The sequence below is a fragment of the Hakea prostrata genome, chromosome 7, assembly GCF_041222555.1.
Source record: "Hakea prostrata isolate BN-2017 chromosome 7, UWA_Hpros_2, whole genome shotgun sequence".
In the NCBI taxonomy this organism is placed as follows: Eukaryota; Viridiplantae; Streptophyta; class Magnoliopsida; order Proteales; family Proteaceae; genus Hakea; species Hakea prostrata.
Window position 1 is genome coordinate 4535845 of NC_142606.1, and position 52499 is coordinate 4588343.

Here is a 52499-nt window from a genome sequence, read left to right on the forward strand (position 1 = left end):
AATGCCCTAGCTAGTTTTGTCTCATGAAGTTAAAATCATTTTGCTTGGCCAGTTTTAATCGACAGATGAAGAGTACTGAGATGCTGCTTTTGTCTCAGCTGTTTTAGATACATGAACTAGGGCACCTAACAGTACGATAGGAGAGAAAGAGATGAATGGACTAATGACCCACTATTCTTGGCATCCATCCATCAACTTGCATGCTTTTGGGGTGCCATGTCAAAGATGGGACACCACCCCATATGTCTTGTAGCCCATAAGAATTTTCATATATCATGCTAGCTCACAGCCGCAATGTCACAGCATGCCTTTACAAGAGCCTATTTTAGTTAGGGTTACAAACTTACATTTCAGTTTTAGGGCATACGATTTTGCTAAAATGAGGAACCCAGCCATAATCACATCATGTCTACGGCAGATTAAGCATCTCAGCAAGCCCAATTGTGAGCATAAGGTTGTACTGAAAACTGAGGAACCTTTCACTTCCAAAAGTACCATATATGCTATACCATTCCCATGCATTACTAAAAGTAGTTGTTTGGGTTCTACTTGAAACTCTGCATTTCTAGCCAGTTTCATTGTATTAAAACCTAGAATTCTGCATTTCTAGCCAGTTTCATTGTATTAAAACCTAGAATTTGAAACAAATAAAAGCCCATAGCAGATAGCAGTATAGATACTATACCATTCCCATGCATTACTAAAAGTAGTTGTTTGGGTTCTACTTGAAACTCTGCATTTGTAGCCAGTTTCATTGTATTAAAACCTAGAATTTGAAACAAATAAAAGCCCATCGCAGATAACAGTATAGCAGCCACTGGTGGTTGCATGGTGGGAATTGAATAGCTAGAATCGATCATATCAGGAACCGTACTTTGATTTCATGTATGAAATGATGGATCTATAGACTCTAGATCAGGACACTTTAGGATCGAAGCATCACAAAAGCCTTTTTCCAACTGGTTTATATCAACCACCAGCAACCACCTCATGTGTCTCATCATCACATAAGAAGCATTATTCCATTTTTCTTTTTCCTATGGGAGGAATAATTACCATTCAAAAGAACCCAATCAACCCACGGAAATCAAGTAAAATAAGAAAGAAATTTGGGGAGGTTTTTCCCTTTTGAAATCATGTTGCCATTGTTCTCCTTCCCACAAGCCACAACACGCTTGGTTGGCTTATCCATGTCGGTATTCTTCCATTGATCCAATAACAGTTCGTTCCAACTAATATAACTGGAAGTGGAGGCTAATTAATCCACTTAATTTAAGACTGCTATGGCGGCTAACCTAATCGGATTTAGGTTGGAAGAGATGGAGACGAAAAAAGTGCAGTAGATGGATAAGGTTTGGATCGGATATCCTCTAATAGAATCATCATCTACTAAATGAGTTAAGATCGACTTGAGACTCTCTAATCAAATCACTATATAAAATAATTGACCTTTCAAGGTAATTAATATCGTTATAAAATTTAATGATAATGGTTTAATCATAGCTTTTTCATTAGAAAAAACCTAAAAAAAACCTCTTTACCAAAAACCCATTACCTTTCCACATCGAAAGTGGTAAATTCTAGATAATGCATGAACATGTCACACCCATATCGGCTTCAACCTCTAGTTCCTAATGAGAGTGTTTAGGTTCGCACGCTGCCAATGTAGGATGTTTTTGCTTGCTAAGGCACCAAAAATTTGACATAAATCTTCTGCGTTCGAGCAAACCACCCTGCTACATGGGGGTTGAACTTCTATGCTATGCATTCACGATCAAACCGAGTGGTTAAAGTCAAAATCTCAACCACACTGTTTGCATTATTTTTTTTTTGCTATAGATAAGTATGGCTGAAAAGTAAAAAGAACAAAAAAAAAAAAACAGAATTGGGTGGTCGAAATTTTGACCTGGATCATTCATTCGATCGTTACCGTACGCAACTCAAAGTATACATTAATTGCACAGCACTAAAACTCTTGGTGCTGGATGGACAAAATATAACCTGTCATAGTTGGTTGGTATCACGAATAAGGCATCTAGCGGTTAAGTGGACACTAAAGTTCTAGACTCCCAAACATTCTCTCCAATTAGACACACTGAGGTGGGCCCGATTTTGTTGGACAGTTTTAAATCCTTCATATTTAAGGAAGGAGTCCGTACACAGATTCTGTACTAGTGGAACTTTCTGCCGTAATCTGGTGTCATACTTGTCACCATCTTGAGAATCCTAGATATTTCAATCCCTAGTTTTGCCATCTGGCAAATTCAGTTTGGTTCCTGTGTCCCATCCGAATCCGCCCACAAAGTGTCAGCCCCACAAGAAAAATCTAGATGCCGAGAGATTCTTTCCTTCATGCAGTGTAGGAAAATCATATCCCCAGAAAAATGGATTCACTCATCTTTGTTGTAAAAGTTCTTCTCTCTCTTTTGCTTTAACCCTGTGTGGTTTACATCTTTAGATTCTCAAAGCTCTTATCGTTTATGCATAGTTGCAGAATCGAAACGAAGAGTCTCAATCTGGAAACCCTGCTCCACATATGGTGCAACTGAAGGCCGGTTTCTGCATTATCTAGTTAGAGTTACTTTATTAACCAGCTGCAAAGCTCGTTAGCCTCTCAGTTGCATGGAAGGTTGAGAGAAGATACACAGAGATAGAGATAGAGAGAGAGAGAGAGAGAGAGAGAGGGACAGCTAGACCTTTCTCCCCTCCTTGTGCTGGGTTGCTTTTCTTATCTAGCTTTCTTACTTTTAGTGCTTCTGGCCATGTATGAGATCAATAAAGCTCTTTTATATGTTATATATAATGGAGGATATGTTTACAACCATTTATAACCGACATTCCCCACAAGGAAATTATATGATCCAAAAGGGATACGCATGGGTCCCAAGAATTGATCCAGAATAGTTGAATCTAACTATTCTGGATCAATTCACACAGGTCTTACTTATCTAGATCTCTAGCTAGCCCATCCGTTATAGATCAGTTGGAACTTTCTGATCATAGAGTTATATATAAACATATATCAGCACTTGATGAGACATTAAAGGTGAAGCTCCTAACAAATGAAACAAGAAGCTTTTAAATGTGGGGGCACTCATAACTTGTAAGGTATATATCAACCATTATTCATACCAAACATTTATGTCAAAAGGATCGAACAAATAATTTGTTGTTACATGGATCAAATAATATTCAACTGTTTTGTTGTATATCAACTTCTCTTTTTTCTTTTTCTCGTATGTTCTATGGGTTTGCCAATATGACCAGTCTTTATCAGTGTGACTACTTATACATCTGTTATGTGCTGTGTATGACTGGAAAAGCATTTACAAGCTAGGAATTGTGAAGTATTCAATAGAAATAGGAGAATGAAGGAGAAGAGTGGTTATATAAAATTGAAAGGTCAAATCTGATGTGCAAGACTTCTGTATTTATTTAGTATGGTTTGGACATATTTTGTCCTAGTTAGACCACAAATTCAACAAGTGGGCACATGAGTGCATGAATACAGAAGCTGACCCGCTGGCTTGGAAGGCCACGTCCATTACAGTTAGAACGTCTTAATTGGCCGCTTTCCACTCCTTGGCTTTGGGATCTCTACTAGTCCGAGGCTAGGTGTTTGTCCTGTGTTGAATGAAAGTTGATTTACTAAAAACAAATTCATGAAAAATGTATCAAGGACTAAGCGTTGATAAGATCCAAAAGCTAGAGCTTAATATTCAAGCCCGATGCTTCAAAAAATCGAACCCATTCGAGATCAGAAATGGGCTCATTAGTTACTAACCAAGCCCAATATTAGGGTTGGGTTTGGGGTTTTTAAGCACACGGTAAGATTTGGGTTTAGGTCCATAGGGTAGGGGTTTGGACTGGCCCATTAAGACCTATAGCCTTTGAGTGAAGGATTGATTTAAGGAAGAACTGGACATAATTGGAATAAGACTAAGGTGGACTGGATATATGGGCCTAACTTGACGCAAGCCCAATTTCAGTATCGATAGTCTTTAAAAGCTGGATCTTGAAGTCCAATCCAAATGTTATTTTCTTGTTCTGGATCTGGATCTTGATCTTTGTTGTCCGATCCATATTGAGGATCCGAATTCCTAACCGGGTTTTCTTATTCATATCGAAATAGAAAGAAATAAAATAGGGCAGAGACCGGGAGGAGGAGAAGAATAAGGGAGAGAAAGCCCGAGTTGCAGATCTCGTGCCTTCGACGCCTCCTTCGATCAATCTAATCATACGTGGTTTTTCGCTTGGAGGCGTTTAAGCTTTTACAAGAACAACCAATTTAACAAGATCATCTCCTTGCGGCGAGGCTTTCTCTGCTTTAACGAGTTGCAATGGACGGTATCTTCTACAAGCTCAAAAAATTGGATACGTACCCCAAGATAAACGAGGATTTCTATAGCAGAACCCTCTCTGGAGGACTTATCACCGTCTTTTCCTCCTTGCTTATGCTCTTGCTCTTTTTCTCCGAGCTGAGTATGTTCTCTGTCTCTTCCCCTTCCTCGATTTGTATTTTCTTAAACTTTGATTTCACTTTCACGTGTGAATTTATTCTTCCATATGTGCAAAGACGGTGCCATTATTGGCATAATTCAAAATAGTCAATTAGCTTGTTTGCTAGAAGAGAAGTGCATTTTTATTGTTGAACTATTCGTGTTCCTCATCTTTAGTTTACGGTGTTTATGACTTTGCACCTAGTCTGTTAATCTTATTGAACTGATTGCATTTGCCTCAAACTTGCAATACTGGCTGTAATAGGTTGACTACAAGATGGTCCTTGGTGGAAACTAAGACATTCAATAATAATAAATGGGAAAGAGAAAATTCATGAAGTGGTTGTGTTTTGTCGATTCCTGCATTATTGCTTATGTTCAATTATCAGCAAATTTGTAGAAAAGGAAAAGATGAAGGAATCTATGGTTTCTGATGGTGAAATGAGGCCACGGCTAAAATTGAGTTTCCCTTATGGTGTGGGTGAGATTTGATCTAAACATGGGTGGTTTCGGCAGTTAGTTTGGTCTGGGTGGAATTTGGGGCTTCTGAGAAAAACAGGAGATGAGTTTTTCTAGCATTGAAGGGGAAGATGGGGACCGCAAGTATGAATGAGTTTTTCCTGCAGGAGGCAGGGAGTGTTCAATCAAAATATGGGCTCTTTGGAAAGAAAAAAAAGGAATTCAATGGAGGACTGAAGAACTTCTATCTCAAACCTGAAGAAATGTTCAAAAATAAAAACTTTTATCAATCAAATCAAGGCCTCAACTGAGCAATTACATCTTTATGTATAGCCATGGCTGACGTTTCTTTAAAATGCAAAGTAGGATCCATAAATAGACATTTGCACTCACATTATCAAATTAAACTTAAATCTACACGGAAATTTGCCTAATAGTGAAGCTCCTTGTCAAACCAAAGTACTCTGGCAATCCAATTGCCTCTAAACTCGTCATCGACTTACATAGGCGCGGTGGGCTGATCTTTACGCCAGAGTTGCTGCGAGACTCAAAACTGTCGCCGAGACTGAGGTTCTCATCACAAATGCATAATACGACTGTTGATTTTTTATGATATTCAGTTGACACATTGTAAACTCTAGTGCCCCCTTTTCAATAATATCTCTGTTCAATCTAATAATTACAGTAACCCTTGTAATCCAGGGCTATATGAGCCAATATGGCATCATTCAGTGATATGTGTAAATTGTTACTCAATAAGTTTAAGCTTATGGTTGAATCAGCTGGTAAGCTTGGCAAGCTGGTCAACAAATGATGGTGGTTACTTTTCAAAGTTCTATTTATATTTATGTTTGATTCAAGTCAGGGATGTTAGATCCCATCAGAAATCTTGAATCTCATCATATAAAATAAGGAGTTTGAGATAAACCCATCCTCTTTGGTGGGTTACCTTGAGATAATCGTGCCTATCAAATTTAAACCAGTAGAAGAGTTACTTCCCGGTGGTTTGCCACTTTACTAAGAGATATGCTTTGTTGAACCAAACACCAACAAAAAAGAGGAAACAAAGTTGACATAGAGATATAACTTAATTCACATCCAATGCGGGGTGCTTTGTCCATCAGCAAAGCTGAAGATGATTCACTGATTAGCAAAAGAAGATTTTTGTGGTGATCTGTAAAGAACACCCAAATATGTCAAAATCATGGGTTTTCTTACAAATATCTTGTTTTTGAATTAGTGTAAAATGTGATTTTCTCCTTGAGTGTTTGACTATGCTTGTTTAACATTAACTTATGCTATCTGCTTATTCCCAGGATTATACCTTCATGCTGTTACGGAAACAAAGCTTGTGGTAGATACATCTAGAGGAGAAACATTACGTATCAATGTAATACCTTTTCTCTTTACTGTTATTTTCTGTTAATTATCATGCGCCTTCTCTATACTTGAGTTTTTAAGATCCAAACCTGATACCCCCCCCTTTCGGCCCAAAAAAAATCCTGAGGGGGCTTCAAGGTGAGTGCCTCATTGACTTCTGGGGTTTCTTAAGGAGAAACATTACATATCAATATAGTAGTTTCTCTTTTTATATCTTCTCCTTCTAAAAACACTGTTTACAAAATTGTGCTCATTTATATTTTATACTTGAGGTCTTCAAAACTCAAATAGAACATTTCCCCACTTAAAAAAAGAAAAGAGGGGGGGGGGAGACTCCTCCCTTGGTAGGGACTTCAAGGCTTCAGGAGTGTGTCTGAGGTCGACTCCTGAAATTTTTTACTGGGATTGTGTTGATTTTCTGTGTACTTGCTTGTAAGGGAGGGGGGGGGGCATCTTCAATGTTTCTTTCAACGGGATGCCTTTTGGATAATTTTAGAGTTTCTAATATCTGAAAATCCTTTCTCAAACATTAAATGTCACTGATATTCAACTGTGAGTTCTGATTTACTGTAGGCTTTTCCATGACACCACCTGTTGTCCTTACTGATTGAGTCTTAAACTTCAAATTGTAGGATCTAGATGGGCTTTGGTAATGATAATTTAGATAGTTGATCCATGATCCTTCTCTTCTGTTTTGAAATACAGTTTGATGTAACATTTCCAGCCCTTGCATGTTCTATTCTCAGTGTTGATGCCATGGATATCAGTGGAGAGCAACATCTTGATGTGGTATGTACTGCAAGAAGTAGCAGATTGCCATCATATTTTCTATGTTTTTGCCACTTTCAGAGTTCTTTATCCTGCATTGCTGATATTTCATAGTAATATAAATTCATTGTGAGAACTTACCTCTGTTCTTTCTCTCTCTCTCTCTCTCTCTCTCTCTCTCTCTCTCTCTCTCTCTCTCTCTCTCTCTTTTTTCTCACTTTGTTCTTACTGATTCTAACTTCTGTTTATTCTTGGATATTTTATGCTCTTGGTGGCTGGTTTTTATTTGCTATTTTTCTTTTATTTGCAGAAACATGATATATTCAAGAAAAGAATAGATGCTCAGGGGAATATAATTGAAGCTAGGCAGGTTGGGATTGGTTCTCCCATAGTAAGTAATGACATACTTTTTATGCTCCTCTTTACTAAAAGAAACGTGAATGTATCTTGACCAGTATAATCCAAACTTTTCCTGGGCTGTCTTTCCTTTGAAAGAATGCTTATATGTAATTGGTGGGAAGTTTTCCCTGTACATTGTATTTTTGTCAAGGCGTTGCCTAGGTGTCCAGGCACCTTAGTAGCCTAGGCAGGTGCCTTGGATGCCTTGTTGGTGCTGTCTTGCTTTTTTGCCCTCTCCAGTGCCTTGTTTCAGTGTCCAGTGTCCACATAAGAGATGAGGATTATCTTGTTGCGACATTTTCAAAATCATGAAATTTTAATGGATAGTCTGGTATTACTTTGTTCTTGCAAGTGGTTGCACAAAATACAACTGTGAAAAAATAAAATAAAAATGGGTTACTCCATTACTACCCCTTCCCCAGTGCTCTTTTCACTGTTTGTATGTTCAGACCTGTTTGTCCATGTAGGAACCAAGTACTTACGAAGTTTACTAAATTTATCTGATCCCATTGCTTCATTTCAAATTTTGAAAAATAAGCTGGAGAGGAATCTCCACAGACAAAATAAGTGGGGCTTTAATGGTCATAATTTGAGTTTTGTCAAATCAGAGTCTTTTCTTGGTTGCTTTTTTATTTCCCATTTGCTAAAATTTACTGTTTAAACTTTTCGATGTGATTACTTATTTTTGTGCTTCTGTTTTATAAGTTCTTTCTTTTGTTGCATCTCAAGATCTCTTATTATTGTTATTGATTTATTTTTTTCTCCTGAATATCTAATTTTCTATTGAGCAGGTGGAAAGGCCTTTGCAGAGACATGGTGGCCGGCTTGAACATAATGAGACATATTGTGGTTCATGTTATGGTGCTGAAGTGGTATGTTTCCTCCTGGACTTATGATACCATTATGTTGAAATGGCTGATTTTCACTCTATTGTTATATGACTACCCTAAAAAAAAGTCTGCAGTAATTGATTTTTTTCTTTCAACAGTCAATTTTTTTCAAACCTCGATTAATGATGAATATAAATTATTATATATCTATTGGTATATATCGTTTACTCATGGTATTCTTTTTCATTTTCAATTGATGTCTGGCTGCTTTTTCTCTGAGCTGAGGGACATTGCAACCAGGCACTTCCTTTTCCTGTATCTTTCTTGATAAAGCCTTTTTCCCCTTTAAAAGTTCAATTTTGTTCCCCAACCCCCCCCCCCCCCCCAAAAAAAAAAAAAAAAAAAAAAAAAGGAGTATGGATTGCATCACATATTCAATGTAGGGGTTTCATTATTGGTGTCATCCCCTGCACATCAACATGCATAATATGAGGCCTGAAGAAGCCACAGTTTTTTTTTCCTTCATGGAAAAACAAAATTTTGCTGAGCCAAATGGTTTATATATTTGGGACCATCTGACCATGACACAAGGAGAGCAACATGTAAATGTTTCACTTCATACTTTTGGGTATAGCTCTAAGTAAAAAACCACCAACTGGACATGCCTCCTTCCACCCTTGCTAGATAGTCTGCCAAGGGAAGTAATTGAGTTAATCCTTTTGCAACATCGTTCTTAATGTCTTCGTCAGATGTGCTAGCATCCAGGAAACCTATCTTTCCTGACCAAAGTTGAGATTCCTCCAATTATTAAGTGACTACAATAATAATAAGAAAATTAAGCCCTAATCATTCAATATATTTCTCCTGTGTTTGAATCTGTCTCCATAATGGGACTTGAGAAAGCTACAAGGATGCTTCCAGCACCCACCCCCTCCCAAAAGCCTGCTAGTTGCTAACTAATCTATTGCCTACCCTTGACTAGACCTTGTGATTCAAGCTCCTGCATCTAAAAACGTCTCTATTGGCTTCTATGTCACCGGGTACTGGTTTCCTTTTTTCCTTTTAAAGATGGGGGAGGGTGTGTTCAAAATTACATTTGCTGGTGAGAGTACTGGTAGTGGTAGTATAATTTAATATCTGAAAAAATTCACTGACGTTTCTAGGTGGGATATTGTTTCCCTTGAATAAGAGTAGTGTAACCTTGAAGCTAGGGTTAGGGGTGATTTGGTAAATTCCCTAGATTCCTAGGCTGCCCAGGATTTTCAGGAAAAGGGGAAGGATGTTTAGGGTTTTAGGGGACTTTTGAGGCTCTAAAACTCTACTGTAGAGGGTGGTTCAGAGCTGAATTTCAGAACTTAGGGTTTTTGGAAGTTAAGATTCTGCAGAATTTCTTAGAGAAAACAACAGTGCAGAATTCTTCAAGGGGAAGAGGGGAAAGGGAAACCGTAGGGCTGGGGAATGTGGGGAGGGGACTAACAGGGTCGTGGGAAGGTAGGGGAGGTACAGGGGAAGTCTTAGGGGCTTAGAAGTGCTGCTGTGCAGGTGTGGCACCAAGGTCAGGGGGTGGGGAATGGTGTGCATGTCAAGGGAGGGGCTAGTGTATAGGTGCAATGGCCTAGGGAGATGGTAGAAGGGGTGGGGAACTCTGTAATTGTAAACTTAAAAGACTTGCTGGAACTGTGCATGAATGCTTAGAGAAGAAGCCAGAGAACTTAAAAGTGCAGGAACTATATAGCAAATACCCAGCTGGAGGTCACCCTAGGGGTTCCATGACTATCACAGATTCTCAGTCAATTCTTCAATCAAATTGTATTCATCAAATCAAGCTAATTGATTACATCGACTTTAGGCTATTTATAGCCTTCAAAAAACCAAATTGACTCAAGTTGGGATTCCTCAACTGATAGGGATCGAACTTAGACTCTAAGCAAACAAAATGCTTACTAAATAAGGACTCAAATAACAAAAAACAAAAGACTTACTTAATAAGGACTCAAATAACTAACTCCCAAATGGGAGACAACTCTAAAAGATTAGATCCCTTTGGATGAGGAACCCTATCACTAACAAGCCTTATCACAACCAACCAACACACACCCAACTGGAACTCTCAAACAACTCAAAATTGACTAACCAAAATAAATATATAAAATTAGACCCCTGACCCTAGGATCGAGGGGAGTAAAACTAGACCTGTATGCAGCCCTAAAGGGGCAGAGAAAATGACCAAAATACCCCTGGGGTGTTTGCCCAGCCGTAAGAGACTTCTTTGGTCTAGTTTCTGGGCCCAATTTTAGGGGCTCCAGCCCAGTTACATCAAATAGGCTCATGAGTCAAGGTGAATGGGAAATGGTAGTGTGACAACAGTACTTCTGGGTGACAGTTCCTAGTGTTCTTGGTGCATGACTTATGATGATTATCCATGGGTGGTGCCCCTCCACTTTAATCAAAATCCATAGCTGTGATTTGGGAATCAAAAGAAACTAAATATGATATGTAGTTTGTTGTGGTTCTGCTCTTATAAACCGATGTTTACTTTTAGTTGCAATGTGTTGCACCACTTCAGCAGCCAGTATTGTTGTTCTTGTAGTATTGTCTCCCTCTATGGTGTTCCAATCCTAATTTTTGGTAATTTGTTGCACATATGAAGGGTCTTAGTAATTGTTTTGGATCATCTTTCTTGCTGCTTTTACTTACCTTATCATACTTGCTTCTTCTTGAGCTGTTTATATTAGGCTTCCAAGCTCCAAGGAGGAGTTTGCATAGACTAAAATTAGTCACCCCAGTGTGGGGTGGACTTCAATTGTGCTTTTTTCTGAATTTGTTTTCCTTTTCCAGTCTGATGATGATTGCTGTAACTCGTGTGAAGAAGTTCGTGAAGCATATCAAAAGAGGGGCTGGGGTATGTCAGATCTAGATTCGATTGACCAGGTTTGTGAGTATGGATCTTATCATTTTTATTTGACTTTCCTGCTTCGAAATTGTACTCTATGTTTCTTAATTGTTCAACAGACTTTCGTCAAACAAAGTCCTACTTGTGTTACCAAATATCTATTTTGGCATATTCTTTGGATTTGTATCATACTTCATATCTGATTTTCTTCTTGGACATTTTAGTGCAAAAGGGAGGGTTTCCTAGAAAGGATTAAAGAACAAGAAGGGGAAGGATGTAATGTTTATGGATTCTTAGAAGTCAACAAGGTGGCCGGGAACTTTCACTTTGCTCCTGGGAAGAGCTTTCAGCAATCAAATGTTCACGTGCACGATTTGCTGCCCTTCCAGAAAGAAAATTTCAATGTAAGAAAACCTCTTGTAATTTGGCGTTGAAGAAATGGAATTAATATTGTTACTAACATATTGAATAAATGAGGGCTTTTTATTCTTCAGTATTTATAAATCTCTTATCACTGACCGATTGAATGCAAAAAAAAAAAAAAAAAAGAGTCTCATCCATTCATTCCCATGATACTTCATTCCCATGATACAGATAAGTCATAGAATCAATAAGCTATCCTTCGGAGAACCTATCCCAGGTGTCATGAATCCTCTTGATGGGTAATTAACAGCTTCTCATCTGCATGACTCTGTTCCTTCTTTCTGTTCTTTTCCTTCTTTTCTTTCATGGAATTATTATTATTCTTAGCATCTGTCTTGAACTCACAGAGTGCAGTGGATGCAAGAGATACCGGATGGGATGTATCAGTATTTCCTTAAGGTACGTCTACATGCTATCCCTGCTATCCCTAGATTTTTGTCCCATTACTTGGATCAAGATGACCATCCATTTATTGATGGCATTGTCTCATATTGGTGTATTGATAAGAGCTTAGGTATTGGTAGTTTGTTTGTAGACAAATCAATAAACTGAGCTAGTTGACAGCACAACAGATACGTTGGTGTTTACATTTTTCATTAAGGCATTGATTCATTATGAAGTATAACTGGAGTTGGGCTATTTCACTAGGAACTTAAGACTACACAAAAAGCATTTTTTTTTTCTGTGGTTATTAATGACTATGCAAAAGACATGGTTTTGTAGTAAATTATTTCAAAATTCTGAAATCCAAATGATCTTGAAATTCAGCTTTTTTATTAGTTGAATACTAATGATTCATGAGTGATTACTGTGATTGATTATGATTCAAGTTGTGCTTACAAAAGTATTGCGTAATTATGAATTTTTATCTTATCAGTTAATAATAACAAATTTAGAAGGCCTTCCTTATCTCCTGTCATATCCCTGTGAACCCAAAATGTATCCTTTGCTGGACCGGAACCGAGGACATTGAGCATTTATTTTTCTCTTGCCCCTTCTCTAGTTCCCTCTGGAGAAAAGCCCTTGCTTTCATTTGGCCCCGCTCCCGCCGCTCATTTGGGTTTGATCGTGACTGGTTTTGGATTTTGAGTAATTTCACAGGCTCCTCTATTTGTGATCGGGTAGGTAAGCTTGTATATGGTGTAGTGATCCATCACCTCTAGTGGGAGCGGAATCTAAGGCGTTGGACTTCTAAATCTCGCTCTCTCGACTCGATTTGGAACGCTATTAGTTTTGATGTATCTGCTAGACTCATTAGCATTCCCCATCCCTCGGTTGTTGATACCCCAAGGAACAGGCTTATTGTTGTCTCCTGGGGCCTCAACTCCCAAATCACCCCTTCTCCCTGATCCTTCTCGCCTGGATTTGTCTTTGTAGTCCGTTGTTTGTTTAATATCATTATTTATTCATCTAAAAAAAAAAATAACAAATTTAGAAAGTTGGTTGGTAGTGGCCTATGGAACCATCTGGAGCACCAAAAGAAATTGAGAATAAGAGAAAGTTGAAGAAGAGAATGAAAGACATAAAACTCATCCAGTCCTTAGGAAAAATATTATTCCCTTGCCATAATCAAAACCCATATCAAATTCACTCAAAATATGCTTGATTGCGATAACAAATAGATCCTATGTCTCACATGATTTGTCTTTTGACTCTTTACCTAACTTCATTCTATTAGCCACTTGACATTTTCAAGGAGCGACTGCAAGGCAAACAACAAAGCAAGAACAACTAGAACTTATCCCAACTTAATGTAGTCAGGTGTGTAGGTCCAAAGTAAACAAAGTGAGGAAAAAGGGAAATTAAGTGATGGAAAAAGAGGGAATGGAGTCTACGATATGGACCTTTGTCCTTCAATTGGCTTCATTCAAGGTCATACTTGGTGCAAGACCTACACTATACATGCACTGCCTTGCAACTTGTCCTATGGTCATTTTATGCTGCCACTAGCTCTTTTAGCTCATTCAACCAGGATCCTACCACTTCGTTTAGGGTCCCTAGGTCTCCGTGAACATAATCATACCACCTCAAATGATTCTCTAAGATCTCGTCATTGATCGGTCAGCTTTGATACTATTTCCTTTATCCTTCCTTGGATTTCCACACATCCATCTTAACATCTCATCTCTGCTACACATAGTTTCTCAATATGACATAATCTTAACTGTCCAACATTCTACCCTATACATCATAGCCAGTCATACACCAGTCATTTAGGACTTCTATTTAAGCTTTAAAGGGATATGTTGGTGACAGCACTACAGACATAGCTCTCCACTTCATCCGTATCACTAATCCTTTCTGAGACCATCCTGTGTCACCTACTTTATTTATGGTTGACCCCAAATATTTAAAGTAGTCACTTTGTGTTATCTGTCTTTCCTCAGTTCATGGCACGTGAATTTCCATCATGGCATCACTAGAACTGGACGTCTAGGGTGCAACTTTGTCCCTTGGACCCATGGGCTTTCTTCCCAGATCCTCCAGCTGGGTTAGAAGGAATTCTCATGGTGGATAGAGAGTCTTGTTTAAGTTAAGTTTTCTGTTTTTTCCTTTGGGTTGTTTAGCCCTGTCTTTGTACGGAAAAAAAAAAAGAAGAACTGTATATTCTTATTCAATTAAAGGAACTAGAAGAGCTAGGGGTAGACCTAAGATAACCTTAGGAGAAGTGGTGAGAAAGGATATGTATAGCTTAAGCCTTGTATCTAGCATGGCCTCGAACAGAACTGATTGGAGGGCAAGAATCCATGTAGCCGACCCCATTTAGTTGGGAAAAGGCTTATTGTTGTTGTTGTTGTTGTTGTTGTATATTCTTATTCAATTATATAGAGAATTTTCCTTCGGAAATATTTTATTGTAACATATAATAGCAACAAGTATCACCTAATTTGATTATTATGGAAAGTGGTCTGTCACTGAAGTTGTTTCAACTCTCTAAAAACTCCTTTTAGATTCCTTTGGAATGCTGGGTTATCAACCACCTTGATTGGCCTGAGCCGCTACTCCTAATTGATCATCCATTCTTTGGAGCCTGGATTAGTTGTTTTTGAAATACGATGATCATGTTGAGAAAATCATGAAAACTGCTATTCAGAATTGGGAAATGTTAATTTGGTTTGTGGTGAATTCTCAGGTAGTCCCTACCGTATACACTGACATACATGGGCACACTATCCAGTCAAATCAGGTGAGGCTGAATGCATCTACGTTGCTTTCCTCTGTCATATATCTTTTATCTCATAATCTCAGATGTAGTGTCTGCTTTTGCAGTTCTCTGTAACAGAGCATTTTAGGGGTGCAGAGTTTGGTCGTCGAACATTCCTTCCTGCAGTTTTCTTCTTTTATGACCTTTCTCCTATTAAGGTGGGGGTCATCCTATTCTCTTGTTTGGATTATTGAGTTGGTTATGCTAAAACTTATCTATAGAGCAATTGTCAGAGTTCATTTTATAGTGTATGTGTATCATGTGGGTATACATATTCATGAATGTGTAGGGGTGGGTATGGAGGAGGCAACCTTGAGTTAGGGCTATGGCTGGTCACTAAGCTAGGCACATGCCTGGTGACTAAGACAGGCAGGGGGGGGTGTGCCATGCAACTCGTCTTACCCCTCAAGCAAGCTTGCATTTGACTTTGTTGTTAACAATGATTAATACCTTTGGAATCTGTTCTTTGATGGTTTTTCATACTTTACGTTACACTATCTATTTTATATTGTTGTTAAGCCACCATTAAAGAAAATTTAGAATTTGACTTGGACTTTCACATATAAATTTTACCTGGATATGTGGGATCCTCCTATTCACCCCTTTTTTAGCTGCCCTTATAGACCAGCATGTAAGTTAATCAGCTTATGTGAAAAGACAAGTCATATATATGAACTGGTAAAGTATGTAATGTGTGTATATATATATATATACACATTACACTGTAGAAGTGTCAGGTAAATTATAGTTAAAAGAAGGGAAAGATTAGATAATTATTCCATTGCAGTACAGTTATATTTTGCTCGTCTATTCATGTCTGATTGATTGAACGTTGCAGGTGACATTTGCAGAAGAACATGTATCATTCTTACACTTCCTTACAAATGTTTGCGCTATAGTTGGAGGTTCGCTCTCTTTCTCTCTCTCTCTCTCTCTCTCTCTCTCTCCCCCCCCCCCACCCACACACACACACAAACCCCCAGAAAAGCGGGGGGGGGGGGGGAGGAACTCAAATAAAGAAAACCCATTTCAGTAATTTGCTAAAAGGAGTTTTATCTCTTTAAATTTCCTCCGGATTACTTCAGCATAGAGAATTGTTTATGGGAGTCTAAAGCAAAACTATCCTGGAAAATGTTTGAAACTTTGTATGTCTTCTAGTTATCAAGGTGCGACGTGTTTTTTATCTTGCAAATATTCACCATGCTTGCCTTCAGTTGGCCATAAAGTACATAACAACAGCAAACTCAGCCTTATCCCAACTTAGTGGGGTCAGCTACATGGATCCAAACAAAACAAAGGAGGGAAAAACTGATGTCTCAACAACAAAAGGCATGAAGGGATGGCAAAAGGAGGGAAGGCAAATTAGATGAGAGATGGAAAAATGATAACTGAAAGGTGGGAGTTGGAGGATCAAGGCACCTCAGCAAATCAAGAATTTCAGTTAATTAGGGTCTGGTTCTATCCAAGCTCATACTTGGAATAAGACCTGGGTTGTGCTTATCATTCCTGTGGTCATCAACTACTTCAACTGGGATCATATCACTTCTTATTGGGGCATTCCTAGGCTCACAACTTCTCCTGCAGTCATCTTAGTCTTGCCTCTATCCCTAGGCTTGCATAGAACATGACCATACCACCTCAACCAATTGAGGAGTCATTGATCTGAGCAACTCCTGATTCAGCTCTTTCATTATTTTTCTCCTCACTCAGTATATTTTTCTTCTTATCCATGCTAACATTCTCATCCCTGTTCCACATAGCTTCTCAGTGTGACACTTCTTAATAGCTTATAATTATCCCCCCAAACACTATAACTGCTTACACCTGTCCATTTCATCCATCCCACTTTAATTCTGTACGAGGCACCATCCTTTATGTCATCTTCCTTGTTCATGATTGACCCCAAATAAATAGTCACTTTATGGTATCTCCCTTTCCCCAATTCACACCATGTTAGTGTCCGTCATAACTTGATGGAGTTTACATGTCATATACTACATCTTCAGCCTACTAATCCTAAAGCCGCTGAAGTGTATAACTGATTCAGTGAACCGGTCCCCCATATGCACCTACATTTGTTCTTTGAACACTTCATTGTACCGTAAGAATGGTTTTATTTCCTTTAAATTCACAAAATATATTTAGTTAACTTTATGCGTAGGGTCTTCCTCCAAGAAAAATGTTGATATACAGTATACTTGCTCCTGTCTACTTCTAAAAATTAAGTGGGCCTTTTTCAATACTGAGATTTTCTTCTTGAATGAAAAACAGTTTGTCTTGTGACTTTTCTGTAACTAACAATTATTCTTTGTTTAGGTATATTCACGGTTTCTGGAATTGTGGACTCATTCATATACCATGGTCAAAGGGCAATCAAAAAGAAAATGGAAATAGGCAAACTCAGCTGATCTATTGGCCATCCTGGAAACGACGTGGATTCTTCTTTTCGCTGTGCCTGTGAACTGTGAAGGAGCTTCCTTTCAAGAACTGATCGAGCAGGTGTACTGCGTGGGTGAACATCTCATGAAGGCCAATTTGGGGTTGGGATTTCTCTGCAGGATTGAGTTTAACTGGTCAATGGAAAGAATCTTGTAGTGGCAATCCTGTAGAATTGCAATGTTTTTCTTATTTTCACTGACATGGTTATTCATTAGCTTCAGTGCTGGAAGAAAAATGATTCCACCAAAAAATAAATAAATAAATTTAAAAAAAAATAAAAAATAAAAAAAGAAAGAAAAGAAAAAGGGGCTTTAAGAAACCTTGCCATATTTAGGAGGTGAATCGTTGGATTTTGTCATCTTACATAAGAATGGTACTGTTTTTGTACGAGACAAGGTTGAGATTGATGGTTGTGATCCAAAGTCAGTATTGGTGAATATGCTCTTTTGTTACCTGTAACCTGTAAAGTGAGATAACCCTTCTCATAAGTCATCAATATATGTATCGCTAAAGGTTGGATGACCCCATCGGGATTTCTGCCTTTCTTGCCTTAAAAGGAACCTTAAATGAGGCTTGCTTACGTAAGTAAGCCATCTTGTTTCACACCTCTTTTTTGCATTTGCTTCGCAGAGGATGCTTTCTGACGAAATTTAATGAAGAAAAAGAAAGCTAATGTGTATAATTCTTCACTTTTTTTGGGTCGATGTTTATTTTTTTAGCTGTGTGAAGGAAAACTTTCTCTTAACTTGTAAACCATTCATGGGAGACTTTTGGAAATGCCTATCTAAAGAAATGGATAGAATAATGAAATTTTGAGATGAAGAAAGGGCTTTTGATGCAGTAGCATTTAAAAATGAAACCCTTAACCCCTGGGAAAGGGATAGTGTTCTTATGCTTTGTTAAGATTCTTTGTGGTCCAGGTCCAGCATGAGCTTTTCACAGCCTTCCTTCTTTGTGATTGTGCTGTGTGAACTTGTCTTCACATACCGAGAAGGCAGAATAAGAATATATAGATATGAGGCGATGACCTCAAAATTCCTTATCTCTGGAGATAAGATATTATCTAGATGAATGGATTCAATGTACGTAATAGGAGGAAAGAACAAGATATGGTTTTGTGCCCCCACTTACAATTATCACCATCGAGTCCTTTTCAAGGTGAGCAGAAGTCATAAATCTCCTTAAGAAAGCAGGGGAGGAAATCTTGTGATAAAAATGTTCCAGATTCTCTCTTTCTTGCATCTTTGAAATTAAATTTGGTTCCAGTTTCTTTTTTATTTTTCAGGTTTTCTCAAGAAAGAAAATTTCAACGCACAAAAGGAAAATCCAGGATTATTAGAATACCAAGAGAGTGCTTGCCATATTACCCAAAAAAAAAAACAAAAAAAGAGTGCTTGCCACCATATTTGATTGAATCTGTTTCCCACATAAATGACCCTCTGTTTTGAAAAGAGAGAGATATATATGCAGGGACTGCTAGCGTACGCCACGCTCCTAGATAAAGAACTACCTTCCTAAACATTAAAATGGTATTGACTATCACTCCTGGTGGTTAGGTTGTTCATTCTGATTGCTCATAAATGGCCAATCTGAAATAGGCTACCAGCAAGTGATTTTTGGTAGGGGTCGGTGAATCACAAACTAAAGGAGGAACTGGGTAACCCTTCACTGCACTAGCCCTAAGATAGCTATCTCACAATTATCCTCCGGCAATCTCAGTGCCAGTGTCTAGCTTTTCCCTTATGACCCATGACCCAATAAGCACGAAAAGAGTGATTCTCACGGGTCTAGATCACCTCCTTTCAGACGTTTTTCTACCACACAATATACTTGTGAATTTTAATAAAATAAATCAAAAGTAGAATCCCCAGTGGGTTTCACGTAAGCCCCACCACTACTATACAGTGGTGGTGGTCGAGGTTCATTAGACTCAATTCCCAGTTGGTTTCACGTATAAAGAATCACATTATTCTCCTTTGACTGGGAGATGATCCAGACTCAATTCTCACTCCACCATATGATCCACTATAATGCGTATAGGGCGCAGCAAAGAATGACATACATAATTATTTCACTCTTTCCCCCTCTGTTTTTGTTCATGTATTTCTTGCACATGAAACAAGGTGTTACAGACATGCTAGTTTCAGCCATTTCTTCCCTGTAGTTTTCATGATAAAGGGGAGAGCCCTCTTATCAACGGTGAGGTCGAGGTTCATTAGACTATCATTTTCACCAGTGCCGATTTTTAGTGTCCAGGCTGGCTGCATCTGTAACGGAAATTACTTGGGTCATGCGCATTAATTGTCAAGCCGAGATTTTGCAGTCAGATCCAAAATAGACCAAGATTCAGTCTCGATCGTTGAATTTTGACAATCAAGATCAAAATATTGACCACAATTTTGATCTGACGGTGGCTTGATGATCCTATCTATAACTTTGAGAGAGATCCAAACCCACTGTAGAAACCCAAGGTTTTGAATTGTGGAAGGATATCTCAATCCCACGGTACAAGGCTCAGGATACCATCGTTTGACTTGAGACGCGTTTGTCTGCTTGGTCACTAGCAGTGACCGGTGGCAGGTGCCAAACCAAACTTCCACTCCGTCTTAGGCTCGTTTAGGTGTTGATCTAACACAGAATCCCCTTGAGTTCTACCTGTTGGACTTTGATTGCCTGTTGGCACAGTTGAATTTGAGATTCTTCCACTGATTTGAAACCTGAAAATTTATTCAAAGACACCCAGTACTCAAGAGCTGCTTCAGATTCTATTTGCCATGGGAAGCAATCCTCATGCCTGTAACTCACAAAAAGTCAAGAACATAAACCGTTTTGAATACTTCCATTTCTTCAAAACCTAACTAGATTCTTTTGGTGGCTGTATGTGCAACATGAATCGCTGGGAAGGCATGCATATTGCTTCAAGAGAAGAAAAGAACTTTCTAGCTCAGCTAACTAATAACCACAAACACCCAATTACCCAAAGCAAAAAAAATATATTTTTTTCCTTTTACTCCTGAAAGAATCTGACCTGCTTGTGCGGCACTTCTACTGCTACCTATCAAAATGCCAAGCCTGTGGTCCCCCAAGTTGCTGCTGTTTGGTGCCCTTTTTAAGAGGTAAGGTTCATTGTATGTGCTAAATGCTAATGATGGTTTTGATTAGTATCTGTATCTCAAGATTTCTATGGTGTTCACATGCAGCTCTTTCTATCAAAGGGAATTTATTCGAACACCAAGAAAACAACTCCTTTGACCACGAACCCTCTCTTCGGTTCTTCATTCTACACCATCTAATTCCTCATCATCATCTCATTTTCCCATCACGAATCGAGCCTTAACTAGTGAACTTTTACCACCATCAACGAAGAGCTAAACTCAACTCATCACCACTAGCTTTTGAAAGATTTACACCACACAAACAACTGCATCTCATGCAAAGAAGAGAAGTAAATACACTATACAAGAACAGACAATTACATAGTAGTGACTCCAACCTGGTAAAGCAAAGAAAAAAACCAGCAAACCAGGTAGGGGAGATGACACATACTAACATGACCTCATTAGGACCCTCTGCTCAACTGACTCTAAACCTTGACAGACTATTCCAAGCTAGCCCTGCAAATCTCAAAAACTCATCGCAGTGGCTACCTGAATTAACAATTTCTACACCTTTTACCCCATAAACAGTAAACAGAAACCCACCTAATTGAGCTAAGTACCAATATCCCAAATAAAAAATAGGGAATATGCAAAATACAATAGAACTCTTAAGACAAGATAGCTTCCCAATCGATCTCCCATGAAGGATATTTCTGCAATATGAATTTCTCATCCCAAGGAGGCTCGTTGAAATCGGGGAACTTGATATCAGATTCAGGCGAAGACCCTGCAGACTCATCGCTCTCTGTTAACGATGGCGATGGTGCGTTCTCCACCTTACAGTCTTTCGTTCCCAGAAAATCCACATTGCCTTCCGAAGAATTACCCGAACACATGCTCTGCTGATGTTCCGATGTCACCGTCGAACTCGCTTGCGAATGAGATTGCCCAGCGTTCGCCTTCTTATCGGAAGAAGACGCAGGCTTCCCTGCTTTCCCCTGTTTCTGCGAAGTAGCTAGGCTTTGACAAATCGCCTGAAGCTTCGCATCCACTGAGGAATGCAAGGGTTCATAATCGCCGAACTCCCCTCCGACACTAATTTGATGGCGTAGATGGGGAAAATTCAGCCTCGCAAACTCTCCTCTGAGCTTGTAAGCGGCCTTGTCGTAGGCCAAAGCCGCCTCCTCAGCGGTGTCGAAAGTGCCAAGCCAAAGCCGAGTACGGTTTTTTGGTAGCCGAATCTCTGCAACCCATTTCCCCCAATGCCTTTGCCTTACCCCTCTGTAAAGCTTCGTGGGTTTTGGTGGTGAACCCACTTGCTTCATCGGGATTGCCTTTGGACTCAGGAAATTCAGGGTTTGTTGTTGCTTCTTATTGTGGATAGAAGCGGCGGCCATGGCGGCCATGTGTTGCTGCTCCTGTTGGAACTGGATCTGGGCTTGAATCTGCTGAACCTGCCTAGGATTAAGGTGATTAAGCCCTATAGAAGAACCTGACTGCTCGAGACCAAATTGGCCTTGGATAAAGAACCCTGGAGAAAACATTTGGGTTGCCCACGAGCAAGAATCAGGAAAAAGCTGGGGTTGAGAAGAGAAAGAAGAGAAGGGGTAATAAGAAGAAGTCGATGAAGAAGAAGGAGATGCTGTAGTTGTTGAAGAGGTAGAAGGGATTGCAGAGGAGGGTGATGAATCACTTTTGATATAAGGTTCAAGTGCTTTCATGAGCTCCTCTCTGAAAGGATCTGTCAATACAGAACAATTACTGTAAACATCAATAGCTGCTGCCATGTCTTCTGAATGAAACAAAATAAAAACCCGCCTGTATCTTACCAAAACCAAAGAACAGGAGAAGGTTAGAGAAGAACAAAAAGAAAATATTTTTTTTCTACAAGTGATTATCTAAACCTAGAATCATCAACCTGAGGGACAGAAAAAACAACCCTTTCGGTGATGAAAATCTAACAAAAGCTGTGCAAAAACTTAAAAATAAAAGAAAAACTGAATCTCTATTCTGAACCACCCAGCTTCCAAAACATAAAACTTCTTTCAAGTTTGCTTTTCGTTCCTGTTTTCAAATCCAAAAAAGCAAACCCCAAAACCAAATTTTTGAAAGACAGATGATGACAGAAAGGGATACAGAGAAGCGGGAATCAGAGAGGGGGGGACTAGAAGAAGAGACGATCAAACCAGTGAGCCTTGTAGATCAGAGAAATTATCAAACACTCGTTTTTTTTTTTGGTGGAATCTCTCTCTACAATTTTGTTTACTTGCAGGTCTCTTCTCACTGCCTCTTTATATAACCGCCTTAGCCTTTGCCTTCTCCTTCCTCTAACCCTCATTTCCTCCATTAATTTAACTGAGAACTCCATCGATGACGTCACGGTTCGCAAATCAAAGAGAATCAGCCAACGGAAAAGCGACACGTAAAAAAAATTGCGAAGTCGATCGACACCTGTCCAGTTGTGACCGGCAGGTGTCATTACATTTATACGTGGCGTCATCTCATACGTTGGAATACTTGTTGACTACCCCGGTTCACACCTCTGCTCAGATATTTCGCCAACACTCGTGAAGATAAAAAGAAGACAATAAATACAAAAAGTGAACCAAATTAAATTAGTGGCAGAATCGGGTAGTTGCAAGTTGCAACTTCCAGATCTGTTATTGGGTCGGGTAGAGGAACCCCCGTTTGATGTAGGATCCGAAAAGTTGGGCCGCCTGACTAGTGTATCGGGTTGAATCTCTAAAACCGCCTCCGACCCATGACCCACCCATATGAACCGCTTGTTTTGTGGGGCCCTTACAAAAAAGATCGTAGAAGCTGCGTGCAAGTTCCTGGAAATTACAGTTGCAACTTGCTAAAGTTGGGGCTGAAAAATTATTATTTTTATACTTTATTTTTGTTTTTATATTTTTGTTCTTGGGGACCAAATGGGAGATAAGGACGAGGAAGCCTCTAGACATTTATTTAATCCATTTTTAAATTATTATTATCGGGATGCTAACATAGATCATCGATTTCATTTTTAATTAAATATTTTTTTTTTTTTTGTTATCATCAGTTCATATTATATATTTTTTTTTTTGTCAACATTTATATTATATTATTATTAATCATGTTATCTTTACGCACGCTCATAGAAAATATATAAACTTTTTTATGAAATAAATATAAATAAATATTCTGATATTATCATGAATCCACGATCAAAAAAGACTGAAAGCTAAAGAGACTTCAAGTGGTACATGATTTGAATGAAAGCTAGGGTTACGTTTGATCAAACATCAAAAGCTACTAATTATCTTCCAATCCTTCATTTAATAAGGAAGAGATTGGATATGTTTAAGGAATTATGAAGCATTTGCATTGCCACAAATTCACGACTCTTTTTTTGGCGTTTTTTCTATTATTCGATCATGACATCATTAATTATCTCTCCTTACTTGTTTATTGCCGTCTCGTAAGGTCTTTACTATGTTGATTGTATTGGAATCAATTTTGGTTTATTTGAATTCTATTCTCTATATTCATTTCACATCACTCGCTCTTTTTACCACACAGGGCTATGAGATTGACAAAAATCTTTTGTCTCATTAATATTATTTAGTTACGAATCAAACAATAAGAAGATAAATTTGTGGCCGAAAATGATTTGGTAATCAAATTGTCATATTGAGTTGATGACCATGATGTGCCTTTGCAACTTGCATGAATGACTATAATTGGGCCTTGCAAAATGCAAGTTGTATGAAATTATTATCAAATTTTTTTTTTTTTCTAAATATGAATGAGAGTATCACACATACATATATATATATATATATGAATATATACTACAAATAGAATTGACACAAATCAATTTGTAGATAACTCTATTCATGATTGGTTGAATTTTTTTGATGCCAAATTTGGAGATTCTAATCATTCTGAATATGTGCATATATTCAGTAATATACTTTGTTGGGTTATTTGATATGCAAGAAACGAATTTTTATTTAGTAGTAAGAGTGCTTCAATTTCTAATACTATGACTTGGATGAATAAGTTACTCAGCGAAGTTTAATGGGTGCAAGATCATACTTCTTTCCAAGGTCCGATTGATACCGTGGACATCTCAGCAGACAACAGTAGTGCTTCGGATACAAATCTTTCACCACCTCAAACATGTTTCAAGATTTTCTCAAATGCTTCATGGGACAAATCTTCAAGGCATTCAGGGAGGAGCAACATTGTTTAGAGTCCTATAAGACATTTTGTTATTGCAAAGACTACTTTTGGGTTTGAATTTTCATCCCTTGTAGCAGAATTAGAAGCAATTAGAGACGTTATATTAACTATTTGTAATTTGCGTAATAACCAGATTGTAATCTTCTCAGTTTGCTTTATAGTCGTAAAGACCTTAAATGGCCAAGTCCAATCTCTTGACTAGCCAAGTCATGACTTAGTCTAGGAAATTCGGAGGTTCTCTACTAGTTTAGTTTGTGTAAGTTTTCGCTTTATCCATAGATCTTGTAACTCTCTTGCTGATTTCTTAGTCCGTGACTCAAAAAAATTTCAGCTTAATCGTGTCTGGTGGCAATCCGTACCTTATTTTGTAAACACTAATCTCCTTTCCTCTAGTATTAACCTTAAGAGTTTAATAAAAATTATTTTTTGTTAAAAAAAAAATACTACAACTATGAAATTAATAGCCGTCAATTTTAGCAAAAGAGGGAGAGATGGCGTAGGCGAAGCTTTGCTTTGCGTGAGAAGGAAGCCAAGCTTTGCGGAAAACGGCCTTTAATTTTTCTTACGCGTTTCCGCGTTGTATCCGACGTGGATTTATTGCCACGTTGGCTTCGCTCTTATTAAAGAGGCGTTCATGTTGACTTCCCTTGCACTAATCACCATCACTGCCAACTAGATTTTTCTTTTTCTGTTTCTTTATTTCAACGGAAAAAAAGAGAGTCACGTGACTATTACTTCTTTTTGGTAAGAGAGTCACGTGGTCACGTGAGTGGAGAGGTTTCTGATTTGCCACGTAACGTGCAAATACGCAGCTACAAGTAAGTATATGAAGAGGCACTTCGTCAACATGAAGAGGCACTTCGTCACTTCTAGCTCAGCAAGCAACCATTTTTATCTTTTCCGCTTTCTGCTTTTTAGAGTGCAGGGATTGGATTCTATTATTAGGCGCCCTTCACATCCTTTGAATTCCTTTTCTCAATGTCAGGTAGATTTTGAATTATTACTGTTAAAAAAGGAAAATAATGAACGTTGGTGAACGAAAGCAAATGAAGCAATTCCCTCACCTTCTCCCTGCTTCTGCTTCTATTGACTAATTGGAGGAGCTCTGTTTTTTGAGAATCTATTCTCCTACCAACTTATTAAGGCAATGGAGATCTTTTTTTCTTTTTTGGTTCCTTTGTAAAGAAATATTTTATTCACACGACAAAGCCAAGGAAGGAGAGAATCAGCTGGGCCCTCTAGACAACATGATCAACTTGATCTGCCATGAAACAAACACAAAATTACCATCCACAAAATAAGAGCTAAGCTGTCTAATATCCGATATAATAGGCTCAACACTCATTGCCTGAGAAGTCATAGAAGCAAACTCTAGCATCTTAACAAGATCTCTGCAGTTCGACTCCACCAGGGCTTTTTCAAGGCCATTCAATGGAGATATCTAATAGGCTAAGGTGGTAAGATAACCATTCAAGCATTCAAAAAACTGGGACTTGAGATTTTAAACAATTATAGAGTTTTCAGGGTGAGGAGCCCAAGATTGCTTTCAAGCCCAAGCAAAGCCCTTTGATACAAGAAGGCCTTTCCTCCTAGCAACTCTTATCAAAGTGTAAATTGTATGACTAAGATCATTCTTCAAAGCAATTATTAAGTGGGGTTTGAGGGAGGATGCTCTCCAAGAGAAGCATAGGTACTCTTCCAAGACCAGGGCCAAATAGCCTGCTTCAGAACCCAAGTGCTAAAACCACTTAACGGGAGAATCAGTATAATTCAGTTCTTGACAGACCAAGATTTCAAGTTCCAAATCTCGCATTCCAACACCAAGCCCAACCTCTACTACCATTTCCTCTTTCCTGTTCTTCACCTGGATTAATCAACATCCCCTGTACGGTTATATGAAACTTGGAAAATACTATTGGACAAAGGCAGATCTAGTTCATTTCAGGCCATGTATGCTCATCTTAACTGTTACTGTCGATAAATTCTGCACTGTAAGTCATTGCTAGACTCTTTGCTTCCCAGTTTCAATACTCTAAAATACAAGTACAGAGAAGATGGAAATAATCTCCAAATAGAAGAGATACAATTTGTCATTGGCAATTAAAGGAGTACTAAGTACAAGGCCAACAAGTGAAAAATTAAGATGGAACACAGATACAGCAAGTAAACAAATGTTTATATGCATTTTCAATTCCAAAGAACAAGACATGTTAAATTCAATAAAACATTTCAAAAATAGAAGCAAAAAAGCTCTAGTGGTCCTCACACTAGCAGATAATTTTTTGAATTCAATTAGAATTGCCAACACCATCCCCACAAAAAGAGTAAAATAGAATGGAAAAAGATCTATGCACTTGTTACAGGCACCTCGATAACAGGATGATTAATTGCAACACAGGAAAGCTTCAAGCTGAGTGTTTCAACATCAACAGTCTGTCTTTCCTCGCTTGTCAACCAGCAGGAAAGGCACAGGTCAATCACATCCTTGCTACAACTCATCGAACCGCCCTTTAAGTTCCTGATCTTCCCATATCTTGCAATCCTCTCCAGACTTGCATCAGATGGCTCCTCAGCAAACCTATGCAGTATATCTTTAATCGCATTGCACCAAATAGGTCGGGCTACCTGAAGGAACTCATGCAGCGCCAAAACAGGCAGATTGACACTTCCCAGATCAGACTCATCATGGCGTCGCCTACCGTGATAGTCTGATCCTCCAAGTTTCAAAAGATTGTAGGTATCAGCCAACTCACTAAACGCTGATCATAAAACATCAGCAAAAGTAGAAGGTTAGGGGGCACAGCATGAGTTATTATCTAATAAAAGATCATGCAAAGTGATAAATACAAAACAATGCAGGGTGGAACCTTTCAAAATTTTATTGGAGAACCAAACAGTCTACATTAGACGAAAGCCAATTACTAGCAAACAGAACTGGTGCAATTAAAAAATATGTGAAAATTAATGGTTGATAACTCACTTCCTCCAAGACCCATTCTGGTGGTCCCTGTATCAGTTAACAAATACATGACCTTAAAAAAGTTTTGAAAAAATAGACTCAGGCCTGTTCAGGGCTGAAATAAGTTAATTTATCCATATCACATTCACCCTCTGGTGATCTTTGTGGTTGAATCATGTTTTCTTTTTTTGGGGTGAAAACTTTGAGGACAATATTTTTACCTGCCAGTTTCCCATCACTTCGGTAGACCTCTATCCCATGAAGACCAGCAGCTTTCAATCTCCTGATAATTGCAACAGGGTTCTTCAATGCCCATGGATGAGCTAATGTTGCCACACCCCCTGTTTGACATATCAATTGAACTGCTTCCTCTGCTAGAGCCTCACTACCCCTGAGTCATGCAGCTTACAAGTTAACAGAAACTACTTACAATACCAGACAAGCAAGAAAAAATTTCAATTGAACTCTTTTTCTTCATAAAAAACATGGTTGTAGAATTAAAAAAAAAGTTATTTCACTGCCAAGACCTTGCCAGAACAATACAGGGTCCTTGCAGCTGCGAAAATCAGCTCCCTCAAGAAACAATCACGGTTATTTTATCATACTAATATTCCATTTTGTGTTCTTAATTTTTGCCAGATGGGTGCAAATTGCAACCTCCACCCTCTTCAAATGTTTTGTAGGATTGGGGACAGTGTTTACACTCTTACAATTAAAAATTGAAGTGAGGGAAAACAAGGAAAGAGCTAGTTATGGGATTATTACGTAGAATAGGCTGGTCCACCATCATATAGATATCGGTTGAAAGCTTGCTTCAAATTTTCTACATGGCCAGCTTCAACCATTGCACGAGCCACATGCAACCTCCCAGGAGCTACTCCATTCCCTGCAATTTTGGCAACATGCTCCCACTTAAGGGGCATCTTCAAATTGTTCAGCTTTGTGACCATGTTCTTTGCACGGAGGAAACGACCATCCCTTATATTGGCCAAGCAATTCTCCAACTCTTCAATTCTTGAGGGTCCACAGCTGCTGTAATAAGCAAGGATGTGAACCGGTTCTTCAGTTCCAGTTTCTCCTCTGTTGCACATATTCCAAATCATAAAATTAGAAAGGCCCCTTTTCATTTACCCTCCAAGAATAAGTGATGTGTTCTAAATAGCTATAAACAAGAAGAAATAGAAATATACAAATGAAATAACAGCCATTCTCCATAAGAATAGCAAAGTATAAAAAGAAGATGACCTTGGAGAGAATATGGTACTAATCTCAACACCTGGGATTATCCTGATGCCAAATTTCCGAGCTGCCTCCAATGCTTCTGGGATGCCAGCCATGGTATCATGATCAGTCAGTGCAAGCACTTTCACCTGTTCTGAACACACCAAATTAAAATATCGTGCTCCCATCTTTTTCCAGTAAAACATCAAATATCAAAATCTAATACTAGCAATCATACTTGGAGGGTATTATAATGTATTACAAGACAGATACTCAACCTTAGAAGGTGATGAACTTTTCAAATAATAGTATACTGGTTCGATGGATATCAAATAATAGTAAGAAGAACAAAATGACTACCCCTTGTCGGATGCAAGTTTATGGAGATTCTAGCTTTGAAATCAGCCAGGTCATGACCCAGTAGTTCCAAGTCTAAAGGTAAGGGTTTTAATCTCAAAGATGTTAAGTCAGTGCACAGTAGAAATATATAGGCAATTTTCTATCAGCTGGATGGTCAGATGACTGGATATTCTAGCTGTATTTATTAAATTATAATTGCATAGGTGAAAAAGATCCCTATGTTAGGCTTAATTTAATACATACTCAAAGTAATTCCCAATAAACAACAAGGAGGGCTGATAGCATAAGGGTTTTCAGTGATCTAGTAATTGTATTCTCTGAACAGATTTCTATTAATGCCAGACTATTTTGACTTCTTTTTAGTAACGTCACGAGGTTCTATCTGCTTGTCTAAAAGCCTGAACTTCTATATAAGGACAAACATCAAGAACTCCACCAACTGGCACTTGCAAGCCTACTGTTGCTTAGTCCTTGAATATGATACATCACATGCTCCACATGGGACCAAGGGGGAAGAGGTGCCATACTGCCATGTTGACACTTGACTCCCTGCTCTAGCACCATGTTCACTACCACGTACCCTAAAAGCTTGAACTTCTTGGGGAGGGCAATATAATTATTTATGTAAGCACATGTTATCCAACACCAGCATTTTCTGCAACATCCAGTATAAACTTGAGTAGCCAGATACCTCAACAAACTCATCAGAGTAAACACAAAGAATGATATTTGGCTGGATCAAAGGTTTCCGAAGAAAACAGACAAACAAAACAATTCTCATTATTATGTGGGAAGGCTCTTGTGGAAAAGACTCCCATGCTGCTCCTAGTTGCATCCCCCCCCCCCCCCCCCCAAAAAAAAAAAAAAAAAAAAAAAAATTTTTTCTACTTCCATGGAATTGTCTACTAAGCTGACATAGGAGATCCACATCATATTCTACTACCCAAGCATCCAAGATTTCACATGTAAGTGCATCTTTGCAGACCAATTCTCCAGGATAGAGGGGCTAGCATAATTTCACACCACAAGCTAGCTGACACCATCGGGACAGCATTCCAGAGAGATAAATTGGATCTATCTCAACCTCTACTAACATTTCTTCTCTCCTGAACGCATAACATTCCATCAAGGATCTCTTTTTCACACCATTATTATTGTTTTGCTGCCAAATAGACCCCAACCCATTAAATGATTGTTTTGGATCCTTTTCTGCCAAAATCTGGCAATTCTTCAATTTGAGGATTTGCAATCAGACACCAATCCATTAAATGATAGTTTTTGGATCTTTTTCTGCCAAAATCAGACTATTCTTCAATGGAAGGCTTTGATTGTTGTCCAAAGACCAAAGTTAGGTCCACTAAGCATTGGAGTTATTGCTAGGGTAAATAGATAATAAAATGCATTTAATATAAGATTACTTGATCTGGTAATCAGACTATGCTAATGAATGATACACCATCAGGTTTGCCCTTAGATGCTGTGAAATATTAAAACATAAGGCCTGTAAGAATGGAAAGTTATCCTAAAAGAATTTTACCATTTTAGTTTTAGCTTACAAAAAAATTATTTTTGAAACACATCTCTATCTCAATAAACAGTTTCTAAAATAGAGCTGTCTCAAAACTCATCATTCCCTAAAGTCCAAGAATTTGGCTCCCTACTGCTTCCTGTCTTGGTGACAATGTTGTTGATTTGTACAGCTCCAATTCATTTCTTCACATTGGACAACCTTGGACCTACAATGTAACACCCCAAACTGCACAACCACCCAAAAGAAAGGGAAAGCTGATCAAATAAAACTTGTAACTAACACGTTGTGAGAATGGCTAAGTCAACAATGAGGAAGGCGGAGCCACGGAGGCAGCCCATGGCTCTGCCCAGTAAGGCTCACTTCCCCAAGACACCTAAACTGGTAAATAAACCTTCAATGAGCTAGGTATCACCCTACCCCGCAATTAAATGACCTAACCAAACAGAGGTGGAAATTAAGACCATTTAGTTGGGACAAGGCTTCTTATTGTTGCTGTTTTGAACCAAACAGAGGTGGAAATTAAGACGAACAGTTGGCAGCAAGTCTGGAAGAATGAACAATGGCGAGCAGAAAAGCTGAGGAAGGAAAGAAGAAGAAGAAAGGGGAAACTTGAGAAGAATCAAAGCTACAGGGGAAGAAGCAGAAGAAATCTCATAAGGGGGCAGAAGAGTGCATACAGACACAAAATTCCCAAGGCCATGGATTCCTGTAAATCATTACTTGTCACGGATGCGGGGTTAAATTAACTAGCATAGAATAACTAACACTGCCTCATTATTCACAAACCGCAGTATGAAGATGTTCTCTGCATTTCATCCGTTGTATAAGAACCGCACGTGATGGGGAGTCAAAAAAGAAGACCAGTAAACAAAACAGAAACCACAAAGGCAAAAAGTGAAACCATCCACAACCATCCTAACAGAACAGTAGCAAGGTAGTAAAGGCAAAAATAGGAAGCTAGAGAGGTAAGAAAACAAAGATAAATCTCAGAAAAACAAAACACAGTAAAGACTCAACACCTGAGACTGTTGAGCTATGAAAGTATATAAAACAAACAGGCACAAGGAAGCAAAGAAGAATCATACTATGAGAACCCAAATAGGAGGACTCTAAACACCACTCTACCAACACTAAAATCAACAAAGGAACTCAACCCCAATACCCATATACAGGAATGAAAGTTAAAGAGAGAGAAGAAAAAAAAATCGTTTTCGGTATCCGTTTAACAAACAGCCACGAAATGCCGGAAGTGCAGAAAAGAGGAAGTTTTACCAAGATAAAAACAACAAGACAGTATAAATGAAATAAAATGAAATAAAAAGGGAATAACTCACTCCATTGCCATGAGCTCTCTCAACAAGCGCAGAAGGAGAATGGAACCCATCACTACAAGTGGAATGGGAATGCAACTCGAAGACCACCTTGTCTGCAAGTCTTGTATGGCTCTTCGGGACGCCAAAATCGTCAACAGATGGAGCAGGCGGAGAATCAAGAAAAACCCATTCGGATACAGATTTAGCAGCTAACATCTGCTCGACAGCCATCTTCTTCTTCTTACCGCCGCTTTTCTTCTTGGACTTCTTCTTCTTCGTCGTCGTCGTCGTCGTCGTCGTCGTATTTGCTACATAACAGTTACTACTAGTGTTGTTGTTATTAATGCTATTGCTACCATGACGGATGGAATAACCGTCTCCCATCAAGACCTCACAAAAGCAGTGACTTTCTTCTTCCGGGTTTGTGTGTAGATATGAAGATTAATGATCTGCTACAACAAATTGGGCACTATTTCTGTTTCTAGCTAATAGCTAGGGTATCCAACCATCAACAACACATTTTAACCCAGCAAAGGCAAAAAAAAAAAGAGGAAAAACTTCCCAGTTACCACAGCTGAAACCTCATCGGTAAGGATCAATTTCTCTGGTCTTTCTCGTATTCCGAGTTCAGCCCTAGTCAATTTATCGTACTCTGAGGACGAAATTACGGAAATAAGCAGTAATATAGGGCATCAGGATTCACGAAGAAAGCCAGTGGTACACATACGAAAAGGGTGATATCTCGTAAAGCCACTAATCATTATACGATGAAAAATCTTTACTCCGGAGAAGAAGAAAGATAGATACAGTTTTTTGGGTTTGAAATTCAATTCGTCCTTTGATGAATTGATGATGACCAGGTGCCTCGTTTCATCTGAGATGGTTCATCTGATTCTTCACACCCCTTGGGATTCGTGTTGGGAAACAAACAAAGAAAGGGCGAGTCTCGATGCACTCCCTCTTATCCACAGTTAGCGCCTATTAGCTACTAGCTACGCCATCTCCGTCCTTTTTTTTTCTGGTTTAGAATTTAGAACCTGACCGCAGAACTGATCGAAATACCGTATCCGGGCAGCCATACTGTCCCCTTAATATGGGGGAGAGGCCCATGGGCTGCAAACCCATCTGTTTCCTTTGTGTGCCATTTGGAATGACGAGGGCACACATGTGTTCAGTTCACAAGTGTACCAGTCCTTTGGTCCATCAAATTTCGCTTCCCGTTTGACGTGTCACGTGCTAAAACGTGGGTAATCCACCCTCGAAAAGGACCAGTTTCTCACTCACTTTCTCTCGAACCCCAGGTGCCAGGTCCCAGCCCCGCAGAGTCGCAGGTCTGGTGGGCTCCATCCCATCCATTCCAAATGACCATTTTTCACAAGAAAATGGGTATTTTGACACTTAAAAAAATAGTACATTTATATAAACAAATTATTATCACAAATTGATGCAAAAACAATACTAACAATAACCAATTTTAGACTGATGGGATTTTTTTCTTCTTTTCTTATTGTTAGTGGGTTTTCAACCCTTCCTTCATTGAAGGGGTGGGGGTTGTTAACCATTCAGAAGATGAAGATGCACTCCAAAGCATTCTTAAGGAGAAAGTCTCATATAAAATTCCCTTCTTTAGTACAAATTCTAGGACTACTACACCATCCCTACACTACACGGTGTAATAAACACCAAACTTGACATAGCTGGTAATTGCCACTGCACTTAGGGTGGATCTCAACAACGGGGTATCCAATTTTCAACCCAAAATTGAATCATCAGGGTTGGAAGCAGTGATAGTTGGTCGAGAGTTCCATCCATCGCGATTGATTAGTTATATTCCATTCTAGATTATTCATGTTAGGCGAGGAAGTGGGATTTTTGTTCACGGCAGAGCGGGTATCCTCCGCGCACTGCCGCGAACGCGACACGTGTCCTTCTAATATCAGACGCTCAGAAATAAAAAGTAATATAAACATAAATATAAATTTTGTTTTACACTTTAAGTTTTAAAGTTTTTAAATTTACAATCAAACACTTTAGGTTTTTATAGTACCTTACTTCTACGCTGCTCGGCAGCAACGGCGAGACCAAAGGCGATTATATCAAAGATGAAGACGATAATCAACAGCAGGTTCGAAGCCATGGATACACAGCAGATTTTTCCATAGCCTGTATCTTCACTTGGGCAACAAAGAGAAGAAACCCAGTAGCCAACAACCGAGAAGGATTTTGAGGTAGAGGGGAAGAGGAGATAAAAGAGAAGGAATAGCAACCGACCCAGCCGAAGACAACAGAGAAAGATTTCGTTGCAGCCTTTTAATCTCTTCGTCATTTGTTTTAATTGAATCGTGGTCACAACAAACAGGAACCATCGGCGAGTAAAAATTCCATCGCTAGCAAAGATATTTCCCATATTTCACCTAAATTTTATCAGAAGACCTAAAGTTTTGATATCACACAATCTGCATACCAATCAAATCAGTTAACATTAAAAGAAACAAACGAGATCGTTAACATCATTTAGCATGCACAAACAGATTCAACACTCTGCCTCGGGCTCCATTAACTTGTTCCTCATCTTCGTATACAAATCAATCCAAATGCGTCACCGTTAGGAAAGAATCATCAGAAAACTTAGATCTCAAAGGCGAGATAAGAACTGAGAAAATAAATCAGTCAGAAAAGAAGAAAGAAGGCCAAATCTTTGAAATCTAACCTTAGACTGACAAGGCTAGACAAAGCTTTCCAGGTTGCTCAAATTTAGGTCTTTTAGTTGCTTGGCATCTGTGGTAAATCAGTAATAGAAATTTCAGAATATCTCTCAAAAATCCAATCGTCATAATTTCTCCACATCAGGGACTTCTCGAAGATACAGAGAATTAGAGGACGAGGAGGGTAAGTCGAAGAGTCCGATGAGGATGGATTTTGATTGTAAATTTAAAAACTTTAAAACTTAAGTGTAAAACAAAATTTATACTTACGTTTATATCACTTTTTTATTTTTGACCATCCGATATTAGGACACGTGTCGCATTTGCGGCAGTGCGCGGAGGATATCCGCTCAGCCGCTAAAAAAAATCCGAGGAAGTGTGTCATTCTTTTTCTTTTCTTTTTTTGTCAACATGGAAATTTCATTAATTAAAAGCATTCAAAGACAAAAGCTTGGAGAGGAACAAGTTCGGGAAATCAACAAAGAAATATGAAAAGCCCCACCAATGTCTAAAGAGTTTAAAAAGATTATATCCCTAAGCTAGATAGTCAGCAAAGCTATTTCTAGACCTAAATATGTAAGCAAATCTAGCATAGATGAAATCCAACGCAATTGTCCTAATTTCAGATATAAAGCTTAAACACCTCCAATCAAGAGAGGAAGTGTATCACTCATGCATGGTTACAAGGGTAGGAGTTCAATTTACTATTATTAATTTAATAGAAGCTCTACAATATAGAAAATATTCTTAAGCGATAAATGAAAGCTACCATAGAAAACAAGCTCAGATACTCTCTCCACATAGATGCAAGTACTATTTCATGCATTGGATAAAAAGCATCATCAAAATGACTTCAGATTCTCCACCCACATTGAATATATGACCAAACATGATATCTTATAGGTGTCCTAATACACTACCCATGTGGGAAGACAATCTGGTTAGCAACTAGTGGTTATAACTAAACTGATCAATGCTTCATCATTATCAACATTAAACCATACACACTTTCAAAGATAGTAGTGAGTTTACATTGAATCTAATATCATCTCGAGGTTCAACAGTAATTGTCACAAACAAAATTACAGCATCAGATTATACCGTTAGTCATGCAATGTAGATGAAGCAAGAATCCTTGCACTAAGCACATTCAAGCGACTGAAAAACCTAAGTTTAGAATCCCAGGAATCCCAGACTGAACCAAAAAAAAGGAATCCCAGGAATCATAGTCTCAAAGTCCTTGGAGCTGCAAACAGAACACCCATTTCGAACTGGGCCTAACCCATAAGTCCCATGAACAACATCATGTCAGGTGACAAATAGACAAAGATAATGATGTATTCAGACAATAGATTTCACCCCATCGACTGGAACTTTCTGAGGAAAATGATATAGGCATTAAACTCTATAGCTAGAGCTGTTGAACAGAGATGTCGCTTTAAAAATGTGAAAGCATCCATTACTTGTTCAAAGGCTTCCCATTAGCCATTTCCAGTTCCATCTTACAGCTCCTTCTCAGTTCTTCAAAAGAAAGAAGAGTGGATTGCTGTCACAAAGAATAAAAGCACTTTATCACCATTGGCAGAACAGAAAACAAAAGGTGAAATTGAGGAAAACCAAAAACAAATTTGTTGAGCCACATTATAGAGAAAGCAGTAAATGAAACAAACCTGCAATTCTGGAACAACGGCGTGTTTGGATAATCTTCTTATGCATTATTCACAAAAACAGTAAGAGTGAACTGGGACTAGGGAAGATAGGAAAGAATGGGCAGACTTACAAGTTGAGTGTTTTCACGATTCAGGATATCCTCTGTATGAATGAATAGTGACTTCCACATGCCCATGAGATTCAACTCTAATTCTTCTGATTTCTTTGAGTGGGTGACACCATTTTTTCCTGTCACAGACTGACTCATGCTTCTACATACACAAGATTTAACTTCTTCCCTACTCTTCTTCAGTGCTGAAAAAATAGTGGAATAATTGGTTTTAGTGATCAGTGTGTTAGGTTTTTTATTAAAATCTATATTAAGTTTCAAAATTAGTTTTTGCATTTTTTTTTTAATTGTTTTGTTAGTGTGTGAGACCCATGAGGTAAGGGTGGTAATAAGGCACCCATGAATAAAGGAAGCCCTTCATAACCTTGATTATGAGGTTCTTCATCGACATTGATCATGAGTCTTAATGGTCTTGATCATGGTGATGAGATGGGCTTACTTATATGAACTATTTACCTTCAATTCTCATTTCAACTTCATGACCATTCATGGCCATTATCATGAGTGGGGTTAAGGATATTGAATGGATTAAATCAAATTCATAAAAAAAAAGGTGAATGTGAAAGTTAATTCTCCAAGTAGTGGGGAGGTTAAGTCAAGGTGGTATATTCTCATTAGTGGAGAAAGGACAAGCCCATTGATTCTCCCTTAGTAGTGAATTGATTCTCCACCTTGTAAGGAGGTGAGTCATTGTGATTCAATGACCCAATTCATTACCTTGAGACTCTCAAGGGGTGTAAGGTGTGGTTTGGGCCTATATAAACCCAATCCTTCCTTGCATGTGGTGGGTAATAGAAACACTCCTCACACTTGCATTATTTGTTACTTATTTTTAAAAGTTTATTCTTTTGACTTTGTCTAAGTGTTGTGCTCTAGCTTTTGGCTCCTTAGAAGGACTGAAAGAACTACTTCATCTTTTAGTTGGAGGTTATTTTATCTTGGAGGTGGTGGTGCAAAGAATCCTTAGTAGTAGACTGCATCAATTACCTTAAAAACAGCACTCAAGGTGTGATTCAACCTCATTTATCAATGGTTCATTCGCTTGCAACATCAAGCTCTCCAGATTGGCTAAGAATCTTCATCTTTCAATTGTATTACAATTTCATTTTTTGTGTTTTGTATAATTTGTAATACAATTACTCCTACAAATTGTTTCCAAAGAGGGCAAAATTAACAAATGAACCACCTGTTAGGTTAAGTTAATCTAGTAAACATCAATTTCAAGAGAAATTACCAGCAATCCGGCCTTTGACATCCTGGTATTGAATATCCGACCAAATATATGCGGCTGCTCAACATAAAAAAAGATGTCAATATTCTTTGAATAAAATTCAAAACAACAGAACCATCACCCTCCCTGCACTCTGAATTCATAGCTTGTACAAAACATAAAGAATTCAATGCAGATAATAAGAGAAAGAAATACCTTTCCGACAGAAAGAACAAGAGCAACCATTGAGTGTGTCTACCCCATGATTGGCATTAGAGCCACCTGGATTACTATAACCGGGACATATCTCTGGTTCAGACCACTTGGAACTTGATGACCCAGCAATATTAGACTTGATTGAGGTCAGCTCACCATCATCCATTAACTCGTTTTCCTGAGTGCTCCCGCTGGAGTCTCTCTGGACATCAGCTTTAGCATGTTCATTGCCACCTTGGCTCTCTACTCCTTCCATGAGTGAGGGAGAGCTCCCACTCTTATGGCATTGTTCAACACCCTTGACACCAGAAGCATAGAAACCTTTCGACCCATCAATGTTCACCGGATTTTTCCTTATCACTGCATTTTCTCTACTAATTTGAGATCCACCATCCGGAACGGTTGGGAGATTGTTAGTTTCAACTCGAACCCCAGAAATACCAGAGATTTTGTCATCATTTGGGGAAGCATAGAAACCTTTCGACCCATCAACGTTCGCCTGATTTTTCCTTATCACTGCATTTTCTCCACTAATTTGAGATCCACCATCCGGAACGGTTGGGAGATTGTTAGTTTCAACTCGAACCCCAGAAATACCAGAGATTTTGTCATCATTTGGGGAGTCATGTCCAGTAACATATCTGAATGAACTACAAAGCCCCAACGTTCTCGCAAATGGCAAACCCTCAGCGTTACCTTCTTCAACACTATCGCGCTTGTCTTTATCTGTGATAAAGTTCTCGACTCCAAAAGGAACCTTTCGAACAAATTCAGGATCCGCCACCTTGCCCTTCACAGGGCTACCGGAAATTGACACAAACCGTCTCTTACCGGATCTATTCGTAATATCAGACAGAACAGGAAAGTCTCCGCGCCGCTGTCCATCGGAAGAACCGTCTCCAATCATATTTGCTTGAAATATTGAAGATTTGCGCTCAATGATATCCAAAATTATAAATCTGCAACCCTAGATCTCACGCATTCGAACTCTACAAGCTTCTAATCCTGATTTACAAAAACCCGAGCTTATTATACGACAAAAAGAGGAGAAATAACACAGATAAATAAATAGAAGAGATTGATTTCCGCCTACCTCTTGTAGATACCAATAGAAACCCTAAAAAATCGATCATTCCGATATTCTGAGATCGATAACAACCCTTGTCATCGTCATCAAACACGACCTGAAAAGAGATCACCGAAATATATCAATAATCGCCGAAGAGTGAGAAGAAACCCTAAGTAACATTGAGCATTAGAACAACTCGTGAGGATAAACGATTTGAGAAAATTAAAGCACCAAAACAATAGAAAAATTACAATAGTTCTCGAATCACTGAGACATTCAAAACTTCAGGAAGAAAAGTAGAGATGATATGGGTATTTTCGAACTAACATTGGACTGGAACCCAAAATTTTCCTGATTTTGTAAAAGTCGCACCTTCGATCCCTCTCTTTAGTAAGAGACATTAGGCGGGAACCTGAAAATAAGAATTTGGAAAAGTATACAAATCTTTCTAAATTTGAAGGAAAAAAAAAAACAGATAGTATATATAAATCCAAAAAATTCCGACCTGCCGGAATCGAACCAGCGACCTAAGGATGTCTGTCGGTATGGTCCTACTACAGTCCTCCGCTCTACCAACTGAGCTAAGGTCGGCTTGGACAAAAAGTAGACTTAATTATATTTAAACTTAATATTCGTCCTCAAATCTGGTATTTGGAGGAAGCTATTTAGATTGGTTCTTACCAAAAACTATTCAGATTGACACTCTTAATTTCAATCACATCGCTGCAGAACTTTCTTGAGATTCAGATGTATTTTATGCCTCAGCAAGAAAAAAAAATGAAACATTGCAAAAGCATTCGGGGTGTTGCGAGAATCGAACTCGCGACCTCTCGCACCCGAAGCGAGAATCATACCACTAGACCAAACACCCAATTCGATGATGGAATTGATAATAGAAAATTCAACACAATATAACCACTCGTACTTCGTTTCTTGGCAAGAATAAACCTCATTCGTGACGTCCCCAACCAAAGGCTCTTCCAGGGGTTTTAGGTTTATCGAGGGTTTATATCCTCCGGTCAGAGAATCCGGCCACCAAGGTACTGTCTTTATTCTTCACATATTTTCAGTTTTTCGTTCATTTAAACAGATTTTTGTTCTTTTTCTGTTACATTTCCACCAAGATACCTCTATTTGTTGGCATATATGGGCTAACCAGTAAACTTGGGTGAAGCACTATTGGAGCTTCCATTTCTTGGTTACCTCTTTAGCTGTGAGTTTATTTGAATTTTCTTCTGTTTATGTTTTTTGAATTTTTTTTAGGTGGGGCTTGCTCTGTAACTGGAGCAGAAGAAAAAACCTGGAGTTTTTGATAACGAGACATAGGTCTGCAATTCTGAAAGTGAGTTTCTAAGTAAAATTTGTGCATCCGGGCATGATTTAGAAATTTTAGAATTTGGGTAGGTTCCAGGATTTTCAGAATCTTAGTGTCTGATACAATCTCAAGTACAGAACCCATTCACTCCCTTGACGCTAAAATTGCATCGAGCCAAGTGGTACTCTGCCATCTTGTTTTTAACGATGAGAAGATTCTCTTTTTCTCTTCTCCAGCAACTTAACAGAACTAATTGCAGAATTCTCTCCAGAGACTATGTATCAAACATCAACCCGCTCAAAGGAGAACAACCCTCACCCCTATCACTTACCCAACTAAAATCCTGCAAGGCAACCAATGGATTACTCCTCCTCAAGAACAAAACCCATGAATTTAGGCATAATCCGTCTCGAAATCTTGATACCCTTGTGGATAAATTGCCTCATTTGTCCACCAGACAGAGAAAAATCAAACAGAAATTCGAAATTGATGAAGCTTTCGAGTCTGCCAAGACAACAGATGAGATCCTTAAAGCTTTTCAGGATATGGAATCTACTTTTGATGAGAAGGAGCTTGGTCTAGCTTGCTTGAAAGTTGGCCTTAAACTGGATCAGGATGGTGAGGACCATGAGAAAGCTTTGGCTTTTGGTAATAGAGCGTTGAAGATCATGGAAAGTGGCAGTAAAGCGTCTCTACCAGTTGCCATGACTTTACATTTGCTGGGATCTGCTAGCTATAACCTAAAGAAGTTTGATGACAGCTTAGGGTATCTAAATAGAGCTAATAGATTACTGGCAAAGTTGGAAGAAGATGGCATCAGCGCTGATGATATCAGACCCATACTTCATGCAGTTCAGCTTGAATTGGCCAATACAAAGACTGCAATGGGGAGAAGAGAGGAAGCCATTGTTCATCTTCGGAGGGCTTTGGAATTGAAAGAGAAATCTCTAGATCCAGAAAGCAGGGAGCTAGGCTCGGCAAATCGAGATGTAGCAGAAGCATATGTGGCAGTGTTGAATTTTAAAGAAGCTTTGCCTTTTTGTTTGAAGGCAATAGAGATACATAAAGCTCAACTGGGAAGCAATTCAGTGGAGGTTGCACATGATAGGCGTATCCTTGGGGTTATCTACAGTGGATTGGAAGAACATGAGAAGGCACTAGAGCAAAATGAACTCTCTAAGAAGGTTCTGAAGAATTGGGGTCTTAATTCTGATCTACTTCGTGCAGAAATTGATGCTGCCAATATACAGATTGCCTTAGGGAGGTATGATGAGGCAGTTAATGCTCTCAAAGATGTTATTCATCAGACAGACAAAGAGAGTGAAACTCGTGCTCTTGTTTTTATTACAATGGCGAAAGCGTTGTGTAATCAGGAGAAGTTTCCTGATTCAAAGAGGTGCCTTGAAATAGCATGTGTAACTCTTGACAAGAGAGAAACTAGTTCCCCTTCATTAGTTGCTGAAGGTTACATGGAGATTTCAATGCTTTACGAGACAATGAATGAGTTTGAAACTGCAATTTCACTATTGAAAAGAAGTCTTGCCATACTTGAGAAACTTCCTCAAGAGCAACATTCAGAAGGAAGTGTTTCTGCAAGGATAGGTTGGTTACTTCTGTTGACAGGGAAGGTGCCACAGGCGATACCGTACTTGGAAATGGCATCAGAAATTTTGCAGGCATGCTTTGGGCCAAAACATTTCGGAGTGGGGTATATCTACAACAACTTGGGTGCTGCATATTTGGAGTTGGACAGGCCACAGTCTGCTGCACAGATGTTTGCAGTTGCCAAGGACATCATGGATGTGTCACTGGGCCCTCATCATGCTGATTCCATTGAAGCTTGTCAGAACCTTTCAAAAGCTTATGGTGCCATGGGGAGGTATGAATTCTTTCCCAGTTTATGATTTTACATCAATTAATTAACACATTCCTACTATCATATAATAACTTTTGAAATTAATAATTGCTATTAGCCTATGCTATGAATATTTTCAATCCTGAATTACTATCTACTTCACTTGGTTATTTTCTTGTAATGACATATGTTGTCTCTAAATGTTGGCATTTTTTGTCTATGCTTATCTTGTTGTTTATTTCCTTGTTTGGACTTGGAGCACAGAAATTTTCAGTTACAAGTTTATGGAGTAAACATTTGATGGAATTAGTTTTGAGGAAGAAGACAACCTAAAATGGCAAAAGGGAGAATTAGTGCTGAAACTGAACTCTTTAAGTGAATGCTTCTGTTTTTGGTTATACGGTTAGGCTTTGCTAAGTTTTAGTGGGTGGTGTTTTATTTATGATATATTATGAGCTAGAGGACACCACCTCGTCAAGTTGCTTCTGTCCACACAGGGGGCAATGAGAGCTTGTGTAGGGCCATCAGCATGGATGATTTTTATTTCATGGAGGGTCAGGTGAAAATATTCTGGGCACAGACTCTGCACAGGTAGGCAGTGTTCCTTTCAGTTATATATGTTTATAAAAAGAAAAATAATCTATATGAATGTTCAACCACGTTAAATAGTGAAAAGAAACATGAGAACCAGACAGTTGTAACTCTCAAGGCCTTGCTCCCGGTGAAGAGCAATTATTTTCAGGGATTAAAGGTTTTTGCCAGTTAGGGTATGACTATGACCACTGGGTATCGCTTGGTTGATGTTGGCATGAGCACGTCTGCAATTTACCCTAGTCATCTGAAAACTAATCCTCACTTCAAGGCAAAGCATCATAAGAATACCAAGGAACACACTAGAAAGTTATGCATGCACAGTGTTGGCCTTTAATTCATACATTTGGCATCTGTGAGATCTTGTCTTATACATGTTTTGCTTTTTTTATGCCAGTGCATTTAAGGTGTGTGCTTCATCTGGTCATACAAGCAGTAACCTGGAAAATTATATTGTAAAACAAAAGAAGGGAAAGCTATTTACATTCTCTTGCCTTCCTTTTAGAAGCAGTTTTCTTTTGTTATCAATCCGGGGTGAAGACAACTTGGCGGGTTAATAAAATTATAATTAAAGAAACATGTACTAGGCCTCTTTCTTGTCCATGGGTGGTAAGATGCGATTTTGGATGCCGGGACGGTGATGGAATCTCAATCATAAGCTGTAGAATTCTTTGTTGGTGACAACTGAGGATATTTGCTGTTTCTTGTGAGGGTTAGGTACCTTTGTTGCGTGCTAATGCCTGTTTCAGTTACAGGCTGAGATAGGTGAACTGTCACAGCTGATGAGCTTCCCAAACCTGCACTGTATTGAGCTATAGTATTTGTGATGCAGATAAATCACCTAAATGGTCTTATTTTATTAGAAATAATTAAATAAACATGGATGGGTTGTATGTTTGGACCTTTAGTCCAATAGTTTTTCATTGTAATGAATCACTTATGGACTGTTTAAAGAAAAATGTAGATTAGGTGTATGGGACTATTGAAGATAGTGTACTTATTACTTTATGTTAGGCTGGTTAGGATTATGTAATTCCGTCTTGTTTTTGAGTTAGTTTATTTTATATTCTTTCTTAGTCAGTTTATGGTATCTTATTAGTTAAGGGGTGGATTAAGCATTTGTTAGTGCTTGTCTATTTTTGAGTTTTATATGAGTTTGTACGAGGGTCCAGCATTGTGTATTGGTTTTGATTATTGAAAAGCTTTTGGGTCATCCTCAACTTTTGAGAAATTGTTCTTCTACCTCAAGGAGGCTTTCAACCAGAAGTTCTTACTCATGCAACTAGAATTGATCCAACTGCTAGATTACCTGAATTTTCAGCAAGGATTCCTTACCTTTATTACAGCTGTGAGGCCACTATATTGAAGTTCTGGTTGATAATCGTATATAGATGTTCTTGTTACGCCCTGTCAGCTGCATTTTCTTGACTTGAAATGCAGCTTTTAACATGATTTCCACTATTTCTTGTACTGTGGAATTTATCACTAAAGTAATTTGTTGTGGATTCTGCAGCTATGCACTTGCAATGGAGTTCCAGCAGCGGGTGATTGATGCTTGGGAGAGTCATGGGCCAAGTGCAAGAGACGAATTCAGAGAAGCACACCGACTTCTTCATCAACTTAAGAACAAGGCTCGTAATTCATCATCAAATGAGGTTCTTACAAAGGCTTTGCCTCTTCCTCAAAAGTAGTGAACTTTCGAGTAATAGGGGATCAAGACCTGACGTTAATGAGGTGTGATCAAATAGAGGTGGTTTTGGTTGGAGTTTAGAACCTTTCTTCTTTGTTCACAAGCATTCATTGGGGTCTTCTAAAGGGACACGAGATTTGAGCACTTGAGAGCAGTGAGGCTTTGTTTTTTGATTACTGATATATTGTTTCACTTGATGCATATAGTTTTTGAGATGGAGGGTAATTTTACTTGCTCTTAAAACCCATATGCTTATCTATTCAGAAATAACACCATACCATACTGTTAGTACTGACAAAGGGAAAAAGGAGGAGAACCATGATTTTATTCTTCACTCTTCTCTGTTTTTTTGGGATCATTATGAACATGGTTGGCAAAATACTAAGGCATCGACTAAGAAGGGCCCCTTGATGAATAAAATTGCACCAAAGGTTGTAGTAGGTTAAATCACACTGTAATTATAATTTAATCTGGGTATTATAGATTTTTTGCTTAACTTTGTTGGTGATATTACAAAGCGTAGCAGTACGAGTGACTTGATAATGACCCTGTGGAGAGTTGATTTGGCAAACCGAAGTCCAATTGTTGGGTAGCTTCGGCAGGAGATTCTGGTCGTCTGAAACAGTAACAATAATCTTCCAAATCCAAAAGGGTAAAATAAGAACATTTCAGCCATAAGTGCTGAGCTTTGACCAATCATATAGATCTGAAACCCAGTTTTCTGGCCATGGTCTTGGAGGAATGACCGACTAATGACACTGCACCGGTGGACTAAATGTTAGGATTTCATTACAGAAGTGTTTACAGACAAAAGGTTATAAAGTAACGAATCGGAGTAGTAAAACAAAAGCTAAAATCCTCCCAACCCTACATGTCTGATGTCTCTTCACAACAAAGTGAAGCAATACCAAAAACCAACTAAGATCAGATGAAATTTCCAGAAGACAAGCCAACATATTAGTTAAGAAATAAATCAAACTTTGAGACCTCTCTGTTTGGTTTTCATCCACTCTGGAGCGTCTCTGGAATTCTTAGAAGTTATGCTGCAAGTACAAATTCCGTTGGGGAGAAGCTGGCCCAATCTCTTCCTCCAAACACCTCAACCCATCACCACCACCTCCTCCATTACCCAAATTCCTTGCTTCCAAGTTCTTCCCATCCATATCTGCATCTGAGTCAGAAGATTTTCTTCTTTGGGAGGAGGTAACACTTGGAAATGTTATCCATGAAGGAGCTCTGAACTCAAACCTTTGATCCTCAGCTTCAATAACATCAACCTCTGAACCTGATTGGTTTGAAGACCTTTGTGATGATTTTTTGTGCAACCTACTACTTCCCAAAACTACCTCAGTAGGCAAGATTGGTTGTTCATTGCATGGGCTCCCCATCAATAGTGCAAGAGCTCGCTCTAAGGCAGTTGTCACCTTATCCATTGATGGCCTCTCCTTTCCCCTCATTCGCACGCACTTACATGCCACATTTGCTATTCTTTTCAATGCCTCAAGATCAGCAGGTGGTTTCAGTACAGGGTCCAGGATTGCCAAGAGATCACCAGCTTTGATCAGTGGAACTGCCCATTCAACTATATTTCCTTCTTCAAATTGCATATCGATGGCCTTACGACCACTTAAAATTTCTAAGAGCAGGACACCAAAGCTATAGACATCAGATTTGGTTGTCAGGTAATGTAGTCTATAGTATTCTGGGTCCAGGTACCCCAAAGTACCTGCAGGTAGCTCAGCCAATGGTGAGCTACTGTCAGTTGGACCAAGCAATGAAAGACCAAAATCAGCAACTCGGGCATTGTGTTCTTCGTCAATAAGTATGTTTGAAGACTTGATGTCTCTGTGAATAACAGGGGGACAAGCATATCCGTGCAGGTATTCAATCCCTCGAGCTGCTTGGACAGCAATAGTTACCCTCCGCACCCAATCCAATTGTTCTTTCAGTCGAGGATTTTTACCATGAAGGTGTTGATGCAGAGAACCGTGAGCCATGAACTCATACACAAGAAGCCTCTCCCCACCTTCTTCACAATAACCCAGAAGATTGAGCAAGTGAGCATGGTTTAATCTTGAAAGAAGATCAAGCTCAGTGTGGAATTCCTTTGAATTCTTTTTCAGATCTGTTGATTTAATCGCCCTCTTTACTGCAACCACTGTCTCATCACTCAATACCCCCTTGAACACACAGGAGAAACTACCCCTTCCCACAATAGACTCTTCTCTAAATCCTCCAGTTGCTTTCTCAAGTTCTTCATAGGTGAACATCTGAGCCCTCCTGATTTTAAGCTCTTCTAAGTCCGGTCGGACTCTAACATTCTCTTTGTGGAAGGAAGCACAACCCACATTGCTCTTTCTAGCTTTTGGTTCTCCTGAGCAGTGACATCTATGTAGTTTATAACGCACATAAAAGAATGCAGTTAAGGACACTGCAATTACAAATAAAACAGCAAATACAAGTTCAGCAACAAAAATTGGCATCTGAAGTGACCAGAGTCTTCCATCATTCTTTTGCCTAGCTGTCACGGGCAAAGAGCAGTTGGATAAACAGGCCGCTGAGGTACAGCTTGAGCAGTTAAATTCACAATGTCGATCAGACTTTGGCAAGCATTGAATGGTCTGATACATCTCAGCAGGGCAGCCACGGCTACAAGGCAAACAAACTCTGGAGTTGGGTGACTTGCACATTTCAGCTCCACGGGGAAACTCGTAATAACCTGGACTGCAAGGATAAGACATGCAGAGGCCAGGTGACACTGCCAAAGGGAGAGACGTGGGGAAATCAAGACCCCAGCAGAGAGATTGGAGAGATTTATCAGCAAGAACTCCACAGGTGAAGTAATCCCCAGCAGCAATCTCATAAACCTTTCCATTAGGGGCTGGAGTGCTCTTTCCAATGTGAAGATGTCCCCAACAAATCACTTCATGATCAGAGCTTTTAATTCCACAGGAATGGAACTTTCCCCCTACCACTGAAACCATGGGATCTTCGGGAACCAACACAACATTTCCTTCATCTGAATAAACAATGGGAATTTCCATTTCCATGTCCAACTCCAAGCTTCTTCCCCAACAAAAAGCTCTGGAATTGTGACCTTCTAATATTCCACAAACATGATACCCTCCTGCTGAAATACGCTGAAACTTTGTCTCCTTAGGCATTGAGCTGATAACCCCACTACTAGATTCATCACCCCAACAAAAAACAGTTCTGTTGTCAAGAAACAATCCGCAGTTGAACATTGAACCAGCTGTGATGGACATGATCTTACCATTGAACACATGGCTTGCTGTCATGTTGTAGCCCCAACAATCAATAAGAGAAATATTTCTATGGAATCTTCCCTTCTTTGGTTTCCTCAAAGCACACAAATGGTGATCCCCAGCACTGATTTCTAAGTATTCAGCTCCCTCTAGCATTGGCTGGGGAACACCCATTTGGATGTAAATGCTGCTTCCCCAACAATAGGGCTGGCTTGATTCCAGTAAAAGCCCACAAACAAATGCATCACCAGCAGTTAGCCCTGAGAATGATAATTGAGCTGGTGTTCCGTAGATTATAGCTGAATCAGATCCATAGCAAGTCACAAGATGAGACCCATCTGACCTCAGACCACAAAACACACCTCCATTCTCACCATAAGACGCAGCAATGGAAGACATTGAACCCAAACCTGAAACCAACCACCATGAATTTGAAACAGCCACCAATACCATCGCTTGGAGAAGAAATCCAGCTTTCCAATGGTTCATCTTGAAGAACCAGGTGAGGAAATTTCTGACCAGACTCCTGGAGATCCCGCTTGCATAAATCCACTCAACCCTTAAACAAAATCCGAAAGATTCTGCATTGAAATCCACAGAGCATTACAACTTGAATAAGACAGATGAGAGAATCTATCATGACTTCCCTAACCAGAAAAAAGAACAATCAGAAGGAATATTTTCTCTCTGAAAATTCCACCCTCAAGATCCAAATGAGAAAACCTTCTACTTTTATATTCTAACGGTAGATGAAGAAAGGGGGGGGATGAAATCAATCTGAAGACCATGATTAAACAGAAATAAAATATGTGGAATCCAAACCTGCAAAGTTCCCAGTATGCGCCTTCTGAAGCTCAATACGCCAAAACCCAGTTAAAAAAGAAAAACGATGATTTCTGTGCAACATCAACTCAAGAATACAAGTATTAGACGATTAACTGCAACTCTTTTGGCGCTTTCTCTAGGACCATGTAAGGTAAGTTCTCTCCATTCCTGCTTTTTGGCATGGGGCTATGGAAAAAGGATTCCTAATTAAGAGGAATCCCAAAACCTGGAGCTCTGAGGGAAGAAGCATGTAACTTTGAATCGTGAAATGGACATAGATGACATTCTTCTTTACAGTACTTTACCATTCTTATTTACAGCAAAGCTACCCATTTTCTGCTTCATTTGTGTTTATGGGTGTTGGTATAGAGACGAGGTGCTGCGGTAAGTAGCCATAAAAAGCTGGAATAGAGAATGGTGGGGTTGCAGTCGAGTGAGAAAATGGTGATGGATGGAGTAGAGAGAGCATTAAATGGCATTGAATTTCAGTTCTTCTATGTGACCATGTATAGGTGAGAGTCTTAAATGAGACTTTAATGCATTTGAGGATTTCATGCCTTCTACACAGATGCCCATGAACTCGAATTCTTTATCGCAAGATTAGGGTATAACTGTGCTTCACAATCTGTCTCTCCTCATTTTGATCCTTCTTTCCATTTATATATTTCCTTCCAATCTCCCTTTTTTCAGTCCGAGTTTTTGTCATTTCTTGTAATAATTGTCTCTCTTCTTATTTCATGTCATGTTACAAGTTCATTTTGTTATAGGTTATCTAAAAAATTGCGACAGATTGTATGGTTTTTAACCATAATGCTCTAATTAGTTTACAGAATAAGAGATCAACATATTATTAGTGTTTTGTCTGGCGTGGACAAAACAACACATTCTCCAAAAAGGAATTCAGCTTATCACTGCTTTTCATTACTCATATGGATCTTATGAATGTGTTTGTCAACTTTGGATGGAAGCTGGTAATAGATAATTGGTTTCCCCAAATCCTGAGAAGCTTGTATCTCTGCATAACCCATGGATTGTTGTCTTTTATTTCAAGGAGACAAAGGAAGAAACAGTGTCTTTTTGAAACTATTGATAATGTTTCAGTCTTCAGACAGAAGGAAAGGATACCCAAACCCAAAAAAGTTAATAATGCAGATTAAAAATTATAGTTGTCTCTTAACTTTAAAAGGTTCTGGAAGGAAGTTAAAAAAGGGATTTTTTTCGAATCTGGTCCTGGCCCTCGGTCCTTAGTCCTTACTGAGCTATGAGCTATCCCATGTGAAATCCACTGTCCAATACAATTCAAACCAACCTAAGAACGACCACATTCATGGCTTCCAAACAAGTTTGCTTAGGCAATATTTGATGAGGTTGGGCAGAAGGGGCTATAAAGTATCCCAGCTAAAATTGATCAACTAGTACTGAATCAGGGATCAGAAATGATGTGGCCAATCCATTCTCAGTCCCAGAAACTATGCTATCATCGAGTGCAGAACCAGTTAAATGGATGCAAACCTGTGTAACTATGACTCACTCAAAACTATAGCGGTTTTGAAGCTGTAATTCTTGTACAAGAAATAAATGCACCACCAATAATGCAGCTTGGGAAGATGGAAATCTCATTATTCGCAGGAAAAATGAGACCAAAAACAAAATCTAAATCCGATGGCTGAAGTTGAACAAGCACGGCTCTGCTCTCCGATTCCATTACACGATGGGTAAAAAACAGAGATACCCAAGAAAAGGTCTTTTTGATTTTTCAATTGCCCACCTGATCTGCAGACGCCTGGGAAGATTCCCCAGGGCGAACTATGAGACATCTGAAGGCGACAGCTCCTTGGGCTTGTTTGGGAAATCAAGAGCAAACCTAATAAATATGTACTCGGAAGATCCAGCTAAGTAATTTGCAATTCGCAAACGGGAACAGAGCTGTAAGACTTGCTGTAACTGAATGAGTCCGGTCACCATTATAGCTTATCTAGTCCCTACAGATTGTTCTGGGTCTTCTGTTCTCAAACTGTGGTAAAACTGTATTTTGGAGCTTTTACGAAGATACTGATTGAAATCCGTTCACATAGATGGATTTTTCCACATAAATCTGATATGTTTATTTGATCTATACTTGCTTTGTTTTTCATTTTCAATAGATGGAGATGGGAATAACTTGCATTTCAACGGTATTTAGGATTTTCTTGGGTGTTATGACCAGTTTTGACATTTAAGGCTGCGTTCTAAGCATTGTTAGGTGGTCTTGAATGGGCTATGGATCTGGGTATTTCTAAATTGTCTATTGAGTGTGATTATCTGGTAATGGTGGTGTTGAGTCAAAAGATTACCCTCCCTCGTTTATTAGGCAAAAGGTGGTTAGGGCTAAATTTATATCTTTAGGGTTTTTCTTGGAAGATAACACATTGCTACAGAGAAAGGAATACAACACTTTTAGTAATGAATTTTTTTGGTAACTTCTGCAAGAGAACGGGTGTCAAGCTGTTGGGTTTCGTGGCCTTATGTGATTCAGATGAAACACACAGATGCAGCAGGTCAAAAACAGCTTTTAAGACATAACAAATAACTAATGATGTATAAATTTTGTGAAACTAAAAGTTGAAAACATAGTCAAGCTGAAATATAAAGATCTTCATACCAATCTAAGCACATATTAATTATGAAAAGACGGCTAAAATAAGGGAAAGAAGAAGTACAGATTTTAACCATTTAGGTTTCTTTAGATTTATTAAAAGACTAAGTATAAAGCCCTACTGAAATATGTAGTAAGATTGTAGGTGAGAGTTATGAAATTTATTTGAGACAAGAAACTACATCAGAAGAACTATTTAGTTCGAAAATCATTTGTCTAGCCACTCATGAAAACTTTAATTAGCAAAAAGGTTCTTCATATAGTCTTTGGTGAGATTGAAAAATCTATTGATAATTTCTTTAGAGCCAATTTAGCAAGAGAAACAGATATTTTTCCATAATTGAGATTTTTGCCTGAGAGTTGAGATCTTCTCTGCACGGGCAGCGTGTTCGCCCATCCCCCTGGGTTGGGCTGCCCATGTACTGCAGGTAGGCCATGTGTTGCCCATGTAGAGGGTGGGTGGATGGGCGAACAGCCTGCGGGCAGAGAGGGTGAGACTCATTAGAGGCTGAAAAGTGGAATTTAAATTAGTCTATTCTTTCTATATGGGGATTTTTTTTGCATCTCCATACTTTCGATCTTCTGATCCTTCACTATCATCTGAATCTGGATATCCTTGCTTCTTTTGTTGATCCTCTGTCAGCTGCTCTATTGAATTGTTCACCTCAGTTGCTGAGGCTTTGATGGCATCTTTGAGCTCTCCATACGGCAGCACTCTGATCCCAGCTGACCAGTCAAGACACAGAACAAAAATGTGGGGGGGGGGGGGGGATTTAATGCAATTTTGGGCCCAGCCACAGAGAGCTGCTACGTAAGATATGAGAGCTTCCATCCAGTCTGTGAAGTTTGATCCAAACTCCAAAGCATTCAATCTCATGAATATGATGATTGCTACAAAGCCTACAATAAGATACATCTCAGAGGCATCTATCTAGTCTTCAATAATAATGCAGTCAGTTTGAAAACCAACACAAATCAGAGAAAGCAACTCATGCAAAATGGTTCAAAGTTCCAACTTATTTGAAGATGAATGAAAGGATCAACTCCACTAGCTGTGGTTCAATTCTTCATCCGTTGACTTTTCAACCAGAATCTATATTACCAAGCCATGTGATAGCTAATGTGTTTCATAGTTCACATAAACGAGTGTTGTTGGGGAACCCCTATGACTATAAATTATTACTTCTACTGTCGATATGCCCTTAGAACAGATTCTTGATGGGATGGTTAATAGAAAAATGAGGCACTACACCTTGAAAACCTTTAATCATTAATAAGTATTCCTTTATCCCTCTATTTCCCATGAAAAGTGTCTAGCAGAAGTTGTGTTTTAGCTGG

The 52499-nt window shown here is 38.9% G+C and overlaps 5 protein-coding genes, 2 non-coding genes and 1 pseudogene across 11 annotated transcripts; 2 read left to right on the plus strand and 6 right to left on the minus strand.

The window, feature by feature from the left end:
• Positions 1 to 4160: 4160 nt before the first annotated feature.
• On the plus strand, positions 4161 to 18371 carry LOC149009148 (uncharacterized). The gene is made up of 13 exons (XM_089160576.1): positions 4161 to 4482; positions 6275 to 6348; positions 7044 to 7127; positions 7417 to 7497; positions 8297 to 8377; positions 11174 to 11266; positions 11453 to 11632; positions 11823 to 11890; positions 11999 to 12050; positions 14785 to 14838; positions 14922 to 15014; positions 15695 to 15761; positions 17173 to 18371. The coding sequence occupies exons 1-13, from the start codon at positions 4341 to 4343 to the stop codon at positions 17262 to 17264; spliced, it is 1161 nt and encodes a 386-aa protein (XP_089016702.1). The 5' UTR covers positions 4161 to 4340; the 3' UTR covers positions 17265 to 18371.
• Positions 18372 to 20723: 2352 nt separating this feature from the next.
• On the minus strand, positions 20724 to 22669 carry LOC149009149 (ethylene-responsive transcription factor RAP2-4). Its single transcript, XM_089160577.1, has one exon. The coding sequence runs from the start codon at positions 22178 to 22180 to the stop codon at positions 21062 to 21064; it is 1119 nt and encodes a 372-aa protein (XP_089016703.1). The 5' UTR covers positions 22181 to 22669; the 3' UTR covers positions 20724 to 21061.
• Positions 22670 to 26489: 3820 nt separating this feature from the next.
• LOC149009150 (Polymerase/histidinol phosphatase-like protein) lies at positions 26490 to 33066 on the minus strand. The gene is made up of 5 exons (XM_089160578.1): positions 32026 to 33066; positions 28825 to 28949; positions 28345 to 28659; positions 27801 to 27970; positions 26490 to 27379 (listed from the first exon to the last, which is right to left on the minus strand). The coding sequence occupies exons 1-5, from the start codon at positions 32386 to 32388 to the stop codon at positions 26967 to 26969; spliced, it is 1386 nt and encodes a 461-aa protein (XP_089016704.1). The 5' UTR covers positions 32389 to 33066; the 3' UTR covers positions 26490 to 26966.
• A 1614-nt stretch (positions 33067 to 34680) lies between these two features.
• On the minus strand, positions 34681 to 39572 carry LOC149009151 (uncharacterized). 4 transcript variants are annotated; one of them, XM_089160583.1, is made up of 7 exons: positions 39490 to 39572; positions 39357 to 39396; positions 39009 to 39099; positions 37916 to 38920; positions 37724 to 37777; positions 36490 to 36674; positions 34681 to 36255 (listed from the first exon to the last, which is right to left on the minus strand). In XM_089160583.1, exons 4-7 carry the CDS (start codon positions 38820 to 38822, stop codon positions 36169 to 36171), a joined length of 1233 nt encoding a protein of 410 aa, XP_089016709.1. In that variant the 5' UTR covers positions 38823 to 38920; positions 39009 to 39099; positions 39357 to 39396; positions 39490 to 39572; the 3' UTR covers positions 34681 to 36168. The 4 variants fall into 4 exon arrangements, with proteins under 4 accessions (XP_089016709.1, XP_089016705.1, XP_089016706.1 ...); XM_089160579.1 differs by having other exon boundaries at positions 39312 to 39396; XM_089160580.1 differs by having other exon boundaries at positions 39236 to 39396.
• Positions 39484 to 39575, minus strand: TRNAY-GUA (transfer RNA tyrosine (anticodon GUA)). The gene is given in 2 exon segments: positions 39484 to 39519; positions 39539 to 39575. It is a non-coding gene; the product is annotated as a tRNA-Tyr (tRNA).
• Positions 39576 to 39783: 208 nt separating this feature from the next.
• TRNAP-CGG (transfer RNA proline (anticodon CGG)) lies at positions 39784 to 39855 on the minus strand. Its single transcript has one exon. It is a non-coding gene; the product is annotated as a tRNA-Pro (tRNA).
• A 67-nt stretch (positions 39856 to 39922) lies between these two features.
• Positions 39923 to 44859, plus strand: LOC149009154 (protein KINESIN LIGHT CHAIN-RELATED 2-like; annotated as a pseudogene). Its single transcript, XR_016174298.1, has 3 exons — positions 39923 to 40024; positions 40248 to 42178; positions 44259 to 44859. The product of XR_016174298.1 is annotated as a protein KINESIN LIGHT CHAIN-RELATED 2-like (transcript).
• Positions 44860 to 44928: 69 nt separating this feature from the next.
• Positions 44929 to 49255, minus strand: CR4 (crinkly4). The gene is made up of 2 exons (XM_089160584.1): positions 48524 to 49255; positions 44929 to 48282 (listed from the first exon to the last, which is right to left on the minus strand). Exons 1-2 carry the CDS (start codon positions 48606 to 48608, stop codon positions 45467 to 45469), a joined length of 2901 nt encoding a protein of 966 aa, XP_089016710.1. The 5' UTR covers positions 48609 to 49255; the 3' UTR covers positions 44929 to 45466.
• Between the last annotated feature and the right edge of the window lie 3244 nt (positions 49256 to 52499).

Coding starts and splice junctions, on each gene's coding strand:
- LOC149009149 (XM_089160577.1), bottom strand. CDS start 22,180: ATGGCAGCAGCTATTGATGTTTACAGTAATTGTTCTGTATTGACAGAT.
- LOC149009148 (XM_089160576.1), top strand. CDS start 4,341: ATGGACGGTATCTTCTACAAGCTCAAAAAATTGGATACGTACCCCAAG. Junction 11,633..11,822: donor TCCAGAAAGAAAATTTCAAT/GTAAGAAAACCT, acceptor CCCATGATACAG/ATAAGTCATAGAATCAATAA. Junction 15,015..15,694: donor ATGACCTTTCTCCTATTAAG/GTGGGGGTCATC, acceptor TGAACGTTGCAG/GTGACATTTGCAGAAGAACA.
- LOC149009151 (XM_089160583.1), bottom strand. CDS start 38,822: ATGATTGGAGACGGTTCTTCCGATGGACAGCGGCGCGGAGACTTTCCT. Junction 37,778..37,915: donor TTGTTCTTTCTGTCGGAAAG/GTATTTCTTTCT, acceptor TATGTTGAGCAG/CCGCATATATTTGGTCGGAT. Junction 36,256..36,489: donor ATCGTGAAAACACTCAACTT/GTAAGTCTGCCC, acceptor TCTTTGTGACAG/CAATCCACTCTTCTTTCTTT.
- LOC149009150 (XM_089160578.1), bottom strand. CDS start 32,388: ATGGGAGACGGTTATTCCATCCGTCATGGTAGCAATAGCATTAATAAC. Junction 28,950..32,025: donor AGAGAGCTCATGGCAATGGA/GTGAGTTATTCC, acceptor TGTTCAGAACAG/GTGAAAGTGCTTGCACTGAC. Junction 27,380..27,800: donor AAGTGATGGGAAACTGGCAG/GTAAAAATATTG, acceptor TTTTATGATCAG/CGTTTAGTGAGTTGGCTGAT.
- CR4 (XM_089160584.1), bottom strand. CDS start 48,608: ATGTTGCACAGAAATCATCGTTTTTCTTTTTTAACTGGGTTTTGGCGT. Junction 48,283..48,523: donor GCATACTGGGAACTTTGCAG/GTTTGGATTCCA, acceptor ATTTCAATGCAG/AATCTTTCGGATTTTGTTTA.